This window comes from Marmota flaviventris, chromosome 18, assembly GCF_047511675.1.
Source record: "Marmota flaviventris isolate mMarFla1 chromosome 18, mMarFla1.hap1, whole genome shotgun sequence".
NCBI classification, from domain to species: Eukaryota; Metazoa; Chordata; class Mammalia; order Rodentia; family Sciuridae; genus Marmota; species Marmota flaviventris.
In genome coordinates, this window is record NC_092515.1 from 8,159,714 (window position 1) to 8,231,802 (window position 72,089).

At 40.2% G+C, this 72,089-nt stretch overlaps 1 protein-coding gene and 2 pseudogenes across 1 annotated transcript; all 3 read left to right on the top strand.

Moving 5' to 3' along the window:
- The first annotated feature begins 16,532 nt into the window (after nucleotides 1-16,532).
- On the top strand, nucleotides 16,533-26,502 carry LOC114080048 (sulfotransferase 2A1-like). Its single transcript, XM_027921580.1, has 6 exons — nucleotides 16,533-16,668; nucleotides 17,673-17,881; nucleotides 19,408-19,534; nucleotides 22,483-22,577; nucleotides 24,245-24,422; nucleotides 26,390-26,502. Exons 1-6 carry the CDS (start codon nucleotides 16,533-16,535, stop codon nucleotides 26,500-26,502), a joined length of 858 nt encoding a protein of 285 aa, XP_027777381.1.
- A 23,293-nt stretch (nucleotides 26,503-49,795) lies between these two features.
- Nucleotides 49,796-59,781, top strand: LOC114080046 (sulfotransferase 2A1-like; annotated as a pseudogene).
- A 10,473-nt stretch (nucleotides 59,782-70,254) lies between these two features.
- LOC114082168 (sulfotransferase 2A1-like) overlaps nucleotides 70,255-72,089 on the top strand; it is a 12,217-nt pseudogene continuing 10,382 nt past the window's right edge.

The following is a 72,089-nucleotide window of genomic DNA, read 5'->3' on the forward strand; positions in this document are numbered from 1 at the left end:
TGGTCATTTAATTATTATTAGTAGTAGTACTAGAAGCAAGAATAGCAGTAGCAATTTTGCTTAAATAAAACACTTCCTTAGCACTTACCCTGTGCTAAGTATTGCTTGCCACATAATATTATGTATAGTAAAGCAAATTTATGTGTAGAGTGCAATTGTTAACTGCATTTTCATGAAAGGAAAATGGTGCAGAAAGCAGTATGCACCACACAGTGAATGTAAAAGCCTGCAGTTGAATCTAGAGACTGACAACAGAGACAGCATTTATAAAATTACTAATTACTTAAGATGATAATTTTACTCAGTGGAAGAAATGACAATCAAATTCTATTTTATTCAAACACAGGTGGCTAACTGGACATTTCAGGCATCATTTCCAGCAAGGCCTAAATGTGGCTCTTGGGTTTCAGAACCAGAAGTACTAATTGGAAGTACTCACCAGGGAAAACACACAGTCATGAAGATTAGCAATAGAAAAGAGTTTGGAAATCATTCTCACCTACTCTCTAGCAGGTGTGAACATCAGATATTACTTTTCAGGATCACAAAGCAGGTCATGGACACTAGACTCATGAACAACAACAATCATTCTTCTCCATAGCTCAGAAGCTGCCCTGTTTGGGCCTGAATGCTCTCTCCACATTAAGGCACAAATTCATCATACAAAATCTATGAAGAAGGCCTGGTCTGTTAATTCAATCAATGGTGGTTGATCATGTGCCCATTTTCAAGCAATGTTTATCTTAGTGGGGTAAATTGTTAAAGCGAAGTTTCCACCATCTTAGAGTATGGAATGTAGCTGAAGAGAAAGATAATAAACCCACACATTCACAGAAATGAATGTAAGTGTAGGTAAGGATGCAAATGTATGAAATCAGGCAGAGATACCCACTGTGGAATATTAAGTCATGGCAAGGGAAAGATGGAGGTATCCCAGTCGCCATCTTAGAGAATGAGTAAGAAGGCCTCTCTCAAGCCAGTGAAATAGATTTTCTAAGATATGAGAAATGGAGGAATGGAGAAAGAATTACCTGCCATCTTTCAGGAATACTTTTGGCAGACAGAGCCAAAATGTAAATGACCTGAATTCAAACTGTGTTTAGCTGTTTGAGGAATGGCAGGAAGGCTGCCTGGTTTGCATGGCTGTGATTTCTACTCAGTTCTAGAGGTATATTGAGAGGATGGCCCAATCAAAAACTCTGATATGCAGAGTTTCAGGAAGATTTGTGTGTCAGATGCACAGTTGTTCAACCCTCTAAGTCAATCAGTCCTCATCGAAGCATTGTGGTTCAGGCCTGTATCTTAGCTACTATATGACTGAGGCAGGTGGATTGCATGTAAAATATTACTCTGGGCAACTTAGTAAGACTCTGTCTCAAAATACAGAATACTAAGTGCTGCAGATGTGAGTCAGGGGGAGAGCTCTTGCCTACTTCACATGAGACACAAATCAAACAGAATAAATATCAAAACAAAAATCAAGACAAATCCATGAAAGCTGAATACATGCTTTCTTCTGGTGCTGTGCTCCTATGAAATACGGGTATTAAACAACCCCTGTCACAGGTACAGATTGAATCATTCAACTAACGTACTCATAATATGGGGGAAAATTCAGGATTTGAACCTTAGTCTACCTGATAATAATATTAAATATTCTACACTGTATTTACAGCTGCATTGCAAAGCATTCTAAAATGCAAACTGGCAAAAATATCTTCACTTTTGTAGAAGGTGAAAACTGATCCACTGCACCTTCTCATCTCTATCAGAATCAATGGCAATTTTCATTTCCTGAGATTGGTGGTTCCATATGAAAGATATGAAACCCAAGCACAGCTCTGCCATTTAGTAGGGTTATGACTTTCAGTAAAATTGCTTCCTTTTTACATTAATGTGTTATTGGTGCATTAGGATGACACAGAATAGTTGGGCTCATGGTGATATGTCCACACATGCACACAGCATAATTAGGTCTGTTTCATTGCTGCACACACACTTTCCCCTTCCCTCCTTTCCTCCCTTTTCTAATTAATTTCCAAGACTCTACTGTCTCTTCTATTATTTATTTATTATCTTTATTCTTTCCAGCTTCTGCATATGAGATAAATATATGACCATTAATGTTTTGAATCTTACTTATCTCACTTAAAAAGATGTTTTCCATTTTCATTCATTTTCCTGCAAATGAGATAATTTTGTTCTTCTTTATGGTTGAATAAATCTTCCTGGTGTATATATACCACATTTTTTATCCATTCATCAATTGACTGGTTGATTCTCTGAACTTGGTTATTGGGAATCTCACTGGTATAAACATGGGTGTGCATGTATTGCTGTATAGTATGTTGACTGGAATACTTTTGAATAAATACCAAGCTATGATAAAGCTGGGTCATGTGGTGACTTCATTCCTAGTCTTTTGAAAAATCTCAGCAGAAGAGGAGCAGCGGCCTGCTGACAGGCAGAGCCGCCCCCTCCCCCTGCGCCTGCAAGGTAGAGGGAACTTTGACCACCCACAGAGCAGGCCCAGCGGCCTGCTGAGGGGCAGAGCCGCCCCCCACCCCCCGTGCCTGCCAGGTAGGCGGAACTGTGACCACCGACAGAAAAGGCCCAGTAGCCCAAGGCGGGACAGAGCTTCCAATCACTCCTGCAAGGTAGGGGGGCCTGCAACCCACCGGAAGAAGAGGAGCACTGGCCTGCTGAGAGGCAGAGCCGCCCCCCACCCCCGCACCTGCCAGGTAGGCGGAACTGTGACCACCAACAGAAAAGGCCCAGTGGCCCGCGGCGGGACAGAGCTTCCAATCACTCCTGCAAGGTAGGCGGGCCTGCGACCCACTGGCAGAAGAGGAGCAGCGGCCTGCTGAGAGGCAGTGTCGCCCCCTCCCCCTGCACCGGCAAGGTAGACGGAACTGTGACCACCCACAGAACAGGCCCAGCGGCCTGCTGAGGGGCAGAGCCGCCCCCCACCCCCCGCGCCTGCCAGGTAGGCGGAACTGTGACCACCGACAGAAAAGGCCCAGTGGCCCGCGGAGGGGCAGAGCTTCCAATCACTCCTGCAAGGTAGGGGGGCCTGCAACCCACTGGCAGAAGAGGAGCAGTGGCCTGCTGAGAGGCAGAGCCGCCCCCTCCCCCCGCGTCTGCAAGGTAGACGGAACTGTGACCACCATCAGAACAGGCCAGTCCTGCAACCGACAGACAGAACAGGCCCAGTGGCCTGAGGAAGGGTAGAGCCGCCCCGCCCCCCGCACCAGCAAGGTAGGTGGACCTGCGACCCACTGGCAGAACAGCCCCAGAGGCCTGCAGAGGGGCAGTGCCACTGCCTGTGCCTGCAAAGTAGGCAGAACTGCGACCACCGACAGAACAAGCCTAGTGGCCCGCAGAGGGACAGAGCCGCCGCCCGCGCCTGCAAGGTAGGCGGACCTGCTACCGACCGGCAGAGCAGGCCCAGTGGCCTGCCGGCGTGGTAGGCACATTGCCCCAATTGGAGGAGGGGCAGAGCCACCGCCCGTGCCTGCGAGGGAGACTTTGTAACTATACAAGACCAATATAAATATATAGGGGGAAAATTCAATAGCACAACAGTTTCACCAAGTAGAAAGGAACGCGAACAGTATGAAGAGACAAGGAAAGAAAGGACCACAAGCAATGCAGGTCAACTCAACGTTAGAAGAGGTAATAGCTGCAGCAGATGGAATGTCAGATAAAGAATTCAGGATATACATGCTTCAGATGATCTGGAGTCTCAAGGAAGACATCAGACAGCAAAATCAGACAATGAAAGATCACTTCAACAATGAATTACATAAACAAATCCAAGAAGCAAAAGATCAACTATACAGGGAGATAGAGGTTATAAAAAACAAACAAACAGAAATCCTAGAAATGCAGGAAGCAATAAACCCACTTAAAAACTCAATTGAGAATACTACCAGCAGAGTAGAACACTTAGAAGATAGAACATCAGACAATGAAGATAAAGTATTTCAACTTGAAAAGAACATAGACAGCTCAGCAAGAATGTTAAGAAACCATGAGCAGAACATCCAAGAAATATGGGATAACATCAAGAGACCAAATTTAAGAGTCATTGGGATACAGGAAGGGACAGAGTTTCAAACCAAAGGAATGAGCAATCTATTCAATGAAATAATACGAGAAAACTTCCCAGACTTGAAGAATGAGACAGAATCCCAAATCCTAGAAGCCTACAGGACGCCGAATGTGCAAAATCATAAGAGACCCACACCTAGACACATTATAATGAAGATGCCCAACATACAGAATAAGGAGAGAATTTTAAAAGCTACAAGAGAAAGGAAGCAGATCACATTTAGGGGTAAGCCAATCAGGATAACAGCTGATCTTTCAACACAGACTCTGAAAGCTAGAAGATCCTGGAATAACATATTTCAAACACTGAAAGAAAATGGGTTCCAACCAAGAATTGTGTTTCCAGCGAAATTAAGCTTCAAGATGGAAGATGAAATTAAAACCTTCCACGATAAACAAAAGTTAAAAGAATTTGCAGCTAGAAAACCATCTCTTCTAAACATCCTTGGCAAAACATTACAGGAAGAGGAAATGGAAAATAACAATGAAAACCAACAGTGGGAGGTAGGACAGTAAAGGGGGGAAAATAATCAAAGAGGAAAACAAACCATGTTTAGTAACATAAATAAACAAATATGGCTGGAAGAACAACCCATATCTCAATAATAACCCTAAATGTTAATGGCTTAAACTCACCAATCAAGAGACACAGGCTAGTAGAATGGATCACAAAACAAGACCCAACAATATGCTGCCTACAGGAGACGCATTTGATAGGAAAAGACATACATAGGCTGAAGGTGAAAGGTTGGGAAAAATCATATCACTCATATGGACTTCGGAAACAAGCAGGAGTGTCCATACTCATATCAAATAAAATAGATTTCAAGCCAAAGTTAATCAAAAGGGATAAAGAGGGACACTACATACTGCTTAAGGGAACCATACACCAACAAGACATAACAATCATAAATATATATGCCCCAAACAATGGTGCAGCTATGTTCATCAAACAAACTCTTCTCAAGTTCAAGAGTCTAATAGACCACCATACAATAATCATGGGAGACTTCAACACACCTCTCTCGCCACTGGACAGATCTTCCAAACAAAAGTTGAATAAGGAAACTATAGAACTCAATAACACAATTAATAACCTAGACTTAATTGACATATATAGAATATACCACCCAACATCAAGCAGTTACACTTTTTTCTCAGCAGCACATGGATCCTTCTCAAAAATAGATCATATATTATGTCACAGGGAAACTCTTAGACAATACAAAGGAGTAGAGATAATACCATGCATCCTATCTGATCATAATGGAATGGAACTGAAAATCAATGATAAAAGAAGGAAGGAAAAAGAATACATCATTTGGAGAATGAACAATAGGTTACTGAACGATCAATGGGTTATAGAAGACATCAAGGAGGAAATTAAAAAATTCTTAGAGATTAATGAAAACACTGACACAACATATCGAAATCTATGGGACACATTGAAAGCAGTTCTCAGAGGAAAATTCATTGCTTGGAGTTCATTCCTTAAAAAAAGAAAAAACCAACAAATAAATGATCTCATACTTCATCTCAAAAATCCTAGAAAAAGAAGAGCAAAACAACAGCAAAAGAAGTAGAAGGCAAGAAATAATTAAAATCAGAGCTGAAATTAATGAAATCGAAACAAAAGAAACAATTGAAAAAATTGACAAAACTAAAAGTTGGTTCTTTGAAAAAATAAACAAAATCGACAGACCCTTAGCCATGCTAGCAAAGAGAAGAAGAGAGAGAACTCAAATTACTAGCATACAGGATGAAAAAGGCAATATCACAACAGACACTTCAGATATACAGAAGATAATCAAAAATTATTTTGAATCCTTATACTCCAATAAATTAGAAGATAGTGAAGGCATCGATAAATTTCTTAAGTCATATGATCTGCCCAGATTGAGTCAGGAGGATATAGACAACCTAAACAGACCAATATCAATTGAGGAAATAGAAGAAACCATCAAAAGACTACCAACTAAGAAAAGCCCAGGACCGGATGGGTATACAGCAGAGTTTTACAAAACCTTTAAAGAGGAACTAATACCAATACTTTTCAAGCTACTTCGGGAAATAGAAAAAGAGGGAGAACTTCCAAATTCATTCTACAAGGCCAATATCACCCTGATACCTAAACCAGACAAAGACACTTCAAAGAAAGAAAACTACAGACCAATATCTCTAATGAACCTAGATGCAAAAATCCTCAATAAAATTCTGGCGAATCGGATACAAAAACATATCAAAAAAATTGTGCACCATGATCAAGTAGGATTCATCCCTGGGATGCAAGGCTGGTTCAATATACGGAAATCAATAAATGTTATTCACCACATCAATAGACATAAAAATAAGAACCATATGATCATCTCGATAGATGCGGAAAAAGCATTCGACAAAGTACAGCATCCCTTTATGTTCAAAACTCTAGAAAAACTAGGGATAACAGGAACATACCTCAATATTGTAAAAGCAATCTATGCTAAGCCTCAGGCTAGCATCATTCTGAATGGAGAAAAATTGAAGGCATTCCCTCTAAAATCTGGAACAAGACAGAGATGCCCTCTCTCACCACTTCTGTTCAACATAGTTCTCGAAACACTGGCCAGAGCAATTAGACAGACGAAAGAAATTAAAGGCATCAAAATAGGAAAAGAAGAACTTAAATTATCACTATTTGCAGATGACATGATTCTATACCTAGCAGACCCAAAAGGGTCTACAAAGAAACTATTAGAGCTAATAAATGAATTCAGCAAAGTGGCAGGATATAAAATCAACACGCATAAATCAAAGGCATTCCTGTATATCAGCGACAAATCCTCTGAAATGGAAATGAGGACAACCACTCCATTCACAATATCTTCAAAAAAAAATAAAATACTTGGGAATCAACCTAACAAAAGAGGTGAAAGACTTATACAATGAAAACTACAGAACCCTAAAGAGAGAAATAGAAGAAGATCTTAGAAGATGGAAAAATATACCCTGTTCATGGATAGGCAGAACTAACATCATCAAAATGGCGATATTACCAAAAGTTCTCTATAGGTTTAATGCAATGCCAATCAAAATCCCAACGGCATTTCTTGTAGAAATAGAGAAAGCAATCATGAAATTCATATGGAAAAATAAACGACCCAGAATAGCAAAAACAATGCTAAGCAGGAAGTGTGAATCAGGCGGTATAGCGATACCAGACTTCAAACTATACTACAGAGCAATAGTAACAAAAACAGCATGGTACTGGTACCAAAACAGGCGGGTGGACCAATGGTACAGAATAGAGGACACAGAAACCAATCCACAAAACTACAACTACCTTATATTTGATAAAGGGGCTAAAAGCATGCAATGGAGGAAGGATAGCATCTTCAACAAATGGTGCTGGGAAAACTGGAAATCCATATGCAACAAAATGAAACTGAATCCCTTTCTCTCGCCATGCACAAAAGTGAATTCAAAATGGATCAAGGAGCTTGATATCAAATCAGAGACACGCCGTCTGATAGAAGAAAAAGTTGGCTACGATCTACAGTCGGTGGGGTCGGGCTCCAAATTCCTCAATAGGACACCCATAGCACAAAAGTTAATAACTAGAATCAACAAATGGGACTTACTCAAACTAAAAAGTTTTTTCTCAGCAAAAGAAACAATAAGAGAGGTAAATAGGGAGCCTACATCCTGGGAACAAATCTTTACTCCTCACACTTCAGATAGAGCCCTAATATCCAGAGTATACAAAGAACTCAAAAAATTAGACAATAAGAGAACAAACAACCCAATCAACAAATGGGCCAAGGACCTGAACAGACACTTCTCAGAGGAGGACATACAATCAATCAACAAGTACATGAAAAAATGCTCACCATCTCTAGCAGTCAGAGAAATGCAAATCAAAACCACCCCAAGATACCATCTCACTCCAGTTAGATTGGCAGCCATTATGAAGTCAAACAACAACAAGTGCTGGCGAGGATGTGGGGAAAAGGGTACACTTGTACATTGCTGGTGGGACTGCAAATTGGTGCAGCCAATTTGGAAAGCAGTATGGAGATTTCTTGGAAAGCTGGGAATGGAGCCACCATTTGACCCAGCTATTCCCCTTCTCGGTCTATTCCCTAAAGACCTAAAAAGAGCATGCTACAGGGACACTGCTACATCGATGTTCATAGCAGCACAATTCACAATAGCAAGACTGTGGAACCAACCTAGATGCCCTTCAATAGATGAATGGATAAAAAAAAGTGTGGCATTTATACACAATGGAGTATTACTCTGCATTTAAAAATGACAAAATCATAGAATTTACAGGGAAATGGATGGCATTAGAGCAGATTATGCTAAGTGAAGCTAGCCAATCCCTAAAAAACAAATGCCAAATGTCTTCTTTGATATAAGGAGAGTAACTAAGAACAGAGTAGGGTCGAAGAGCATGAGAAGAATAATATTAAACAGGGATGAGAGGTGGGAGGGAAAGGGAGAGAGAAGGGAAATTGCATGGAATTGGAAGGAGACCCTCAGAGTTATACAAAAGTACATACAAGAGGAAGTGAGGGGAAAGGGAAAAATAATACAAGGGGGACAAATGAATGTCAGTAGAGGGGGCAGAGAGAGAAGAGGGGAGGGAAGGGGAGGGGAGGGGGGGTAGTAGAGGATAGGAAAGGCAGCAGAACACAACAGACACTAGTATGGCAATATGTAAATCAATGGATGTGTAACTGATGTAATTCTGCAATCTGTATATGGGGTAAAAATGGGAGCTCATAACCCACTTGAATCAAAGTGTGAAATATGATATATCAAGAACTATGTAATGTTTTGAACAGCCAACAATAAAAAATTAAAAAAAAATAAATATAATGCAAATGTCTTATTTTAACAAATGTATTCAATTAAATTTTTCTCAATTTTTCAAAAAAAAAAAAAAAGAAAAATCTCTAATTCTATCTCCATAGTGGTTGTGCTGATTTATAATTCTACCAACAGTGCACAGGTGCCCCTTTCTCCTGTACCCTCCCCAGAATGTATTATTATTCTTCATACTTGACATTCTAACTGGATTGAGATGAAACCTAATAGATGTTTTGATTTGCATTTCCCTGATTGCTAAGTATATTGAACATTGTTTTATATACTTTTTGGCTACCTATATTTCTTCTTTTGGAAATGTCCATTTAGTTCATTTGCCCATTTATTGATGGGCATATTTGGGTTTTTGTGTTAATTGGGTTTTTTGAGGTTCTTTTTACATTCTGTCAAAACGGGAGCTGGCAAATAATTTGTCCTGTTCTTTAGCAATTTTCTTCACATTCTTTCTTCCATTGCCATACAGAACTCTTTTAATTTGATGACTTTCCAATTGTTAATTCTTTGTTTTATTTCATAAATTTTAGGAATTTTTTTGGAGGAAGTCAATGCCTGTAACTGTATGTTGGAGAGTTGATGATACGTCTTCTTCTAGAAGTTATAAAGTTTCAGGTCTGATTCTCAGTCTTTGAATGCTTTGTATTGACTTTTTATAAAGATGAAGTTCAGAGATCTACTTCATCACGTTCCTGTGGAACCTCTCTGGGTGACATGTTTGGACAGCCCCATCAGAGGGACTAGACAGGAACAACAGATTGAAAACAGGACAGTCAGAGCCTCCTGTGCCACCAGGGATAACTGCAGACCATACAGAGCAGGCACTCGAGGGCACTGGGGATAACTGCAGCCAGTGGAGCACTGACCCAGGAGTCACCCAGAGTTTTCCATTTACACAGCATGACCCTGGTTATCACAGGGAACAAGCATACTGCAGCACAGAGCTAGTTGTCGTTCAATGGATCCTGGACCCTGCTGTCCCTCAGACATAACACTTGTCCAAGACAGGGCATGGCCTGAAGTTCAATATTGAGCATGGACTCTGGCAACAGTGTATAATCCAGTAGAGAACATGAACTTGGGTGACCCCTGGTCACAACTGTAGGCCAGAGAATGCTTCAGAAAAGCTATATGTGTAGTGTCACCACACTCCTAACACATGGACTCATTCCAATAAAGAACCATTTTACAAAAAGAGCTGGGTAGGACACTTATCTAAAGAACAAATACAAATAGCCAACAATATATGGAAAAAATGTTCAAAATCTCCAGCTATCACAGAAATGCAAATGAAAAATATATTGAGATTTCATTTCACTCCAGTCAGAAAGACAATCATCAAGAACACAAATAATAAATGATGGGGAGGATGTGGGGGAAAGGATATACTCATACATTGTGGTTGGAACTGCAAATTAGTACAACCACTCAGGAAAGAACTATGGAGATTCTTCCAAAGACTAGGAATGAAACCCCCATGTGACCCAGCAATCCCACTCCTTGGCATTTATTCATCTCTAAAATCAGAATACTGTAGTAATATAGCTGCATCAATGTATATAACAACATAAGTCACAAGAGAAAAGTTTGGAACTAGCCCAGGCACCCACAGCAGGTGAGTGGATTAAGAAAATGTGGTATATATACACAGTGGAAAGTTACCAAGTCATAACAAAGAATAAAATTATGGCTTTTGCCAGTAAATGGATGGAACTGAAGAACATGTAGGCACATGGAAGGCCAAAAGTCATTGATTTTCCATTTACACAGCATGACCTTGGTTATTAGGCACTGACAAACATTAGGCACTGACTTTGGCCTTGGAAGTAAATAAAGACTTGGGGAAGAGTTGCAAGGGGAGGTGAGAGATCATGGGCCATGGGCCCTCACTCTCAATTAACAATTTGTAACCCAAATCTGTGTCTGACAAGGGTGAGCATTCCCAGATGGGCACAAATCAAATCTATCTGGGATCCCCTTTGGAGTGAATTAGCCGAAAAGGAAGAAAAAGTTATGGTTACTCATTTACACCTGACTTGTGACAAAAAATCATGATAAAATACATAACATAAACTTCACAATTATAAGTATTTTAAGCATTCAGTCAGGTAGTGCTGAACAGTGTTAAGCACCTTTCTGCTGTTGCTCAACCAATGTCCAGTAGCTTTTCATCCTCAAAAACTGAAACACTCTGCTTATTAATAACATTTCCCTATTTATTCCATCTTTCAGACCCTGGAACCCATCATGGGGCTTTCTGTTCCTATGAACTTGACTACACAAGGTATTTTGCACCCATGGAATCATATAGAATTTATCCTTTAGTGTTCAACTTATTGCATTTAGCAAGATGCCCTCCAGATTGATCTATGTTATAGAAGGTGTCAGAATCTCCTTCCTTGTTAAGGCTGAATCATATTTTGTTTGTTTTTTTGCATTCATGTGTCAATGGATTTGTGGTTGCTTCCACCTCTTGGCTCTTTGCTGACATCCTTTTAATATGTTCCCACTTTCCTTGACTTTCCAGCACCGTACCCCTTCCAATGACATTGGCCTCAATCCTTGCCCAGTTTGCAATTCTCCTGCCCCCCGTCCCACTTCATAGATGCATGATGTATGTCCTTTCACTCCCTTGAATTTTCTAGGTTTGTTTCTGATGCCCAGCCATTGTCCATGCTGAGTCTCCTACTCTGCAATGCCCCTCTCCACCACATGACCTCCCATTCAGTCTTTCATCTCTATAGAGCTGCTATTTTACTATTAGTTTTCACTGGTCACCCTCTTCCACTCCTTCTCCCACCTCACAAATGCCTGAATCTGTTTAGAATTCACTCCTATATTTTCCTCGAATACCTTAGATGATCCCTGATGAGCACTTACGCCACTCAGCACTACTCTGAGTGAAATTGGCCTTGGCTACTGCCCCTTCATCCTCAAAGCAGGGCTCATTGGCCTGGAGAGCACAGGCCTTCTATCTGCTGAGCAAACAAGGAATGTAGCCATCACTTTTCTCATGGACAGTTCCTGTTATCTTTCTTTACCTGACTTGGGGTAAGACAACATTGCTGTGTCAACATCCTTTATCACAAACTTAGTACCTGCTTAAAGCTAACCCTTCAAACCACATGTAGGCATCTCTTCCGATGATGGATTCTGTGTGTACAGTACTGGGGTTCTAGTCATAGTTATCTGTGGACGTTGTATGTGATACCGGGAGACTGAACTTTAAAGTGAAGTCAAAACAATCATTAACTTTTTCTTGCTGCCAAGTTAACTTTTTGATAAAAACAAATTGTGATGTGATCCAAAGTTTCATTGTATTGAGCAATTTTGGCATCATTCAGAGAACGTGATGATCTTTATCTGAGCTTGAGGTCATGGGCAGGACCCCATAAGAAGTAGTGCAAAATGACCCCATGATGAATCTGTGGAAATGAAGAATGCCCTTCTTTTTTGTTTACATGCATTTTGAAGAATTTTCAAAAGAGACCTTTTACATGAAACCCATAGATACAGGGTAAAAATAGTAGCCTGGAAGGACATTGAGGAACCGTGAACTGAAGACTCTTTGAGACTAAAGGATAAGAACCTGCTTTAGAGTCAGCAGATATGGGGGTGGACTGTCACTGGACTCCGGGGTTCAGTCCTCTATTATCCTCTGATTCACATGTGGAAATGGGTTGCACACTATCAGGATTTAGGGACTGAGATAAGAGAATTTTCATATCTACTACATCAAAGATCCATCAAAACTCTGTTTCATACTCGGTTGAGCACTTTTAGTTCTCAGCGGATTCAGGGGCCAAAAGCTTCACATATTTAAGCAACATACCCACTCCAGGGAGCCCATAAATAGGGATCTACTGTTTCCAGAAGTGCTAAAAGAAACACTAACATTTTTATCAGTTTCCTATGAGTTTCTGTAACCTAAAATGAAAATCATCTGTGAATGATGTAAACCTCACATTGAAGGCAAATGGTGTCACATACAGAATATTTGACAATCAGGAGCAAAAATGCTTTCCACATTTCCTGTTAATTTCTGGGTTTATTAATAGACTGAGCACTTGTGTACTAAACTAGCAGCTGTTGATACTGGATCTCAATGATGTGACCACAGACTGTTGTGTACATCTTGTGGAAAATGAGTATTATTCTGAAAGAAGAGTGGAATTGAATCAGGCACGTTGAAGGGGATAGATGTACTCTGAAAAGACAGAATACTATGCACATCAAGATAAAAGAGCTACTTTTTATGAAAGAAGAATCTGTTTCATAAATTTGTTTCTTTGTTAGTATTTCCAGGTAATTCTAGACAGTTAAGGCAATCACAGTGACACTGTCAATGTCCAATAATTATGGGGCTGACATGTCTCTAAAGCATTTCAAACACTTAATACATGTCATCTATTACATCATCTCCCCAATCCCAAGAATGGAATGAGAAAGTTATAAATCCCACCCACTCAACAGATAAATGGTAAACTTTCTTATGGTTTTATTAGTGCGCTGTGATTATATATAATTTGGGGGCTCATTTTAACACAAACATCCATGATTGGACGGTAATTTGCTCCACTTCAGTCCCCAGTGACTCTGCTTTCACTCACTCCCTTTTCCCTTCTCTATCTGCTAGTGTTTATTTATTTATTGATGCTTTATTGATATGCATGAAGGTGGAGTCCACTGTGCTGTTCACACATGCACACAGCATAATTTTGTCCATTTCATTCTGCATTTCTTTACCTTTCCCATCCATCCCCTTACCCCCTCAGTCTACTTCTACTCCACTGACCTTCTTTCTATCTTTTTTTTAATATAAGAGACTACCCGCTGTTTCTGCATGCAGGACCTATGATGCTGGCAGGAACTTAGTCATTAGAAGAGAATGGGCAGAAAAAATTAACCCCAGAATTGTGTCCACCTTTCTGGCTTCTCCCCTTGACTGATGAGGTGATATGAAGGAGAGAAGTCACTTTGTGTAATTATTCTGAGAAGTCAGGGTCCAGAGTAACAGGAAAGGCCCGCAGATGATGCTCAGCACACATGCGGTGTAACCGAGGTGCAGCTAGTTAACAGGAATGACTTCTAATGATCTGTAGCACAGTGTGGTGACTACGGAAAGCAATATTTTTAAAAATATTTTTCTTATATGATGGACCTTTATTTTATTTATTTATATGTGGTGCTGAGAATCAAATCCAGTGCCTCACACATGCTTGCAAGAGCTGTACCACTGAGCCACAACCCCAGCCTAGAAAGCAATATTAATTATACATTTCAAAATAGCAAATGGAGAGGATTTTGAATGTTCCCACTTAAGTACATGATGTATGTCTGAGTGTATAGATATGCCACTTACACAGAATGGATCATCACCCATTGAATAGGTACTTATTCTTACTTTATTTTTCTATTGGTGTAGAAAAATGCCACACTGGACTGCACATACATGTACAGGTCCTTGGTCTCATGTGGGATTAGGACCCAACTTCCTTAATAAGATTCCTATAGCGCAAGAATTATAACCAAGAATCAATAAATGGGATGGAATCAAACTAAAAAGATTCTTCTCAGCAAAAAACAAACAAACAAACAAAAAAAACAATCTATGAGGTGAACAGAGAGCCTACATCCTGGGAGGAAATTTTTACCCCTCACACATCAGATAGAACACTAATCTCTAGGGTATATAAAGAACTCAAAAAGCTAAGCACCAAAAAAAAAAAAAAAAAACAAATAACCCAATCAACAAATGGGCCAAGGCCCTGAACAGACACTTCTCAGAAGAGGATATACAATCAATCAACAAATACATGAAAAAATGCTCATCATCTCTAGCAATCAGAGAAATGCAAATCAAAACTACTCTAAGATATCATCTCCCTCCAGTCAGAATGGCAGCTATTATGAAGACAAACAATAGTAAGCGTTGGAGAGGATGTGGGGAAAAAGGAACACTCATACATTGCTGGTAGGACTGAAAATTGGTGCAGCCAATATGGAAAACAATATGGAGATTCCTTGGAAATCTGAGAATGGAACCACCATTTGACCCAGATATCCCTCTCCTCGGTCTATACCCAAAAGACTTAAAAGCAGCACACTACAGGGACACAGCCACATCAATGTTTATAGCAGCACAATTCATAATAGCTAAACTATGGAGCCAGCCTAGATGCCCTTCAGTGGATGAATGAATAAAAAAAATGTGGCATACATACACAATGGAATTTTTTACTCAGGAATAAAAGAGAATAAAGTCATGGAATTTGCAGATAAATGGATGGAATTGGAGAAGATAATGCTAAGTGAAGTTAGCCAATCCCAAAAAAACAAATGCCAAATGTTTTCTCTGATACAAGGAGGCTGATTCATAGTGGGGTAGGGAGGGGGAGCATGGGAGGAATAGACAAACTCTAGATAGGGCAGAGAGGTTGTCATAATGATGGGAAGGGAGGGGGCATGGGGTTAGAAATAATGGTGGAATGTGATGGTCATTATTATCCAAAGTACATGTATGAAGACACGAATTGGTGTCAACATACTTTATATATAAACAGAGATATGAAAAATTGTGCTGTATATGTGTAATAAGAATTGATGCATTCTTCTGTCATTTATTTTTTTAAAAATCAATAAAAATAAAATAAAATGGAGCAAATTAAATTCAAAATATGAATAATTATGTTAAAATGAACCTAACTAGGGACTCAGGCTATAGCTCAGTTACAGAGTGCTTGCCTAGTATATGTGAGGCTCTGTATTCAATCCTCAGCAGCACCACATAAAAATAAACAAAATAAAAGTATTCTATCTACAAAAAAACACATTTTTTTAGGGGATGGGGATATATTTCAGTTGGTAGAGTGCTTGCCTCGCATGCACAAGGCCCTGGGTTCAATACCCAGTACCAAAAAAGATGAAACAGAAACCAAAGATGAAACAGAGCTTCGATGGATCCTTCATGTAGAAGATATGAAAATTCTCTCATCTCAGCCCCTAAACACTGACAATAAGAAACCCAGTCCCACATATTAATCAGAAGGTAAGGCAGGACTGGACCCTGGAGTCTAGTTACAACACACCACCATATCTGGTGACTCTAAATCAGGTTCTTTTCAGTTAATCTCAAAGAGTTTTCAGCCCATGCTTCCTCAACATCCTTCCACCTATTATTTTTACACGGGTCCTATCGGTTTCATGTAAAACTTCTATTTTGAAAACTCTTCAAAATGCAAATAAATGAGAAAGGATGTCTTTCTTCTGGTCCAAGGACTCATCAGTGGGGTTATCTTGCAGCACTTGCTCTGGGTCCTGCCTGTGAAATCGTCCTCAGATCATGATCCACACATTCCCTGAATGAGGCCAAAATTGCTCAATACAAAGAAACTTTGGATCACCATCACAAGTTGTTCTTACCAACCAGTTAATTTGACCATGAGAAAAAGTTAATGATTCTTTTGACTTCAAAGTCTAGTCTCCAAGTATCTCCCACAATGTTCAATGGTGGCTACAGCTGGAACCTCTGCACCACGCACAGATAGCTCATCACCATGACAGATGACTACTTGTGGTTTGAAGGGTTACCTTTCCATGTTCTTGGTTTCAGCTCCAAAGTGATAAAAGAAGTATGTACTAAGTTTGTGATAAAGGATGAAGATACAGTACTGGTGTCTTTCCCAAAGTCAGGTAAGAAAACAGGAAAGGAACTACCCATGAAAAAGGTGTGGGAGGGAAGGGGCAGTGTCCCATGGCACTTCCTTTTAGACTTGTGCAGAGTGACATAAGTGTTCAGCAGAAATACTCTAATGTATTGGAGGAAGATATAAGAGTAAATCCTAAGAAGATTCAGCCATTTCTGTGATTGCATGGGAGAAGGGATGGAAGAGGGTGACCTGTGAAGACCTACTAGTGAAATACTAGCTCAGTAGGAATGAAAAGACTGAATGGGAGGTCATGTGGTGAAGAGGGATATTGTAGAGTAGGAGAGTCATCATGGACAATGGCTGGGAATTAGAAATGAGCCTTGAAAATTCAAAGACTGTGAGGATATGCATCATGCATCTACAGGAGTGGAACTGGGAGTCAGGAGAATTCAAACTGGGTGAGGCATCAGGCTAATGTCTTTGGAAAGGGCACGGGGCTGGAGAGTCAAGAGAAAGGTACTTATTAAAAGAATCTCAGCAAAGAGCCAAGAGGTGAAAGCAACTGAAAATTCATTGACAGACGAATGCATAAACAAAATGTGGCATGTTGATACATCAAAATACATTCAGCCTTAACAAGGAAGTATAGATCTGGCACCTTCTACAACACAGATTGATCTTGAGGACATCATGCTAAGTGCAATATGTTGGACACAAAAGGACAAATACTGTAGGATTCTACTGGTGCAAAATACCTAGTGTAATCAAGTTCATAGAAACAGAAGAACCCAGGGTAAATTCCAGGGACTGAAGAATGGAATGAGTAGGAAAATGATGTTAATGAGCAGAGAGTTTCAGTTTTTCAAGATGAAAGTTTCTGGACATTGGCTGAGCAACAATAGGAAGGTGCTCAACACTGCTCAGCACTACTTCACAGCATGCTTAAAATGGGTATGATGGTAACATTTATGTTACGTATTTTATTATGATTTTTTGTTCACAAATCAGGTTGAAATGAATGACAATCATTTTTCCTTCCTTATCTAGGATCCCACTGGTTGATTGAAATTCTCTGCCTGATTCACTCCAAAGGCAATACCATGTGGATTCAATCTGTGCCCATCTGGGAACGTGTACCCTGGTTAGAGTCAGATGAGGGTTATGAATTGTTAAAGGAGAGAGAGGGCCCGCAGTTCCTGGCCTCTCACCTCCCCTTCCATCTCTTCCCTAAGTCTTTATTCACTTCCAAGGCCAAGGTCAGTGCCTAATGTTGGATCAATGTTTTTGCCCTTGCATGTGCCTAGATAACCCCCACAGATCTTCCTGGGGTGTCAGCTCATTGAATAAGTTCAGTGAGACCTGAGATTCTCAGATATTAGGTGAGGTTGATGTGGCCACAACTCACACCACACTTGTGTGCAAGAATGTGGACCATTGCACGGATTTGCCTATCTTGAATTCAGGGTTAAAATCACTGGATAATGCCAAAATCTTAGAAGACCCCACCTTACATGCATGCAACCAGAATTGACAACTGCATTTACACTAGAGTATTCCACCTTTCAGCTCTTGAAGATATTAGCAAATATCAGTTCAATAAAAGCCTCTTTCCTTGAAGGTGGCAGGAGAGGGAAAAGGATCAGATCACAAATTTACATTGATAAATACAAAAATCCTAGGGACTGCTCAGTAGTCATGGCTAGCTATTCTAACTGTGGCAGCACACTGTACATCACTGTTTTGTGATCAGCAGCCACTACATCCTGCCCGTGGCTGATGGATGATCAGCACAGACCATGGATATCTAAGATCTAATGTGCCATGGGAACTATTTTTAGAAATATGCCTTTTTAAAATATTTGTTGGCTTTTGAATTTTTTCATGTTTTTTTTAAACAACACAAAGAAACCTGAAATAATAATCTCTTCTCTTGGAGATGTCATAAAAGTGCCTAAGAGTGAGGCTGCCCCAATAAACCCATTTCCATGTCTTATGTTGGGTTTCATTATCCTCTGCCTACTGAGACTGAGTCCTAGGAGATATAAGACCTCCAATAACAACACCAACAGAGTTGGTGCAAATACAAAGTTGGTTTCTGATGTTCAAGTACCAAGTGGCGTGTGTGCATGCATGTGTGTGTCTATTCACTAATCATAGACACCAGCCTTTTATACTTTGTAAATATATACAAAGTTGGGCAACAATCATCCAGACCAGACTTAAAACATTTCTACCATTCCAGAAATTCTCCCCAGGCCCTTTGCACCAATCAGTGCCCACCACCTGAGGGAAACACTCCCTGGACTTCAGCTACAAATTACTTTTGCATATTCCTGAATTTTGTATAAGGCATTCATGCTGTATGGATGCCATATCTGGGAGACTCCTCGATGGTCTTGAGTGTGAGAATGACTGTATGTTTCTATGAATCTGAATATACCAGAATTGATTAATCAGTTCTGCTATTAGTGATCATGATGGGAAAGCACACACACACCTCACCACTAACCATCTAAAACTTTCCAGCAGCTTCCCAGGTTGAGTAGACTAATATCCCAGGAAGAAGAGGCAAGATCCTACTCTTCTATTCCTAGCACATGAATATGTAATAGGAACATTAAAAATGTGTATTTGATTATGAATGCTGTAACTAATCATTGAAGAAATCCATTGGTGCTTAATAGAGATTAAGTAAGAACTGCCTAAGTAAAGATCAAGATCAAGGTGGGAAATGACTGAATAAGGCTGATTTTTCATTCTCTCCTTTTTTTCTTAATTTAAGGTGATATATATCATGAGAAATCCCAAAGATGTTCTTGTGTCAGGTTACTATCATCAGACTTTGACAAACTTTTCTAAGAAACCAGAGTCACTGAAACAGTATTTTAAATGGTTCCTCCAAGGCCACGGTGAGTGTTCTGTGAAATAAAGACCTGCTTCCTCTGCTCTACTGGTCTTTCTCCTAATTTCATGGTATCTCTGTTGTTTTCTTATTCTGAATACTTTCCCCATGTGAGAGAAAGCAGACCACCCTTGACTCTGTGAGTCTGGCTTGTTTCAGTTACCATGCTGACTTCCAGTTCCACCCATTTTCCTGCAAATGACATAATTTAGCTCTTCTTTATGACTGAGTAAAAATCCGTCATGTACATGGACCTCATGTTCTTCATCCATTCATCCGTCAGGGGACACCTAGGCTGGTTCCCTAACTCAGCTGCTGTGAATTGAACTGCTATCAACATGGGTGGTGCATGTATTGCTATAGTGTACTGACTTTAATTGTTTTGGGTAAATACCAAGGAGCTCTATGACTGGGTCATATGCTGGTTCCATTCCCAGTCTTTCAAAGAACTTCATATTGATTTTCATGGTGGCTGTACTGATTTCCAACCAATAATGTGTAATCATTCCTTTTTCCTCACATCTCTGCCAGCATTTATTATTATTTATGTTCTTGATGATTGCCATTCTAATTGGAGTGAGATGCAATCTCGTGTAGTTTGGATTTGCTGTTCTCAGGTTGTTAATCACGTTGAGAATTTTTTCATAGAATTGTTGGGCATTGTATTTCTCCTTTGGAGAAATGATTGCTCATTTACCCATCTCTTGATCAGTTTATTTGGTTTTGTTGTTAAGATTTTTGAGTTCTTGGGGTTGGGGATGGGGCTCAAGTGGTGGTGCACTCGCCAAGCATGGGTGAGGCACTGGGTTCGATTCTCAGCACCACATAAAAATAAAATAAAGATAAAAAAGATCATATTGTTAAAAAAAGATTTTTGAGTTCTTTATATACTTATATATTCTGGATATTAATCTTCTGTCACAAGAGTAGCTGCCAAAGCTTTTCTCCATTCTGTAGCTCTTTTCTCTGACTCATTTCCTTTGCTGTGCAGAAGATTTTTAACTTGATGCCATACCATTTATCAATTCTTGGTTTTTGTTCCTGAGCGCTAGGAACCTTATAGGAAGTCATGCCTGAATCTATATGTTGCAGTGCAGGTGCTATGTTTTCTATTAATAGTTACAGTGTTTACAGTCTAATTCGTATGTTTTCTATATACTTTGAGTTGACTTTTTTGCATAATTTAACTTCAATATTCTAATGGAAATATTCAGCTTTCCAACCACCATTTCTAAAGCAGGCTGTGTTTGCTCCACTATTTGCTTTCAATGTCTTTGTTAAGGAACAGATGACTATCTGTGTGGGTTTGTTTCTGTGTCTTCTAGTCTACTCAATTGATCTAGTATTTGTTTTGATATTAATACAAATTTATGTTACTATACCTCTCAATGTGATTTGAGACTAGGACCAATTAAAAATGTGATGATGTCAACATTATTCTCTCTCTCTCTCTCTCTCTCTCTCTCTCTCTCTCTCTCTGTGTGTGTGTGTGTGTGTGTGTGTGTGTGTGTGTTTGGGGTTAGACCCAGGGCCTTGAATGTGCTAGTCACTGCTCTGACCCTGAGCCACATCCTAGACCTTCATCATTGTTCTTATTGCTCAGGATGGCCTTATATTTTTTTTTGTCACTAAAATTGTGGGACTTTTTAATCTATTTCTGAGAAAAAAAAATGTCATTGATATTTGATGGGGATTGCATTGCATCTGTAAATATCTTTTGGAAATGTGGCGTTTTGATTCTGGGTATCCAAGAACATGGGAGAGCTTTTCACCTTGTAGTGTCTCCTCCACTTCTCTTTCAGAGTTCTATAATTGTCATTGTAACAGGTCTTTCTCCTCTTTGGGTAGATCATGCCTAGGGTTTTGTGTTGTTTTGTTGTTGTTTGTTTATCTGGGTACCAGGAATTGAACTAAGGGGCACTTAACCACTGAGACATATTCCCCTCACTTTTTTATGTTTCATATAGAGACAGGGTCTTGCTGAGTTGCTTAGGGCCTTGCTAAGTTCCTGAGGTGGGCTTTGGACTCGTGATCCTTTTTCCTCAACCTCAGAGGCACTGAGATTACACAGATACACCATCACACCTGGCTAACTAGGTATCTTTTGAGATCATTGTGAATGGAATTGTACTTCTGATTTTTTCCTCAGAAGATTCATTATTGTTATAAAGAGAAATTCCTCCTTTATTATACTGATGTTGTATTCTGCCACTCTGCTGAATTTGGTTATCAGTTCCAGAAGTATTTTGGGAGAGCTTTTTGGATCTTAAAAGCATAGCATCCTATCATCAGCAAACACTGATAATTTAGCTTCTTTCTTTCCTACTTATAATTATTTTATTCCCTGGCCTGATTTCTCTAGCAAGAGTTTCAAGAACTCTACTGGATGGAAGTGGTGACAGTGGCCATCCCTATGTTGTTCCCAACTTTAGGAGAAATGCTTCCAGGTTTTCCCCACTTAGCATGATGTTGACTTTGGGTTTGTTATATATACCCTTTTTGATGCTCAGCCAAGTTCTTCTGTCAAGGTAAATTCTATTGATATGGAAAAATACATTTATGAATTTTCATATATTGAACCAACTTTACATCCCTGGAATGAAATCAACATGTTCTCACGTATGATCTTAAAGTTTTAACACAACATGTCCTGTGTATAATCTTAATATTGAATAGGATTTGCTAATATTTTAATGAGGTTTTCTGTATCTGTGTTCACCAGGAACATTGGTCTGTTGTTTTCTTACTTGATATATCTTTGTCTGTCTTGGATATCAGTATGATACTGGTTGCATAGAATGAATTCAAGAATGTTCCCTCCTCTATTTCATTATCTATTTTGAGGAGGATTAATCAATTAAACATGAATCAAGCTGCCAGGGTGTGAGAGTAACAGGGATGGTCCAGCCCCCGTTTTGGTAGTATGTAACCTGCACCCCTGTGCCTGCCCCACAGTGCCTTATGGATCATGGTTCGAGCACATTCGTGGCTGGATGTCCATGAGAGACAGGGAGAACGTCCTACTGCTGAGTTATGAGAAGCTGCAGAAGGTGAGCATGCTCTCATAGTCAGCACCTGTCCAAGCCCCAACATTCTTTCTCTCTACAACATCCCTGGACATCAGTGAGTCCACTCCACCTGACCTGTAAAAGCACAGCCTGTCAGAGGTCACTAAGAGCAGACGAGACCTTGATCTCCTTTTTCCTATCTCTATGGACCTTCCAAAACTCCAAGCTATTTCTTCATGTCTTCCAGTCTATTTCCTCTAGCCATAATCTAAAGGGCCCTTCCACACACTGAGGCAGAGAGCCATGGCTCATGCTAGCACCTGTGGCTGTCAAGATCTCTGCATGCAGGACCTATGATGTTGATAGAAAACTAGTCTTCAGAAGGGACTGGGCATAAAGCAGTAACCCCAGAGTTCTGTCCACCTCTCCGGCTTCTCCCCTTGACTAACGACATGATGTGAAGGGGAGAAGCCAATTTGGGTAACTATTTTGAGAGGTCAGGGGCTGGAGGAACAGGAAAGGCCTGCAGAGGATGTTCAGCACTCGTGAAGTGGGTGCAGGCTACAGCTGGGTAACAGGAGTGATTTCCAATGAGCTGTAACACAATGGATGACTGTGGAGAACAGTAATTAATTATACATTTCAAAATAGCGGATGAATTTTAAGTGTTCCCAACAGAAATAAATGTCATATGCCTGAGTTTGTAGATGTGCCACTTACACTGATTGGATCATCACACATTGAATAGGTACTTATTCTAACTTTATTATTCTGTTGGTGCAGAAAAAAATATCATACTAACCTGCACAAAGATGCACAGTTCTCTGTGTGAGTTTCCTAGGTCCAGACATAATTGAAAGTTTTAAGAAATGTTTCTCAGAGTTGCTAAACAATGTAAGAAAAAGTAAAAGAGTGAAGAGAACTCTGAGAACACTTGGCCTACTGGCATGTCCTCAGGAACAGAGAAGGTGTCACGGGCTCAGGCATCTGCTTTCCCTGCAGAAGGGACCCTGCTCACCTTCCTGCAGCTGCTTCCTGTTCTGCTGGGTTCTCAGCATGAGGTCAGTTCTCACCAAGGACCTTGATGCCACCTTCAGCCACCTCAGCCACAAGCTCCCATACTTCCCTGTGATTCTCCTCTCAAATCACACAGCACATTTTTTTTAAATTATTGCCCCAGTTGTGCATCTTATTGTTACACAGTGACTGGAATCATGAGGGGAGAAACTAACATTAAGCACAATTGTTGCAACAAGAAGGTCTAGAATTCCGTACTTTCTTCTTATATCCATCTATTTCCTTAGTACGATCTCTCGGGGATATACACCAATAACAATGTGTTCAAATTTAGGAAGCTATTCTAAAGCCCTGTGTGTTATTCAAGTGTTAGTTATGAGACAGAGTATCGTCTGGTGGAAGGATTACTCTTTGGGGCTTTGTCTCCTTGCCTTCTCTTCCATTTTTAAGAGTCTCTTTAGAAATCCCAACACCTGTCTTTGGAGTGTCCTACACTCAGCCTCCCTGGGAAGCCCCTGTTGATCTTCTCATCACCACATACTTCATACCCCTCTGCTTGTCCCCTTCATCTTTCTCCCTTCAGTCTTCTCTTATCCTGATTTGTCATTGTTCCCCTCTTTCTCCCCCACCTCCCTTCTATCACATTTGCTCCAATCTTCCCTTTCATAACATCACTCTTGATCATGTTTTAGGACCCAAGAAGCACCATAGAGAAGATCTGTCAGTTCCTGGGAAAGAAGCTAAATCCAGAAGAACTGGACTCAGTCCTCAACAACAGCTCCTTCCAAGTCATGAAACAAAACAAGATGTCCAATCTTGAAATATTGCCTGAAACATTAATTTCTAAGGAATTCAAAATTACAAGAAAAGGTAACTTCTCTGTTTTCAGAATGTATGAAAACACTTGGAAGGCATTCTATGTTTCCCACCCTACACCCAGAGTGAAGGTATTTGAACATATCGACTTGAAACGATTCATAGCCCAGAAAGCTCTTCATGCGCCTTTATGGCAAAAATGTTTTCATGGTCCTGGGATGGGCTGTGGGTACCTGGAGAAAGTTGATTCAGTCTTGGAGAGGAGGGTGGGTTTTGGATATGGTCGTGTCTGGGCCACTCCACTGGAGACTTACCATACAGAACTGCCCTAAAGAAAAACATACACAAAGAAAGATCAAATTGGAGAAAGTAGGGAGTGGTCATGTTTGAGACATTGTAAGGCCTCCTTCCTGTGAGGAAAGATGGATCATATCTACACCCTAGGATTTAGGTCTATTGAAAATGTCTGCAGCAAGTACTAGCAGAAACTGTTTTTCCAAAATTCCTCCAGCTCACAAATGTCTAGAATATTAAACCATGAAATAAATATACTAAATGCTTCAAGAGATTCATGAGGTCAGGATTCCTGCCACACTGTATGCCTAGAGCACAGAGTGAGAAAAGAGATGACTGGGTTGGGAGAGTGTATGCCTAGCAGAAAAAACGAGGCAGATTGTTCCAATAATGACGATATCGATGAATATGGGAATAAGAATGAGCGCTAATAGGATAGCAATTATATATTAGATATTCTGCTACTTTATACTCATTGAGTATATTGCTTACATGCATATATTAATTTAGATATTGTTATATATTTTATTAATTAATTGGATGGCTCTACTATGTGAAAATTATAGTATGATACACAAATCAATACTGCAGTCACATAAGTAAAACGTATGACCTGTGTCCATATTTTCAGCTTCCATTCCACCCCCACCACTTTCTCACTGGTTAACTCCTCTGTGGCTTTTTAAAAATACATGTCTGTAAAACAGGATATTATGCTAATATTTTACTCATTCTTTATTGATCTGTTAGAGTCTGTAAACAAGTCACCCCCCCCCCCCGTTATTTTGCTGCAGCCGGACTGCGGCATTAATCTTTTCAAAAATTATTTATTGAGCATATATTATGTCATTCTTTGAAGCACTAAGTCTTAGGCAATTCATAAAAATTTTGACTTCCTAATATATTAGTAATGCATACCGTATGCACATTCAAAAAGGAAATACCTAGAACATATCATGTCTGATCATGGCTATGAAGTCAGCAAGAATGGAGATGTACATTTTTTAACTGAGAGCCTCAATGAGTCACTGCATTGGCGTAAACATTAGAATGGTCCATGTGTGTGCATGTCTGCTAGGACAGCACTCTGGGGCAAGGAGCATGAAAGGTAAATAGCTTGAGGAGCAGGGAAGCTGGGCAGGTTTGAAGCTGAATCAGAAGACACCATGCAATGGAGCAGACAGAGCCAATGGGTAGTACAGGGATGGAGTCTGAAACAACAAGACCCTACACCTAGAGCCTCAAAAGAACTGAGGAACTTGGCTGAGAGAGACTGAAAGTCCTGGGAGACTCTGAGCCAGAAGTAACTGGAGCCACTGGATCTAGCAGTGGATCCACATTGGTGCCACGTGCAGAAGAACTTCTCCCAGAGAATGGCCAAAAGCACAGAGACTATCTGTAATCTGCTCTGATCATCCAGGTCACAAATTCTGTTAGAGTGAGCCAAAGTTCTCAAAAAAGAAGTTGTCAAACTTAGTTATATTCCAGATGTTCAATTTTATAGCAGGCACCATTGCTCATGGATTCTTTACAGGATGGTTTGGGAGAGAACAGAAGTCAAAACATTCTTTCTAGACAGGTAGAAATGCAAATGGGTATGGTGGCCAGGCAGAAGATCAGCTCAACAATGACAAATGCTCACTTTGCTGTCTTGACAGAGCAAAGCGGAGACATTGGTCATAAGACCTCTCCCTAGATCTGATCTGCGTCTACTTCATCTTTTCTAGGCATCTGTGGGGACTGGAAGAATCACTTCACAGTGGCCCAAGCTGAAGCCTTTGATAAAGTTTACCAGGAGAAGATGGTGGGTTTTCCCAAAGAGCTGTTCCCATGGGAGTAATGTTCAAAAAATTCTGGATCTTATATGGATACTGACATTGTTTTCCTGACTTGGGATGCATACAGGCTTGGGGGTTCTTCACATAAAATCCATACTTAAAGGAAAGATGCGTTGATGAGTTTTTTCTGGATAAACCCAATTACTATGTGACTATAAAGATCTGACAAAACATTTAAAACCTGCTTATAATTCTGGAGACTTGAATTATGCATTTTTCTTCTCTGATCACTTGCCTGTTAAAAATTACTGGGATTTCCCTATTCACTCCATCACATCCTAGCTTTAAAAAAATCTTTATAATATTTTAAACACCTAGAGGCCTACAAACATCCTATGAACATCATCCATAATTGTAGCTGATCTTTTAAAAGAAGAAATACAATGTAGAAGCAGTTCTTTTTCTGTTACATGGATCTCCAGAATTTATTATGATGGTGATCCGGAGGAGTGTAATTTCCAATGAGTGTTACTTTCATTCCCAGAGCTGTTTATAACATAAATAACAAGTGGTATGTATGGAACTTTTAAAACTTACATAAATGATGAATGGTATGATATATTCACAGACTCTCATTTCTACTCAGCATTTAAGATATAGTTCTATCTGAGTTAACATGTATAGAGTAGTTCAGAATTGAATTGAGAATTAGGGCACAGTTTAGTTACCTGTTCTCCTATAAATGACTCTGGGATGCCCCTCACCAACTGCCCCACATTTAAAGCACTATTTGGCAAGCACAACCAAGACAAAGCTAAGGTACTCCTAAGATGTACATTTGTACTAAACTTGACTGGTCACTCATTGACCTCTTGTAGGTGTTACCAAATGTTTCTCCAACAATCTTGTAACGAAGGTAAAATCCAAATAAACGCCTCTAATTCTGCCTGCTTTGAGTTGACTGTGAAATTCCCTAATTTGGGGATCACGCACCTGAGCAATGTAGTATCAGTCTCTCGCTACCTTGCTATAGAAAATATCTCCCATATGAAGATATGGTGATAAGAGTTGCTTAGGGTTCTTTAAAGGCATTTAAAGACCATTTTAGTAAAATCCCTGACTGTTCACTAGGACCTGCAGATGTCCAATGGGTAACTAAAAAACAATTGAGAAGCTTGCCCTCTCCAACTTCTGGTAGTATCTCTCCTCTTTGCTGCCCTAAAACTTTGGGTCAGGTTTCTGTTCAACTCTGCAGGTAAACATTCATTCTTTCTCAAGTGGCTCATCTGGAACTAAAATACAAGGTTGACTTGACCTAGATTTACCTAACTTATCTCCTTCCATGAAGGCTGAAGACATAGTGAACCAACACCATGACCCATCCAGGCCTTGGGAGTGGCCCTAGAAGTCTCCAGTCATCAGCCCTTCCTGCCCACTCCCCACCTGCTCCTTCTTCCCCCTCACTGTGTGGCCCTTCTGCACACTAGGCTCCCTGTCGTGGCTTTGCTGGTCAGAGCCTCCCACCTTCTTTGGCTTCCTAGCTGTCCAAACCAATCTTTGTCCTCCCCCAAAGCTTGGCCTCAAAATCTTGGCCTTTTAAAATGTGACATTAATGAATCTGGTTCAGTGACAGTTCTGTTTTCAATTAGTGATGACTTTCCTTCTCTAAGGAGTTTCTAATGTTCTTAATTATTATCTAAGCTTTGTTTAGTTTTCTGTGTTTGTCTTGTACCTGTGATGTCCAGGATGTGAGCAGAGGTTCTCATTGCAGCGTTCACTGTTAATTCAGGCTCCACACACATCCATTTACTATATCTGGGCTCCCAATATGGAGAACTAACAGATGGCATTATACAGAATGACTTGTTTTATGCAATTTTCTTGCAATGTCTCTTATGGCATTTCTTCTATCTAAAATCTAAAAGCTTGTTTAAACAAGCTGTAAATCCTTTTTCTAGTTGACATGGATAGGTCAGTACTTTGGGCTGCCTACAACAAAGAATGAATTCAAGTATGATCATAGTCATACCCTCTCTGTCCCTCGCTCATTCTCTTTCTCTCTCCCTCCCCCTTCTCTTTCTCTCACTCTCTCTCCCTCCCTCCTTTCCTCTTCCCTTGTCTCTGGATTTACTTCTCCCCAAACTGAATAATTCACACCACAGTGTTCAGAAAAATAACAAAACATTATCCCAAGTACCTCAAATTCTGACCCTGTCAACAGAAGGGTATTATTCATAAACCCATAAAACTAAAGTTAGAAACAGATTTTTTAAAAATAAAAATAAAAATCATCATAAATGAAGGTAAAATTCAAAGAAGTTCCACCAATATCACAATCATCCAATTTAAGAAGGCATATAAACACAGTAGTGGAAGAGAAGAAAAAACAATGTTGAAATGATAAAGATCCGTTCAGAAAATGGTTAGCAGAGATTCCAAGATGGCCGCGAATAGAGTGCATCACACCCCGTGTACCGCGACACTGCGCAGGTGAATAACGAGTTAGAACGACAAAAAGCTATCTTGTCAGGAATTTACACCAAAATTGGGGTGCACCGAAACCTAGAGGAAGGATTTCCATCACCGAGGACTGGTTATTGAGTCTCAAACGTGAGCCAACTGTGCGACCGGAGATCCAGGCTGACTGATCCGCCGCTCGCCACGCGGCCCGTCCCGTGGCTAAAGACGGCGCGGCGCCGCCGAGAAGCAACCAGCAAGCAGAGAGAAACGGTGCTACGGATTCTGTGGAGTCCTGCCAGCTGTGCCCTCACTGAGCTCCGGGCTGAGTTTGGGGTTTGAGTCGGGGAAGGAAGCGGTCCAGTTCTATCCCCCACAACAGAAAGTCCACCAAGGAAGCCAGCAGCCACCATCTTGGAGAGCTGACTTCACCACCGCCAGTTTCAGACAGATTGCAACAATAAAACAGGTGTGTGTTACTCAGCCCATCTCCCATACAGCGGGGAATTCGCATAAAATCTCTCCCAGGCTTTCCGGGGGAGGGATTATCAGAACGAGCCTGCATAGAGACACGGGGAAAGGTAGAGACACCTGACCTCCAACTCCCCCTCCCATCAGCGGCCAAAGCGAAACCTGTCTTGCCAGCTCTGGGGGAGGGGCAAGCGGAAAAAATCAAAACAATAGGGTGCCGGTTCCCAATAGCCACCCTCCACACCCAGCAAACCGCAGGCCCAGAGTACAGTTTGAACTGCCGAGAGGCATCACACAGGGGAAGGCCGGGCTAGCAGGAGGGGCCAGGGGACTAGAGGCCAGGCCCTCGAGACTGGGCAGCTAGAGACCGCCCGCCCGCCGGCGACCAACCGCCCGCCCACTGCCCACGCGACTGGGCGGCTAGAGACTGCCCGCCCGCCGGCGACCGCCCACCTGCCGCCCGCGCGACTGGGCAGCTGGAGACCGGGCGGCTGGAGACCGACTGCCCGCCAACCGGCGACCGGGCGGCTAGACCCCAAGGTGTGGCCCAGCAGGTATGGCGCAGAGACTCTAGGAAGAGGTCTATAGCCAGCCCTTCATGAAGTAGACAACCGGGAGCTGAAACCAACCAGAGACAGACCAGTCCCACCCCTCCCTTCAGACACCCCAGCAAGGAGCCTGGGGCCCGCCATAGCAGAGAGGTGACATCACCGGAGTTCGGCCGAAGAATTCCTTCCCAGCGGAATCCACTTTAGCAGGAGAGAGCAGAAACACAGCAATCAAACAGAGCTGGAAAGTAACGTGAACAACATGAAAAAACAAGGGAAAAAAGGATTACAAACAATGCAGGACAACTTAAATCTACAGGAGGACCTAGAAGCATCAGAAACATGGATAGGGAAAGAACTCAAGGCATACCTAACTCAGATGGAACGGAATATTAGATAAGACATGAGACAGCAAGTCCAAGCAACGAAAGTATATTTTGAAAACGAATTAAACAAATTCAAATGGCAAAGAACAAGCTTTACCAGGAGATAGAGATTTTTTTAAAAAATCAAACAGTAATCCTAGTAATGCAGGAAACTATAAACCAAATTAAAAACTCAAACGAGAATATTACAAATAGACTAGATCAAGTAGAAGTCAGAATATCAGATAATGAAGACAAAGTTTATCAACTTGAAAAGAATATAGTCAACACAGAAAGGATGCTTAAATCTCACAAGCAATCTATTCAAGAGATATGGGATGTCATAAAAAAAACAAACTTGAGACTCATCGGGATAGAAGAAGGTATAGAGGTTCAAACCAAAAGAATGGACAACCTATTAAATGAAATAATTCTAGAAAACTTCCCAGAGATGAAAGATGGAATGGATTGCCAAATCCTGGAAGCTTACAGGACCCTAAACATTCAAAACCGTAATAGACCAACTCCAAGACACATAATTATGAAGACAGCCAACATACAGAACAAGGAGAGAATATTAAAAGCTACGAGAGAAAGGAGGCAGATTACATTCAGGGGTAAACCAATTAGGTTAATGACTGATTTTTCATCACAGACTTTGAAAGCGAGAAGATCCTGGAACAATGTATTTCAAATGCTGAAAAATAATGGATTCCAACCAAGAATACTGTATCCAGCAAAATTAAGCTTCAGATTTGACAACGAAATTAAAATATTTCACGATAAACAAAAGCTAAAAGAATTCGCAGCCAGAAAACCAGCACTGCAAAGCATTTTGAGCAAAATACTACAAGAAGAGGAATTGAAAAATAGCGCCCAAAACTAACAGTGGGAGGTATCTCAGTAAAGGGGGAGAAAAATAACCAAAGAGGAAAAACTAGCCAAACTAAAATAAATAAATAAATAAACATGACTGGAAGTACAAACCATATTTCAATTGTAACCTTAAATGTTAATGGCCTAAATTCACCAATCAAGAGACATAGGCTAGTATCCTGGATTAAAAAAACAAATCCAACAATATGCTGCCTTCAGGAGATGCATATGATAGGAAAAGACACACACAGGCTGAAGGTGAAAGGTTGGGAAAAATCATACCACTCACATGGCCCTCGGAAGCAAGCAGGAGTGGCCATATTCAAATCGAATAAAATCAACTTCAAACCTAAGTTAAACAAAAGGGAAAAGAAGGACACTATATACTGTTAAAAGGAACCATCCACCAACAAGACATAACAATTATCAATTTGTATGCACCAAACAATGGTGCTGCAACGTTCATAAAACAAACTCTCCTCAAGTTCAAGAGTCAAATAGACCACAACACAATAATTATGGGTGACTTCAACACACCGCTCTCTCCATTGGACAGATCCCCCAGACAAAAGCTGAATAAAGAAACTATAGAACTCAATAACACAATCAATAACCTAGACTTAACCGACATATAGAGAATATATCAACCATCATCAAGTGGATACACGTTCTTCTCAGCAGCACATGGATCCTACTCAAAGATAGACCATATATTATTCCATAGGGCAACTCTTAGTAAATATAAAGGTGTGGAGATAATACCATGCACCATATCTGATCATAATGGAATGAAACTGGAAATCAATGATAAAAGAAGGAAGGAAAAATCCTGCATCACCTGGAAAATGAACAATATGTTACTGAATGATCAATGGGTTACAGAAGACATAAAGGAGGAAATAAAAAAAATTCTTAGAGATAAATGACAATACAGACACAACATACCGGAATCTATGGGACACAATGAAAGCAGTTTTAAGAGGGAAATTCATTTCCTGGAGTTCTTTCCTCAAAACAAGAAAAAACCAACAAATAAATGAACTCACACTACACCTCAAAACCCTAGAAAAGGAAGAGCAAAACAACAGCAAATGTAGTAGAAGACAAGAAATAATTAAAATCAGAGCAGAAATCAATGAAATTGAAACAAAAAAATACCATTGATAAAACTAAAAGTTGGTTCTTTGAAAAAATAAATAAGATCAACAGGCCCTTAGCCATGCTAACGAAGAGAAGAAGAGAGAGAACTCAAATTACTAACATACGGGATGAAAAAGGCAATATCACAACGGACACTACAGAAATACAGAAGATAATTAGAAAGTATTTTGAAACCCTATATTCCCATAAAATAGAAGATAGTGAAGATATCGATAAATTTCTTAAGTCATACGATCTGCCCACATTGAGTCAGGAAGACACACACAATTTAAACAGACCAATAACAAAGGAAGAAATAGAAGAAGCCATCAAAAGACTAGCAACCAAGAAAAGCCCTGGACCGGATGGGTATACAGCAGAGTTTTACAAAATCTTCAAAGAAGAATTAATACCAATACTTTTCAAGCTATTTCAAGAAATAGAAAAAGAAGGAGCTCTTCCAAATTCATTCTATGAGGCCAACATCACCCTGATCCCGAAACCAGACAAAGACACTTCAAAGAAAGAAAACTACAGACCAATATCTCTAATGAACTTGGATGCAAAAATTCTCAATAAAATCCTGGCGAATCGAATACAAAAGCATATCAAAAAAATTGTGCACCATGATCAAGTAGGATTCATCCCTGGGATGCAAGTTTGGTTCAATATATGGAAATCAATAAATGCTATTCACCACATCAATAGACTTAAAGATAAGAACCATATGATCATCTCGATAGATGCAGAAAAAGCATTCGACAAAGTACAGCATCGCTTTATGTTCAAAACACTAGAAAAACTAGGGATAACAGGAACTTACCTCAACATTGTAAAAGCTATATAGGCTAAGCCTCAGGCTAGCATCATCCTAAATGGAGAAAAACTGAAGGCATTCCCTCTAAAATCTGGAACAAGACAGGGATGCCCTCTCTCACCACTTCTATTCAATATAGTTCTCGAAATACTGGCCAGAGCAATTAGACAGACAAAAGAAATTAAAGGCATTAAGATAGGAAACGAAGAACTTAAATTATCACTATTTGCGGGTGATATGATCCTATACCTAGAAAACACAAAAGGGTCTACAAAGAAACTACTAGAGCTAATAAATGAATTAAGCAAAGTGGCAGGATATAAAATCAACACGCATAAATCAAAGGCATTCCTGTATATCAGTGACAAATCTTCTGAACTGGAAATGAGGAAAACCACCCCATTCACAATATCCTCAAAAAAATAAAATACTTGGGAATCAACCTAACAAAAGAGGTGAAAGATTTATACAATGAAAACTACAGAACCCTAAAGAGAGAAATAGAAGAAGATCTTAGAAGATGGAAAAATATACCCTGTTCATGGATAGGCAGAACTAACATCATCAAAATGGCGATATTACCAAAAGTTCTCTATAGGTTCAATGCAATGCCAATCAAAATCCCAACGACATTTCTTGTAGAAATAGATAAAGCAATCATGAAATTCATATGGAAAAACAAAAGACCCAGAATAGCAAAAGCAATTCTAAGCAGATAAGTGTGAATCAGGAGGTATAGCGATACCAGATTTCAAACTGTACTACAGAGCAATAGTAACAAAAACAGCATGGTACTGGTACCAAAACAGGCGGGTATAGAATAGAGGACACAGAAATCAATCCACAAAATTACAACTTTCTTATATTTGATAAAGGGGCTAAAAGCATGCAATGGAGGAAGGATAGCATCTTCAACAAATGGTGCTGGGAAAACTGGAAATCCATATGCAACAAAATGAAACTGAATCCCCTTCTCTCGCCATGCACAAAAGTTAACTCAAAATGGATCAAGGACCTTGATATCAAATCAGAGACTATGTGTCTGATAGAAGAAAAGGTTGGCTCCGATCTACATATTGTGGTGTCGGGCTTTAAATTCCTTAATAGGACGCCCATAGCCCAAGAGTTAATAACAAGAGTAAACAAATGGGACTTACTCAAACTAAAAAGTTTTTTCTCAGCAAGAGAAACAATAAGAGAGGTAAATAGAGAGCCTACATCCTGGGAACAAATTTTTACCCCTCATACTTCAGATAGAGCCCTAATATCCAGAATATACAAAGAACTCAAAAAATTAAACAATAAGAAAACAAATAACCCAATCAACAAATGGGCCAAGGACCTGAACAGACACTTCTCAGAGGAGGACATACAATCAATCAACAAGTACCTGAAAAAATGCTCACCATCTCTAGCAGTCAGAGAAATGCAAATCAAAACCACCCTAAGATACCATCTTACTCCAGTAAGATTGGCAGCCATTATGAAGTCAAACAACAATAAGTGCTGGCGAGGATGTGGGGAAAAGGGTACTCTTGTACATTGCTGGTGGGACTGCAAATTGGTGAGGCCAATTTGGAAAGCAGTATGGAGATTCCTGGGAAAGCTGGGAATGGAGCCACCATTTGACCCAGCTATCGCCCTTCTCGGACTATTCCCTGAGGAACTTCAAAGAGCATACTATAGGGATACTGCCACATCAATGATCATAGCAGCACAATTCACAATAGCTAGACTGTGGAACCAACCTAGATGCCCTTCAATAGATGAATGGATAAAAAAAAATGTGGCATCTATACACAATGGAGTATTATGCAGCACTAAAAAATGACAAAATCATGGAATTTGCAGGGAAATGGATGGCATTAGAGCAGATTATGCTAAGTGATGCTAGGCAATCCTTAAAAAACAAATGCCAAATGTCTTCCTTGATATAAAGAGAGCAACTAAGAACAGAACAGGGAGGAAGAGCATGAGGAAAAGATTAACATTAAACAGAGACGAGTGGGGGGAGAGAAAGGGAGAGAGAAGGGAAATCATATGGAAATGGTAGGAGACGCTCAATGTTACACAAAATTACATGTAAGAGGTTTTGAGGGGAAAGGGCGGGGGGGAACAAGGGAGAGAATTGAACAACAGCAGATGAGGTAGAGAGGGAAGATGGGAGGGGAGGGGAGGGGGGATAGTAGGGGATAGGAAAGGTAGCAGAATACAACAGTTACTAATATGCCATTTTGTAAAAATATGAATGTGTAACCGATGTGCTGCAATTTGTATTTGGTGTAAAAATGGGAGTTTATAACCCACTTGAGTCAAATGTATGAAAGATGATATGTCATGAGCTTTGTAATGTTTTGAACAACCAATAAAAAAAAAGAAAATGGTTAGCAAAAAAACAGGCAAAGATGATCTATCACCCATGCCTTGCACAAGCAATGAAATCAGGATCACTGTGCATGGTTTGGGCTGGTGTTGAAAAGACCACACTGACACAGACGTACTTGTTTCACTAAGCAGGGGTCAGGGATGGATCTGCGAACTCAGGGGCCCTCTTCCATGCCAGAAGGCAATAAAGCAAGAGAGCAAGTGCACCCAGAGCTCTTCTATTTATTATGGAAAAGACATTCAATAGTCTATTCCACCCAAATAGGGCAAGGGATAGTATTACCAAAAAGCAGGTAGCCCAATCCCACTGGGTAATGGCCAAGCCCAGAGCTGAGGCACTTCCCTGCCAAGTGAAGGTAAAGGACACTTGCTTTCACAGCATGTGGCATGTGATGCCAGTCCAATGCCCTCATTACTCAAGGCTGGCAGGGGTGCCTATCTCTTGAGCAAGGCAGCCCCTGACATATTCCCCCTTTTTGCTTTGGAAGATTAAATGATGAGCCATTATCTTGAGTTCCCAGATTCTTATTCTGAGAGCACAACATCCTATCATCACAATACAAAAGAGAATGAATGGCATAGACAGCTTCCCAGTTATATACCATGCAGAATGTTTAAGCATGTTTCCAGGAATAAAGCCATTTAATTCTTCAAGCATTTGATCAGCTAAAGAGGTAGGATCCAAAAGGTCAATTTTACTTTTTTGAATATCCTGTATATGATGATGTAACTCCAAAAGATCCAGGCTACTATTATTGTTCTGCCAAATACCCAATAGATGGTTTTTAACCTTTTCCCAATCCCAATAGGGAAGCACTGTGTTTGGCTGCAGTAACATACACATATTTATAATCAGCATGGCATTTCAGCCTTTCCTTAAAGTTTAGGTCAGAAATCTCATTACCGATATTTATGACAGTGACTTCTAAGGCATTCAACATGGTTTCAATCTTTTCATCAATGTTTATCTGATTATGGAGTGCTTTGGAAGTATTTTGATCCAAATTATTAAGAAAACTCACATGCTGAAATTTTTGAGATATAGACACCCATATGTGACCATGGAAGCAAGCGATGAAACCAAAGCAGCCACTCCAAGTATTATGAGACCAAGAGCTCACTTAGGTTTGGTCTCCTGGGCATGCATCTGTTGCAAGACCTGAATGCCAACATCAGCATACCACAGTTCTGAAATGTTAGCTGGCAATAAGAAGAGGGCTGGTGAAGTATCATTGTTCCCTTCACTCTACTATATCCAGTGATACAATTAGTTAAATTACATTTTTTACAGGCTACAAGATATTTATTATCCTTTCCCTTAAATCTCACAATCAAAGCATAAGGAGATTGGACACAGGCCTGCAGGCCATAGCAGGAACCCTCTTTACAATCCCTGCCTACAAAATCAGGTACAGGTCCGTCAGTATAATGCAAAAATTCTGAGGCAGCAATCAAGCACCAAACATCTTTCTGGATACCACCTTCACTGAAGGTCAAGATATTACCAAGAGAGCCTCCAGGGGTCATGGCATCCTTGCGTAATTGTCTTCTGTCAATTCTAGGGAACCAGTCTAAAATATATCCACCATTTCTAGACACTTTATGTTGTACTGGCAAGGTATTTGCACAATCCATCCATTTAGGAAAGGTGCCAAAAATAACAATTAGGACAGTGAGGTATTGGTGGATGTTCTGCAGAAATGACCGGCTCGTTGTGAGAAAGTCCCATTTTAGTGACTGTTCTAACATATGGCTTTCAGTCCCAGGGACCAATATGGTTGACTGGCCTAGGTCCTCCAAATGCTGTCTTTTCCTCAAAAGATAGGCAGCATGTTTATCATGGGACCAACACATAGGTAGCTAACCACTATAGCCAGTATAATTAAGTCCAGTCCCATGGATGGGAGTACGGGTATATGTAAAACCTCCTATCATAGATGTATTATTTGTAAATACTGGGATGGATTCTATATCCCACACCACTGGGTATACTAAAGGTGGATCTGGAAAATATGTCCAATACTTTCTCCCTGGACCCATTTACCTGACAGCTTAGCAGAGCCAGCACGGCTACAAACATCAGAGCTGAGATTTCATTCTTCCTTGGTGCTGAACCATCTGTTCAGCCTGTAGCATTAGGTTTTTCAGCTATTACAATGATTGTAGTTTCACTGTTGGGTTTTTCTGGGCCTTCTTCATCCCTTATTGCTTTCTCTTATTGCTGGGAGTCAGGGCTGACATCTCTTGCTCGATATTTAGCCATTTGAAACTTGGCTCTAGATCCTCCAAGTCTCATAGCATGTTCAGGTACCCAGGCAGGACGAAATGCACCTTCTGGGAAAACACAAGCATGACATCTACCCTATATTAATGGTCTTTATAGCAATATTGTCTATTACATATCCCACCACTCTGTCCTGTCATGTAGTTTGAGCCACATGTCCCATTTCTGCAGCCTGGTATTTTTAAATTTTAATTTGTTATATATGACAAAAGAATGCATTACAATTCATATTCCACATATACAGAACAATTTTCATATCTCATGCTATATACAAAGTATATTCACACTATTTGTGTCTTCATACATATACTTAAGATAATGATATCCATCTCATTCCACTGTCTTTCCTACCCCCATGCCCCTTACTTCACCGCCCTCCCCTTTATCCTATCTAGAGTTCATCTATTCCTCCCATGCTCCCGTCTCAACCCATTATGAATCAGAAACTTTATATCAGTGAAAACATTCAGCATTTGGTTTTCTGGGATTGGCCAACTTCTCTTAGCATTATATGCTTCAACTCCATCCATTTACCTGCAAATGCCATGATTTTATTCTCTTTCAATGCTGAGTAATATTCCATTGTGTACCTATACTATGTTTTCTTTATCCATTCATCTACTACTGGAGGGCATCTGGTTTGGTTCCACAATTTAACTATTATGAATTGTACTGCTATAAACATTGATGTGGCTGTGTCCCTGTAGTATTCTGTTTTTAAGTCCTTTGGATATAAACTGAGGAATGGGATAGCTGGGCCAAATGGTGGTTTCATTCCCGGTTTTACAAGAAATCTTCATACTGCTTTCCATATTGGCTGCACCAATTTGCAGTCCCACCAGCAATGTATGAGTGTACATTCCCCCCGACATCCTCAACAACACTTATTGTTGTTTGTCTTCGTAATAGCTGCCATTCTGACTGGAGTGAGATGAAATCTTAGTTTTGATTTGCATTCTCTAATTCATATATTTGTTGATTAATTGGATATCATCTTCTGAGAAGTGTTCAGTTCCCTGTCCCATTTATTGATGGGGTTATTTGTTTTTTTGGTGTTGAGTTTTCTAGTTTTTTATATATCCTAGAGATTATTGCTCTCTCTGATGTGTGTGTGTGGTAAAGATTTGCTCCCATTCTGTAGGCTCTCTGTTCACCTCACTGATTGTTTCTTTTGCTGAGAAGAAGCACTTTAATTTGAATCCATCCCCTTTATTCATTCTTGATTTTAATTCTTGCACTATAGGAGTCTTATAGGTATCTTATAGGAGTCCTATTAAGGTGTTGTCCCATTTGCACCATCCTTTGTAGGGTATGAAACAAATTGAAAAACTCCTGTGATAATGTAAGCCCAAAAGTTGAAGTTTCGATATTTTTAGTAACTCCAACTGTATATAAGCTGTCAGAATAAATATTTATGGGCTCATTTGCAAAAATGACTTAGAGCACAAATGAGAGCTTGAACTTCTGCTCATTGGGCAGAAGTATATGAGGTTTGTATCACTTCTGTAGGAGTGTGACTATAAAAATCTGCTTTACCTGAGCTTAAGCTATCAGTGAGTACCATTAGTGCTCCACTTATTGGCTGTGCATGTACAATCTTTGGAAAAATAAATGCAATTACCAAGGCAAATTGACTAATTTTATCACGAGTATAATGGCTTTCTATTTGACCAGGAAATTAGAAAAAGCTACTTGCCAAGTATTAGAAGTTTGAAAAAGCCAATCATTCTGTTGAGCAGAAAATGGAATAATTATAATATTAGCTGTAAAACTCATGTTCTGCCCTTGATAACTAATTGAGCAACAAAATCATGAAAAGGAGTTAATGACTTTTGAGGAGAATGAGCTAAATGGATCCATTAAATAACTCCCAATGGTTGCCATATTGCCCCTGTAGGAGCGTGAGCAGTTGGGAATATTAGTAAGTATATAGGCTCTTGTGGATTAATTCTAGTAAAGCTGAGCATTTTTAATAGCAATTTTAATGTTCCTCAAAGCCATTCTCACTTCTGCTGTGAGTAGATGAGAAGAAGTTGGAGAAGGATCTCCCTGTAATATCTGGAATAAAGGACTCAAATCTGAAGTAGTTAGCTTTAAAGATGGCCTCAGCCAATTAATATCACCTAATAGTTTCTGAAAATCTTGAAGGGTGTGCAGCTCCTTGACTCTTATTTAATAAGTTTTGAGGATGGATTGTGTGTCCTTCAATCACATGACCTAAATATTGACAAGGAGATGTCCTCTGTACCTTTTCAGGTGCAATTGTACAAACTCATTGCTGTGAATGAAGTTTCTAATTGGGCCAACATTTTTAAAAGTACACCTGGATTAGCATGAGCTAAAAGTATATCATCCATAAAGTGAAAAATATATGCATCAGGGAATTTCCCCCTCGCAGGCGTGATGGTCTGTGCCACAAATTTTTGACACAGAGTAAGGCTGTTACACATTCCCTGAGGCAAAAATTTCCAGCTGTATCCTTTAACTGGTTCTTTAGATTTTATTGCCAGAACACTAAAGGCAAACCTTTTACAGTCACCTGGGTGCAAAGGTATAGAAAAGAAACAATCTTTTAAATTTATTACTATTAAATGATAATCCAAAGGGATGGCTGTAGGGGACGGAAGCCCTGGTTGTATAGCTCCCATGGGCTCAGTAACATGATTAATTGCCCTGAGATCTTGTAGTAATCTCCACTTGCCAGATTTTTTCTTATTACAAAGATGGGTGTGTTCCAAGGACTGAGTGTAGGTTGTATATGGCCAGCTGGAAGTTGTTCCTGAACTAGCATGTGGGCTATTTTAAGTTTTCCCCTGTTAGGGGCCGCTGACTAACCCAGATTGGCTCTTCTGTGAGTCAGTTAATTTTTTCTGCTCTTCTCTGGGTCGGGGATAAAGTCAGGGCCCCTACCAAAAATTTTGGCTGGGTGTATTAATTAGTCTCTGTTAGGAAGATTGAGTTATAGGCAAATACCCTTCTTGTAAATTTCCCTCAATTTCTCTAGGAAGAGATTTTTTTATTAAGTCCCTCAGATAACATGATAGAATTTGGAGTTACTAATAACAAACCTAGGCTCCTTAGATGATCATGGCCCCACAAATTTACTGGCAAGATGTCTAAGACATAAGGCTTGAAAATCCCAGAGTTACCATCTTTATCTTCCCAGCAAAGATTCTGAGCATTTTGTTCAGGCTGAGAGATCTGACCTATCCCCTCCAAGTTAGTGGGTGCAATATGCAAAGGCCGGCTCTTAGGCCAGAATCTACTGGATAGAACAGATCTATCAGCCGGAGTATCTACAATACCCAGAATTTTTTTATGATTGATTTTAAGATCCGGTAGAGGGTGGTCTTGCCAAACTAATTGAGCCCAGTTCACTTGGTCTAGGGATCGGGAAGTTGAGGTCTCTTCTGGGCCATTGGTGGAATGGCAAGGCAGGAATATTAGCTGAGCCAATACATCTCTTGAAGAGAGCTGAGTAGCACAGTCTGACTATACAATAATTTCAATTTCATCTCTAAAATTTGAACCAATCACTCCTGGGAGCACTCAAATTCCCTTTTTTTTAAACTCTTTTGCCTCAAAATTAAGCCTATGGTATTTGGCAGTAATGGCCCACAGACTCCAGTAGGAACTCGTTGTGGCCCCATTTCAGGTCTTAGAGTTACTGCCAAGGTTGGCCATAAGTGTATTGGTCTCAGCAGAGCCAGCTGGTAATGGTGACAAGCTGGCATGGCCGGCCCTGATGAGGTTGCAGTCTGTGACTCCTCTTTCGGCACACACTGCAGTGCCCCTCCTATTTGGTGGGCCTGGGGCAGGCCCTGTCCCGGCTTCCCGGCACTGAAGTGGGGTCAGAAATGGCAGCAAGCCATTGCCACCATATCTATCCAAATTTTCCCACGCCATGTGCTGCCCATGAGAATGGTGTCTCCGAGACTGAAAACCATTAATGTCCTCCCCCACTTCCTGCACTGTTCTAGGGCCATTTTGGAGGGGTGTAAACATGGCTACCTCCAATTCACAGTAGTTATTGAACCTCGTTCACCCATAGGAGACTGGCCAGATTCCAATGGCAGGTGCAGGGCAGACATAATCTACCAAAACCTTCCTCTAGATCATTCTCTCTATCTGACTATGGCTCGGCTTTGTCGGTACCTTCACATCCATTTTCCTCCCCTTCATCTTGAATCACAGAGACCCAATGGGCCTGGCTTCCTCTCTAGCACATGGAGTTTGGTTGGCGTGCTTCTAGATCACTGTTCTGTCTGGTTCAGCTGTGACAGAACGTTTGGTTTTAGGTCTTGCTCTGAGGCCAGCTGTCTGCAGTTTGTGAGCTACAGACTCAGCCCTCAGTCCCGCTACAGATAAAGAAACCACCTGGAGCAGCCTCTTGTGGCTTCTCTTGCTCCAAACTTCTCATTACTTTCTGGAGCCCTTTCAACAAGTCTTCAGAAGACCATTGGCCCTCCTCTCGATCTTCAAAAAGATACATTTCTAAAGCAGTCCAGATTTTTTGATATTTTCTATTGTACTCTTAGCTTGGCAGAGAGGCAGCCTTTAGACAATTTTCCACCTAGCCTCTCCCAAGTACATAAATCTGGTGAATCTTCCTCAAAAAGCACCAGCATACATCACTGTTTTCAGGAACTGAGCCAGCTGGGCCCTCCTGACCTGTTTTCCTTTCCAGTTGATTAGGGACTCCAGGATCGTTAGGTAAATTTCTTTTTCTGAAGATGTGGAATTGCCCATGATATTTCTTTAATGTCCTGGGCTCAGACTGCCTGCTTCTTCTACAACCCCCAAACATGGTGTACTGAATTTCTAAAGTGCACTCACCCAAATCTACCTGGAAATTCACCCCAAGCGATCCCTGGTTCTGGGAACCACCTGCCACCTCCGACCAAGGCGAGCAGCTGAACTAAGATTGTGTAAGTGTGCAGGGACTCCAAATAAAACACAGATACAATTTATCTTTACACAAGCTTCAGGACAGCTTCCCTGGCTCTCATCCTCAGTCTCCCCAAAAGGGAGAGCAAGATAAAGTCACAAGAGGCTGGCGAGAGAGAGAGAGGGGGGGGAACACATTAGGAAGTGAGATTTTATTGGGGGGACTCTTGTTCTTAGAAAGCTCTATCCAAAAAAGAGTAGAAGATCAGGACTACAATGGACAGGTGAATGTAACTCAACCCTAGGGGCACATCCCACAAAGAATACCTTCTTGCTATCTGAGCTAGACCCTGCCCAAGCCACAGTGAATGCAGTGGTTGTCAGAATCTGAGGCATCAGGACTGAAAGGTGTGGTCATTCAGTGTGGGTCCCCACACAAGAGATTTCAATATGTTGTATCAGTGTTCTCATTCACCTCTAAGAATTTTTTAAACTCCTCTTTGATGTCTTTTGCAACCCATTGTTCATTCAATAGCATATTATTTAGTCTCCAGGTGTTGGAGTTGCTTTTATTTTTTTATTTTATCATTAATTTCTAATTTTATTCTATTATGATCTGATAGAATGAAGGGTACTATCTATTTTTTTTGGTATTTGCTAAGAATTGCTTCGTGGCATAATGTATGGTCTATTTTAGAGAAGAATCTATGTGCTGATGAGAACAAAGTGTATTCACTTGTTGATAGATGAAATAGTCTAGGTATGTCAATTAAGTCTATGTTATTGATTGTATTATTGAGTTCAATAGTTTCTTTGTTCAGCTTTTGTTTGGAAGATCTATCCAGTGGTGAAAGAGATGTGTTAAAGTCACCCAGAATTATTGTGTTGTAGTCTATTTGATTCTCGACCTTGAGAAGAGTTTGATGAACATAGCTGCTTTGTTGTTGGGGCATATATATTTATAATTGTTTTGTCTCATTGGTGTATGGTTCCCTTGAGCAGTATGAAATGTCCTTCTTTATCCCTTTTTATTAACTTTGGCTTGAAGTCTACCTTATCTGATATGAGTTTGGAGACCCCTACTTTTTTTCTGCAGTCCAGTGAGTGGTATGTTTTTTCCCAACGTTTCACCTTCAGTCTGTGTATGTCTTTTCCTATAAGATAAGTCTCTTGGAGGCAGCATATTTTGGAGTCTTTTTTAATCCAATCAACTAGTCTATGCCTTTTGATTGCTGAGTTTAGGCCATTAACATTCAGAATTATTATTGAGACATGATTTTTATTCCCAGTCATTTTTGTTTATTTTTGGTATTTAACTTGACTTGGTTTCTACTTTGATTAGCTTTTCCTTTAGTGTAATACTTCTCTCTACTGACTTTCATTGTTGTATTTTATTTCCTCCTCATGGAAAATTTTGCCAAGGATGTTCTATAGTGCAGACTTTCTAGTTGTAAATTCTTTTGTTTATCATGGAAGGTTTTCATTTCATCATCAAATCTAAAGCTTAATTTTGCTGGATATAAGATTCTTGGTTGGCATCCATTTTCTTTCAGAGCTTGGTATATGTTGTTCCAGCATCTTCTAGCTTTCAGGGTCTGGGTTGAAAAATCTTCAGATACCCTAATTGGTTTACCCTGAATGTAATCTGATTCCTTTCTCTTGTGGCTTTTAAAATTCTCTCCTCATTCTGTATGCTAGGCATTTTTATTATGATGTGACTTGGTGTAGATCTGTTGTGATTTGTACATTTGCACATTTGGCCTCTTGTATTTGGTTTTCCAATTCATTCTTCATGTTTCAAAATTTCCTGATATTATTTCATTGAATGGATTGTGCATTCCTTTGGTTTGGACCTCTATCCCAACAACTCTTAAATTTGGTCTTTTTATGCTATTCCACATTTCTTGAATATTCTGCTGATGGTTTCTTACTCTGTGGTCTATATTTTTTTCAAGATTATATATTTTGACTTCATTGTCTGAGGTCCTGTCTTCCAAGTGGTCTAATCTGTTAGTGATGCTTTCAATTGAACGTTTAATTTGATTTATTGTTTCTTTCACTTCGAGGATTTCTGTTTGTTTTGTTTTGTTTCAGAACCTCTATTCCTTATTAATCTTTTGCTTCCTGTATTTGCTTATGTATCTCTTTATCAATACGATCTTTTTCTGCCTGTATTTGGTCTCTTATATCATCCTTTAATTCACAGAACATTTTAATTATGTACATCCTGAACTCCTTCTCTCATTTATTCTGTTCTGCTGTCCATGGATTCTGATAACGTAGTATCTTGATTTGTTGGGGGCCCTTTCTTCCCTTGTTTTTTCATGTTGGTCATGTTTTTCTAGCACTGTGGATCCAAAGTGTTACCGTTTTTATCCTATAGGCTTATACTGCTTCTGCAGGGTTCTAATACCTCTCCTTTGATAACAGATCCCAATACAAACAATTTACAACCTTAAACCAAATAGTTGCTATTAAGACATTTACAGTATGGTCATAATATACAGAAATAATGGTTAGTTCAATTATTATCTACAATATAAACAGTAGGTTTGCAAAATGATTTATAGTTTCCAATGGTGAACAAAGTACTGGGGGTGAGGTGTAGAATGAGAGGGTGAGGGGTTGGGAGGTGAGGATATAGAGTTATTAGGTCTAAGGAAGTGTGAAAGAGGAATCTAATGAAGATGATTAGTAGCAGGAGAAAAGAGAAGAAGTGATTTGAGGGAGACAAGTAAGTGATAGAGTACATAGAACAAACACATAAATATATTAAGAAAAATTTAAAATGCAAAAATAGGAGATAAAAGAATACACAACATAACTGTAATACACTATTCAGACATCCCAGTCCTCAGTATCCTAATTTATGCAAAGTACTTGATTTCACAAATGTTGGGGATGTGAGGGCAGGAGAATAGAGAGGGAGAAAAAAGAAGAAAAAAATCTCAAGGGAAGAAACAAGGATTGTTTTGGTTGGAGATCAGTATCTTTCCTGCTTCCCTTCTCATCCAATAAATGTGGTTGTCTGTTGTTTGCTGATATCTCCACCCTCATCATGGTGAAGGTCACCAGGTTGGGAGGGTTGGTCTTTGGTGCAGGGTACCTGGAAGTGGGATATGGCCCCTGCCAGTCCCCAGCGGGAGACTGCACCCCAAGGATCTCCTTTGGGACCCCCTTGTGTGATGTGGGCACCTGGTTTTATCTCCTTATCTTACCTGTTGACCTCACAGTTCATGATCTCTAAATTAGCCTCTAAACTGGATCTCACTCTTTCCCTTTCTACCTCCTAATTGGGGACCTTTCTCTCCAGAGGTCTTGTGGGTTGCACTTTGGGGTCTGTGCACCTGTCTTAGAAAGCTGTTCTGTATTGGGCAGTCACTGTGTGGGATTAGTGGCTGCCTGGGGGAGGGGAGAATTGGGAGTTGTCGATACTGCCCAGTTGGTGTCCAAATTGGGAGTTTTCCCAACTAAAGATGGTGACGAAGGTGACCCAAGATGGAGGTGGCAATTTCAGCGATGGAGAGTCAGGTTGGTTGGGGGGCCAGGTATGGTGTCGGGCGACGTGTTCATAGATGCAGCTATGTGGAGTGAGTGCATTGTTGTGGCTGTCTGCTGTCTTCAGAGTGTGTGCAATGTCCTCAGGTGCAGGAAGGCTACTTTGCATATGGGATTATGGCAGTGGCTACAGAGTACCAAGATGGATGTGACTGGGGGAGCCACCATGGGAGTTGTGGGTGGAGTTCCTGTGTGTAAGTAGTAGACAGGTGTCCTGTGTGGGTGCTAATGCCAGGGGACCTGCTCAGGCACCCAGGAATCCTATGTGGGCAAGTAGTCAGGAGTTCTACTCTGACATTGAGACCTGGACCCCTGCGCAGGCACAGAGGTTATGATTCCTGTGTGGGAGCAGCTGTGGGGGTGACTCTGTCACTCGCAGAGAAGCAGTATTCCCACTACTTGAATCCAAAGTCACATAATGACACAAAGCTGCCTCCCTCTAGCCCGCCATCTTAGATCTCGTGATAAGTTTTTTTCTATTCTTTTTATATTGTGTCAAAAAAGTAGCTGACAAAGATTTCCTCCTGTTGTTTGGTGTCTTTCTTTGCATAGTCCCTTCCATTGCTGTGCAGAACTTTTTTAAGTCCGTGCTCTTCTTCTATTCATTAATTCATTATTTTATTTCCTAAATTTTAGGAGTCATATTGAGGAAGTCAGTGCCTGTAACTATGTGTTGAAGAGTTGATCCTATGTCTTCTTCTAACAGCTGTAAAAGTTTCTGATCTGATACTTGGCCTTTGACCCACTTTGTGTTGACTTTTATATAAAGATGAATTACAGGGATCTACTTCATCACTTTCTTCTGTAATCTCCCTGGTTGACATGTTTGGACAGCCTCATGGATGGACTAGACAGGAAGAACAAATTGTAAATGGGACAGTCAGAGCCTCCTGTGCTACCCAGGATAACTGCAGACCATTGCACAGCAGGCACTCGAGGGCACTGGGGATAACTGTGGCCAGCGGAGCACTGACTCAGGAGTCACCCAGAGTTTCCATTTACAGAGTGTGAACTTGGTTATCACGGGGAACAAGTGTGCTGCAGCACAGAGCTGGACTTAGGGTCACCCAGAGATCACCGTAGGCCAGTGGATCCTGGATTCTGCTGTCCCTCAGACATAAGGGTAATCCAGAACACAACATGGACTGAAGTTCAATATTGAGCATGGACTCTGGCAACACTGTGTGACCTGGCACAACTGTAGGCCAAAGTGTGCTACAGAGAAACTATATTTACATGTCACCTCACTCCTAACACATGGACTCATTCCAATAAAGAGCCAAGGAGACCTGATAGGACACTTCTCAAAAGAACAAATATATGAAAAAAAAATGTTCAACATCTCTAGTTATCACAGAAATGCAAATGAAAAATACATTGAGATTTCCTTTCACTCCCGTCAGAATGACAATCATCAAGAACACAAATAATAAATGCTGAAGTGGAGGAAAGGATACACTCACATGTTATGGGTGGAACTGCAAAGTAATGCAACTACTCTGGAAAATAGTATGAAGATTACTCCAAAGACTAGAAACGCAACCTAATGTGACCCAGATATCCCACTCCTTGGCTTTTACCCATCTCTAAAATCAGAATACTACAATGACACAGATGCATCTATATATATATATAAAGTTATGCTTTTCAACATAACTCACAAAAGAAAAGTTTTGGAACTAGCCCAGGTAAATGGATTAAGAATATGTGATACATATACACAGTGAAGTATTACTAAGTCATAACAAATAATGAAAATATGGCATTTGTCATCTAATGGATCAAATGGAGAACACCAGCTGATTGAAAAAAGCCAGACCCAGAAATGAAGGGTTATAAGTTTTTGCTCATAATCAGAAGGTAGAGCAGAGTAATGGGGGGAAATTCAGGGGCTCTGATATCATAAACATAAAGGAAAGATTAGTGGAGTAAAAGAAGGAGACTGAGGGGGTACGAGGACGGGTGGGAAAGGTGAGGAAATGCGGAATTAAATTGACAAATTTATGCTGTGTGCATGTATAAATACCCCACAGTGGATTCTACCTTAATGCATCTTTTTAAAGCATCAATGAATAAATACTAGTCTAGGTAGAGGAGGGAAGAGTGAGGGAGGGAAATCACAGTCACTTGGAACTGAAGTTCAGCAAATTACATTCCATGCATGTATGATTATGTCACAAGGAGCCAACTATTGTTTATAACAATAATACCCTAATAAAACCATTAAAAAGTTAACCGTTTTACACTGTCAAGTGGATGGGATTCATGACTTTGTCATTCAACTCATGGGATTGGTGGGATAATGTAACAGATGACATGTATTAATTGTTCCGAATGTTATAGAGAGGTATCAGCAGCACATGTTTATTGGACATTCACAGTGTCACTGCGATTGTCATACCTCTCTAGAATGACCTGGCAAAACTAACAATAAAATAAAATTTATGAAAGAGTTTTCCTTTTTACAAAAGGTAGCTCTTTAAACTTGATGTGCATAGTATTCTGTCTGTCCAGAGCATATGTATCCCCTGCAACTTTGCCTGATTCAATTCCACTTTTCTTTCATTCAGAATAATACTCACGCCCCCACTGTTGGTTATTCTCCCCAAGATGCACACAACAGTCTGTGGCCACATCATACTTGCATTCTGCATCAACAGCTCCTAGTTTCATACACAAGTGCTCAGTCTATTAATGCACCCAGGAATTAATAGGAAAAGGAGAAAATGTTTTTGCTCCTGATTATCAAATGTTCTACATGAAACCCCATTACCTTCAACATGGGGTTTACATCAATCATCAGATGGTTTTCATTTTAGCTGACAGAAACCCATGGGAAACTGATTTTTGAAAGTAGGTGTTTCTTTGAGCATTCCTGGATTCAGTAGAGCACTATTTATGGGCTCTCAGGAGTGGGCAGGTTGCTTTAACATGTGAAGATGTTGGCCCCAAGTCCGCTGGGAACTGAGAGGCTAGACAAGTATGAAACAGAGCTTTGATGGATACCAATGTGACAGATAGGAAAATTCTCTTACCTCAGTCCATAAATACTGAAAGAATAAAACCCATTCCCATACGTTAATCAAAAGGTAAGGGAGGACTGGACCTGGAAGTCCAGTTACAGTCCACCCCCATATCTGCTGACTCTATTCAGGTTCTTGTCTTTAGATTAAAAGTGTCTTCAGTGCACATTTCCTTCCAGGCTATTTTTACACTGGTTTTATGTAAAACCTCTATGTTGAAAACTCTTCTAAATGCAAATAAATGGAAAAAAATACTTTCTTCAATTCCCATGGATACATCAGTGGGGTTATTTGGCAGCACTTGCTATGGGGTCCTGTCCATAAACTCAAGCTCAGACATCATGATCCTCACATGCCCTGAATGAGGCCAAAATTGCTCAATACAAAGAAATTGATCACCATCACAAGTTGTTTTTAACCAACCAGTTAATTTGACCATGAGAAAAAGTTAATGATTCTTTTGACTTTGAAGTCTAGTCTCCCAGTGTCTCCCACATCACCCAATTGTGGCTACAGCTGGAACCCCAGCACCACGCAAATCATCATGATAGATGACTACCTGTGGTTTGAAGGGTTACCTTTCCTGGTTATTGGTTACAGCTATGAAGTTATAAAAGAAGTATGCGCTCAGTTTGTGATAAAGGATGAAGATACAGTAATGGTGTCTTACCCAAAGTCAGGTAAGAAAACAGAACAGGAACCCCCCAGGAGAAAGGTGAGGGCTGCGTTCCTCACCCACTCAGCAGAGGATGGAATGGGCTCTCCAGGCCAGCGAGACCTGCTCTGGGGCAGGAGGGGCACTGCCTCAATACACCTCCATTTGTACTCATGCAGAGTGACATAAGTCATCAGGGATCATCTAAGGTATTGGAGAAAGATATAGGAGTGACTCTTAAGCAGATTTAGGTGTCTGTATGGTTGCATGGGAGAAGGGGGTGCAAGAGGGTGACCAGTGAAGACCTAATAGCAAAATCGCAGCTCCATAGAAATGAAAAGACTGAATGGAGGTCATGCGGTGAAGAGGGGTACTGTAGAGCAGGAGAGTCAGCAAGGACAATGGCTGGGAATCAGAAGAGCCTGGAAAATTCAAGGGACTGAAAGGGAATCCATCATGCATCTATCTACGAGAGCGGGACTGGGGGAAGGAGCATTGCAAATTGGGTGAAGATTGAAGCCACTGAAGTTGAAGGGGCCTGGTGCTGGAGAGTCAGAGGTAGTGGCAACACACTGAAAGGATCCCAGGAAAAAGCCAAGAGGTGGAAGCAACTTAAAATCCATTGACAGATGAATGCACAAACAGAATGTGGCATGTTGATACCATTGGATATGATTCAGCCTTAACAAGGAAGCATAATCTGACACCTTCTGCAACACAGATCAGTCTTGAGGGCATCCTGCTAAATGCAGTAGGTTGGGCACAAAAGAACAAATAGTATAGGATTCCAGTGGAACAAAACACCTAGTGTAGTCAAGTTCATGGAAACAGAGAGCCCCATGGTGTGTTCCAGGGTCTGAAAGATGAACTAATAGGGAAATGTTGTTAATAAGCAGAGATTTTTCAGTTTATCAAGATAAAATGGTTCTGGTCATTGGCTGAGCGACAGTAGAAACATGCTTAACATGGCTCAGCACCACTCGGCTGCATGCAAAATGGGTGTGATGGTAAAGTTTATGTTATGTATTTTATCATAACTCTTAGTTCACAAGTCAGAATAAAATGAGTAACCATCAATTTTTCTTCCTTATCTAGGATCCCACTGGTTGATTGAAATTCTCTGCCTGATTCACTCCAAAGGTGATACCAAGTGGATTCGATCTGTGCCCATCTGGGAACGGGCACCCTGGTTAGAGTCAGATGGGGGATACAAATTGTTAAAGGAGAGAGAGGGCCCATGGCTCCTGGCCTCTCACCTCCCCTTCCATCTCTTCCCTAAATCTTTTTTCACTTCCAAGGCCAAGGTCAGTGCCTAATGTTTGATCAGTGTTTTTGCTCTTGCATGTGCCCAGATAACCCCCGCAGATCTTGCTGGGTATCTGCTCGTTGGGTAGGTTGTGTGAGACCTCAGATTCTCAGACATTAGGTAAGATTGATGTGGCCACAACCTAGACTGCATTTGAGTACAAGGATGTGGGCCATTCCACAGATTAACCTAGCCTGAATTCTGGGGCAGAGTGACTGGCTACAGCCAGAATCTTAGAAAACCACATCTTATAAGCAACCAGAATCTGTAACTGCATTTGGACTAGAGCATCTCACCTTTATTGCTCTTAAAGATATCAGTCAATATTAATTCAGTAAAAACCTCTTGCCAGGTAGGTGGAAGAACCCAATTCAGTATTGACCATATGGGGAGCAGACCCTGCATGAATAGATAAATGCCTAAATTTAGGAAATTTCTATGGAGCTGTGGCTAGCTAGGTGACCACAGCAGCCCTCTGCATGTCACTGGGCTCTGTGATCAGCAGCCACTCCAGCCTCCTCCCCCCTTGACCCTGCCTGATGAATGATCAGCACAGACCATAGATATCCAAGAAATAACAAGCCACAGACTATTTTTAGAAACATACCTTCTTAAAATGTTTGTTTACTTCCGAATCTTTTCATGTTTTTGTTTAAACAACCCCAGGAAACCTAGAATAATAATCTCCTACCTTGAAAATGTCACAAAGTACCCAACAGTGAGCCTGCCCCAATAGACTCATTCCCATGTCTCCTCTTGGGTTTCATAAAACCTCTGCCTGATTAAACTGAGACCTAGGAGACACAAGACCTCCAATAACAACACCAAGAGAGTTGGGCAAAAATAAAGTCAATTTTGGATATTCAAGGACCAAATTTTGTGTGTGTGTTTGTGTGTTCACTATCTTGAACACCAGCTCCTTAATGTGCAAATGTGTACACAGTCAGGCAATTATCATCCAGACAAGAATAGAACACTTCTACCATTCAGAAAGTCCCCCCCGCAGGCTCCTTCTACCAATCAGTGCCCACCACCTGAGGGGAACACTCCCTGCACTTCAGCTAATGACTACTTTTGTTTATTCTTGAGTTTTGTATAAAAGCATTCATGCTGTATGATGCCATAACTGGGAGATTCCTCAATGGTCTTGAGTGTGAGAATGACTATATGTTGCTATGAATCTGAATATACCAGAATTGATTAATCCATTCTGCTGTTAGTGATCATGATGGGAAAGCACACACATACCCCTCACCACTTACCATTTAAAACTTTCCAGTAGCTTCCCATGTGGAGTAGACTAATATCCCAGGAAGAAGAGACAAGGTCTTACTCTTCTATTCCTAGCACATGAATATGTAATAGGAACTTTAAAATGTGTATTTGATGAATGAATGCTATAACTAATTCATTAAAGGAATCCATTGATGTTTAGTAGAGATTAAGTAAGAACTGCCTGGGTAAAGATCAAAATCAGGGTGGAAATGACTGATTGAGAATGATTTTTCTTTCTCTCATTTTTCCTTAATTTAAGGTGATATATATCATGAGAAATCCCAAAGATGTTCTTGTGTCAGGTTACTATTATTGGACTATAACAAACTTTTCTAAGAAACCAGAGTCACTGGAACGTATTTTAAATGGTTCCTCCAAGGCTACGGTGAGTGTTCTGTGATATAGATCTGCTTCCTTTACACTATTGGTCTTTCTCCTAATTTTCTGGGATCCCTTTTGAATTGTTTATCTGTATAGATTCACATACAAGAGAAAACAGACAACGCTTGACTTTGTGAGTCTGGCTTGTTTCAATTACCCTGCTGGTCTCCAGTTCCACCCATTTTCCTGCAGATGGCATAATTTAGCTCTTCTTTATGACTGAGTAAAATCCATCATGTATATGTACCACATGTTCTTTATCCATTCATCCGTCAGGGGACACCTAGGCTGGTTCCATTACTCAGCTGCTGTGAATTGAACTGCTATCAACATGGGTGTGCATCTATAGCTATAGTATGCCGACTTTAATTCTTTTGGATAAATACCAAAGTCTGGGTCATATGGTGGTTCTATTCCTAGTCTTTTGGGGAAACTTCATATTAATTTCCATGGTGGTTGTTCTAAGTGTATATAAGTGTTCCTTTTCACCACATTTCTACCAGCATTTATTATTATTTGTGTTCTTCATGATTGCCATTCTAACTGGGGTGAGATATAATCTCATGTACTTGGAATTGCTTTTCTCAGCTTGTTAAATATGTTGAAATTCTTTTCATGAATGCGTTGGCCATTGTATTTCTCCTTTTGAGAGATGATTGTCATTTACCCATTTCCTCATTGGGTTATTTGGTTATTGGGGTTAAGATTTTTGAGTTCTTATATATTCTTGATGTTAATGCTCTATGAGAAGAGTAGCTGGCAAAGATTTTCTCTAAGTCCTCTCTTCTCTGTCTCATTTCCTTTGCTGTACAGAGGTTTTATAACTTGAAACCATTTATCAATTTATCAATTCTTGGTTTTGTTCCCTAACAGAAGTCTTACTGAGGAAGTCATGCCTGAACCTATACATTAAAGTGTAGGTGTCAGGTTTTCTACTAGTAGTTACAGTGTTTATAGTCTAATTCCTATGGTTTTGAGCCACTTTGAGTTAATTTTTGTGCTGGATTTAGCTTTATTCTTCTAATGTAGATATTCAGTTTTCTAAGTACCATTTATTAAGCATGCTGTGTTTTCTCCAATATTTGCTTTCAGTGTCTTTGTTAAAGGTCCAATGACTCTATGTGTGGATTATTTCTGTATCTTCTATTCTCATCAATTGATCTATGTGTCTGTTTTGATATTAGCACATTTTTTGTTATTATACCTCTGTAGTCTGGTTTGAGATGGGGGAATGTGGTAACTTCAGTATTATTATTATTATTATTATTATTATTATTATTATTATTATTATTTTGCACTGGGTATTAGACTCAGGGCCTTGCAACTGCTAATCAAGAGCTCTGAGGCCACATCCCCAGCCCTTTGTCATTGCTCTGAATTGCTTCAGCTAAGCTTGGTCTTTTATCTGTCATTTAAGTTTTGGAACTGTTTCTATTTCTGTGGAGAATGACATTGGTATTTGATGGGGATTGCAACAAACCTGTAGATTTCTTTTTGTAATATAGCAATTTTAATTCTGCCTATCCAAGAACATGGGAGGGCTTTTTACTTGTACTGTCTTCTTCTTCAATTTCTTTCTTCAGTGGTCTGTGATTTTAAATGTGAGAGGTCTTTCACCTCTTTGAGGAGATCATGCCTAGGATTTTGTTGTTTCTGTTGTTGTCTTTTTGTTTGTTTGTGTGTTGCCCATGATTGGACCCAGGGGCACTTAACCACTAGGCACATCCCCAGCCCATCTTTTTGTATTTTATTTAGAGACAGGGTCTCACTGAGTTACTTAGGGACACATCAAGTTTTTGAGTCTGGCTTTGAACTCAAAATCATCCTGCCTCAGATCCCTGAGCTGGCTGGGATTACAGGAGTGAACCACCACACTAAGCTACCTAGGTATTTTTTTAGACAATTGTGGAAGAAATTGTATTGCTGATTTCTTCCTCAACAGATTAATTATAGTTATGAAGAAAAGTGCTTAAATTTTGTATGTTGATTTTGTATCCTGCTACTTTTGCCAAATTTGTTTATCAGTTCTAAAACTGTTTTGGGGACAGAGCTTTTTGGGTCTTCAAAGCATAGCATCATATTATCTGCGAACAGTGATATTAGGCTTCTTTTTTTCTTACTTCTGATTTTTAAAATTTCCTTCTCTTGCCAGATTTCTCTGGCTAAAGTTTCAAGAACTCTATTGAATGGGTATGCTGAGAGTGGACATCCTTGCCTTGTTCCTGATTTTAGAAGGAATGCTTCCAGATTTCCCCAGGTTAGCATGATGTTGGCTTGGGTTTGTCACACACAAGCCCTCATGATGCTCAGTCAAGTTCCTCTGTCAAGGCAAATTCCATTGATGTAGGGAAATACATTTGTGGATTTGCATGTGTTGACCCAACCTTACATCCCTGGATTGAAATCAACATGTTGTAATGTACAATCTTAAAGTTTTAAGATTAACACAGCATGTCCTGTGTATAATTTTAATATTAAATAGGATTTGCTGACATTTTAATAAGGTTCTCTGTATCTATGTTTATCAGGAATATTGGTCTGTGGTTTTCTTACTTAATATGTCATTGTGTGTGTTGGGTATCAGTATGATACTGGTTTCATAGAATGAGTTCAGGAACGATCCCCCTCTTGACTTCAGTACCTAGTTTGAGGAGCACTTATCAACTATACATGAATAGAGCTGTCAGGATGTTAGAGTGACAGGGATGGCACAGCACCTGTTTTGATAGTGTGTAACCTGCACACCTGTGCCTGCCCCACAGTGCCCTATGGATCATGGTTTGAGCACATTCGTGGCTGGATGTCCATGAGACACAGGAAGAATGTCCTACTGCTAAGTTATGAAGAGCTGCAGAAGGTGAGCACCCTCTCATAGTCAGTGTCCACCACTCCCCACCATTCTTGCTCCCTTCCATGCCCCTGGTCCTCAGTGACTCCACTCCACCTCCCCTGTCAAAGCTCAGCCTCTTGGAGGTCACTAACAGTGGATGAAACCTTGGTCTCTAGAGCTCTACTTCTGTGACTCTCCCCAAGTTCCAAGTTCTTTCTCCATGTCTTCCAATTTATTGCATCTGGCAACATCAAAGCCATGCTTTATGCTAGCACCTGTGGCTGTCAGGATTTTGTGGGCAGGACCTATAATGCTGACAGAAACCTACTCATCAGAAGAGACTGGGTAGAAAGCATTAATCTGAGAGTTGCATCCACCTCTCTGGCATCTCTCCCTCACTGACGGGGGATTCGAATATGAGAAGCCACTTTGTGTAACTATTCTGAAGGGTCAGGGGCTGAAGTACAGGAGAAGCCTGCAAATGATGCTCAGCTCATGTGAGGTGGGTCCAGGGTAGAGCTGCGACACAGAAATGACTCCCCATGATCTTTAGCACAGTGTGGAGACTACAGATATCAATAATTAATTGTACATTTCAAAATGGCAAATGGAGAGGATTTTGAGTGTTCCCAACTATATAAATGATGTGTGTCTGAATTTTTAGATCAGATCATCACACACTGAAAAGGTACTTATTCTACCTTTATTTTTCTTTTAGAGCAGAAAAAATACACAATGAACTACACAAAGATGCATAGTTCTCCATATGAGTTTAATAAGTCCAGACACAATGGAAAACTTTTGAATTTTTTGAAATTTGTTTTCAGAATTATTAAACAATGTAAAGAAAAAAAGTAAGAGAGGGAACAAACCTATAGAGAACACTTGTCCTATGAGTGGGTCTTGGGGACAGAGAAGATGCCACAGGCTCAGGCATCTGCTTCCCCTGGAGAAAAGACTGGTCCCCTTCCTGCAGCTGCTTCCTGTCCTACTGTGTCCTCAGCATGAACTCAGTTCTCACCAAGGACCTTGATGTCACCTTCAGCCACCTCAGCAGCAAGCTCCCACACGTCCTCTCAATTCAACTCTCAAATCACACAACACGTTTGTTTAAATCATTGCCACAGTTGTGTGTCTTCTTGTTATGGATTGACTGGGGCTCATGAAAAAAAAACTAATAATAAAGTACTTTCATCTTAAAAGGAAGGTCTAGGATTACAAGCAAATTTTCAGTTCTTATACGGATCAGTTTCCTTGATGTGATCTCCCAGGAATATACATCAATAATCCTGGGGCTCAAGTTTATGAAGATATGATAAACCACTATGTGTTTGTTATTCAAGTGTCAGTTAAGGGACACAGTAGCACTTGGTGTAAGGATTAGTCTTTAGGGGATTGGTATCCTTGCCTTATCTTGCATTCTCTTTTTTTAGGGTTTCTTTTTTTTCTTACATGCATGACAATAGTGGAATGCATTACAATAATAATTATCCATTCACAGCACAATTTTTCCTATCTCTGTATATAAAGTATGTTCACACCAAATTATGCCATTATACATGAGCCTTATTATTATTATTATTATTACATTACAATTCTCATTCTTAAGAGTCTCTTTAGAAATCCCAGCACCTGCCTTTGGTGTGTCCTAAACTCAACCACACTGGGAAACCCATGTTGACCTTCATTCACATCATGCACATCCTTTATACCCCTTCTATTTGCCTGTCTTTCTTTCTCCCTCCTCTGGCATCCATTTCAGTCCTTTCTCATTTTGAGATGTCATTCTTTTCCTCTTTCTCCCCCGCACCCCTCCTAACACTTCCATTCTAATTTCCCATGTCTGCTGTCCTTCCTGTTCAGAGCATCACTCTTTATTGTTCACATTTTAGGACCCAAGAAGCACCATAGAGAAGATCTGTCAGTTCCTGGGAAAGAAGTTAAATCCAGAAGAACTGGACTCAGTCCTCAAGAATAGCTCCTTCCATGTCATGAAACAAAACAAGATGTCCAATCTTGAAATATTGTCTGAAGAATTCTCTTCTAGGCATTTCAAAATTACAAGAAAAGGTAACTGCTCAGTTTCCAGAACGTGTGAGAATGCTTGGAGAGCATTCTGTGTTTACCACCCAACAATAAGAGTGACAGTGTTGAAAGGTATCAACTTGAATCATTCATAAACAAGAAAGCTTCTTGTGTGCTCTAATGGAAAAAAAAGTTTTCATGGGCATGGGATGGACTGCAGGTACCAGAGAAAGTTGATTCAGTCTTGGAGAGAAGGGTGGGTTTTGGAGATGGTCATACCTAGGCTACTCCACTGGTGACTTACCATAGAGAACTGCCCTAAAGAAAGAGATACACAAAGAAAGACCAAATTGGAGAAATTAGGGAGTGGGTTATTTGCTTTGAGACACTGTAAGTCCTCCTTTCTGTGAGGAGAGATGAATCGTAACTACACCCTTGGATTCAGGTCTATTGAAAATGTCTACTTCGAGTACACGCAGAACCTGTTTTACCAAAATTCCTCTTAGTCACATCTTTCTTCAAAAGATATTCAGAAGGTCAGGATTCCTGCCAACCAGTGCTTCTGGAGCACAGAGAGAGAAAACAGGACTGGGCTGGGGATGGGGCTGAGAGAGAGAGCACCTGCCCAGCAGAAGGAACCACATGAAGATTGTTCAGATAATGAAGATATCAGTGAACATGGGAGGAAGGATGAATGGTTATAGGATAACAGTTACATATTAGACATTCTGCTACTTTACATTCATATGAGTGAATTGTTCAATGCATACATATATAAGTGTAACTATTATTCTATATTTAATATATAATTTAATTAATATGTTAACTAATTAGATTGGCCTACTATGTGAAAATTGATTTATTATCCACAATACTGTAACCTCATAGGTAAAGTGTAGGAGTTATGTCCATATATTTAGCAGCCTTTTCCTCAGCCACTTTCTCACGTGGTAACAACTCCAGGGCTTCTTAAAAATCCTTGCCTATAAAATGGGATATTATGCGAGTATATTACTCATTCTTTGTTAAACCTTTCAACAATTATTTATTGAGCATATATTATGTGATTCTCTAAAGCTCTAAATCTTAGGCAATTTACAAAGTTTTGATTTCCTAATATGTTAGAAATACATACTGTATGTATATTCAAAAAGGAAGTACATAGAAGATCTCATGTTTGATCATTGCTATGAACAAGGATGGTGATGTAAGGCTCTGAACTGAGAGCCCCCTCTGATTCACTGCATTGGAGTTGACATTTGAGTGAGGCCAATGGACTGGAGGTGAATGTGTCTCCAAGACAGCACTCTGGGGTAAGGGGCAGGAAAGGTAACTACCCTGAGGAGGGGGCAGCCTGGCATGTCTGAAGGTGAATCAGAAGACTGTGTCATGGAGCCGAGAGAGCAAATGGCCATTCCCAGGGATGTAGTCCCAACCAAGAAGAAATGTACACCTAGAGCCTCAAAGCACCAGGGAACTTGGCTGAAGGAGAGTGGACGTCCTGGGAGACTCTGAGCCCCCAGGGACTGGAGCCACTGGATTTGGAAAGGGGTCAACATGTGTTCCTTGTGCAGAAGAACTGATCACAGGGATTGGCCAAAGGCAGAGAGACTAGGTGTGACCTGCTCTCATCACCCAAGTCATGAATTGTTAGATTGAGTCACAGTTCTCAAGAAAGAAGTGGTCAGAATTAATTATGATCCAGATCTTCTGATTTATACCCAGCATTGCTGCTTATACATTCGGTACAGGTTGCTTTGAAAAGGGAGGGAAGTCAGGACACACTTTCCCAGCAGGTAGACTTGTAAATAGGTGTGGTGGCCAGGCAGGAGAAGGCCTCACCAATGACCCAGGGGTCACTCTGCTGTCTTGACAGAGCAGGGAGGAGGTCACCGTCTTAAGACCTCTCCCTAGATCTGATCTGCGTCTACTTCATCTTTTCCAGGCATCTGTGGGGACTGGAAGAATCACCTCACAGTGGCCCAAGCTGAAGCCTTGGATAAAGTTTACCAGGAGAAGATGGCGGGTTTCCCCAAAGAGCTGTTCCCATGGGAGTAACGTCTAAAAATTCTGATTATGGTCATTGTTTTTAATGTCCTGGGATGTGTACACGACTGGGCGTTCTTCACATAAAACCCATACTTACAGGAAAGATGGAGGGTAGATAGAATAACACAAAGAACCAATGAAATATAATTAATGGATGAGCAAAAAAATGTCTAATAGTGAAGAAGGAGAATTGTAGAAGGGAAGGGTCATGGTAGAGAAAGGGGGGTTCATGAACTGAAACAGATTTTCATGCATGAAAGAGTTTTTTCAGATGAGCCCAACTCCTATGTGGAACAATAAATCTCTGACCAAAAGTGAAAAATCTGCTTCTTCCTTCTGGAGAGTTGGATTATATATATTTTTTACCTCTTATCACTTGCTTGTTAAAAATTACTGGGATTTCCCTATTCACTTCATCACTATCTAGCTTTAAAGAAACTTAGTAATACTTAAAATACCAAGAAGCTTAAAAACATACAGTAAGACTATCACCCACAACCATGACTTATTTTTAAAACAAGAAATACAATGTAGAAGCAGTTATTAAGGTTCCTTTTCTATTACATGTATCTGCAGAATTTATGATGATGATAATCTGCAAGAGTATAATTTCCAACAGTATTATTTGATTTCTGGTTTTCTTGACAGCATAAATAACAAGTGGTATGTATGAAACTTTTAAACCTTACATGAATGGTGGATGGTATGGTATATTCATAGATTCTCATTTCTACTCAGCATTTAACCTATGGTTTTATCAGAGCTGATATGTACAGAGTAGTTCAGAATTGAACTAACTTGGGACAAAGTTTAGTAACCTGTTTTTCTGTAAATGACACTGGGTTTCCCCCTCACCAATTTTTCCATATTTAAAGTAAATGAATATTTACTTGAATTTAAGTAAATGAATCTGGTTCACTATTTGGCAAGCATGACCAAAAAAAAAGCTATGAGATTTTCTAAGATGAACATGAAGTACTGAACTAGAGTATCCATTCATTGGCCTCTTGCAGGTGTTATGAAATGTTTCTCCAATAATCATTTCATAGAGGTAAAATCCAAATAAACTCCTCTACCTCTGCCTGCTTTGAGTTGAGTGTGAAATTCATTAACTTGGAGATCCTACAACTGAGGTACATAGTGTTCTTCTCCCACTAACTTGCTGTAGAAAACACCTCCTATATGAGGATTTGATGATAAGGCTTCTAAGGGTTCTTTAAAGGCACTTGAAGACCATTTTAGTAAAAGCCCAGACTGTTCATTGTGACCTGCAGATGTCAAATAGGTAACTAAAAGAAAGAATTGAGAAGCTTGCCTCTTGGGCTTCTGGTAGTCTCTCTCTTCTTTGATGCCTGAAAACGTTGAATCAGGTTTCTGTTCAACTCTGCAGGTAAACATATTCATTGTTTCTCAAGTGGCTCATCGGGAACTAAAATACAAGGTCAATTTCACCTAAATTTACCTAACTTACCTCCTCCCATGAAGGCTGAATACAGCAAGACAAAGTGAACTAGACAATGTCCCATCCAGGCCTTGGGAGTGGCCCTAGAAGTCTCCAGTCATCAGTTCTTCCTGCCCACTCCCCACCTGCCCCTTCTTCCCCCCCCCCCACTGTCTGGCCCTTCTGCACACTAGGCTCCCTGTCGAGGCTTTGCTGGTCAGAGCCTCCCACCTTCTTTGGCTTCCTAGCTGTCCAACAAAATCTTTGTCCTTCCCCAAGAATGTGGCCTCAAAATCATGGCCTGTTTGTGAAGTAAATGAATCTGGTTCAGTGACAGTTCTGTTTACAATTAGTGTGACTTTCCTTCTTTAAGAACTTTCCAAGTTTTTAATTATTATCTAAGCTTTGTGTAGTTTTCTGTGTTTGTCTTGCACCTGTGAGGTCCAGGATGTGAGCAGAGGTTCTCATTGCAACATTCACTGTTAATTCAGGCTCCACACACACCCATTTACTATACCCAGTCTCCCAATATGAGGAACTAAGAGGAGGCGCCATGCAGAATGTCTTCTTTTATGCAATTTGCTGGCAGTGCCTCCCATGGCATTTATTTTAGCTAATATTAAACAAGCAACAAAATATTTTTCTAGGTGACATGGATAGGGCAGTACTTTGGGCTGCCTACAAAAAAATATTATAGTCTTATATTCTCTCTCCCACCCCATTCTCTCTGGCTTTATTTATCCCCAAACTGAATAATTTGCATCTCACTGGTGAGAAAAACAACAAACGATATCCCAATTTCTCCAAATTCTGACTCTTTAAACAGAAAGATATTACTATGAAACCTAGACAACTAAAGTTAGAAACAGGTAAAAACAACAAAAATCATCAAAAATGAAGATGAAATTCAGAGAAATGCCAACAACATCACAATCATCAAATTCAAGAAGGAATATAAACATAGTAATGGAAGGAAAGAAAAAAACTTTGAAAATATAAAGAACCTTTTTAAAATGATTAGAAACAACTGGACACAGTGTCACACACCTATAATCTCAGTGGATTGGGAGGCTGAGACAGGAGGATCATGAGTTCAAAGCCAGCCTCAGGAACCACAAGGTGCGAAGCAACTCAGTGAGACCCTGCCTCTAAATAAAATACAAAATAAGGCTCTGGATGTGGGTCAGTGGTTGAGTGCCCTTGAGTTCACTCCCTGGTACCAAAAAAAAAGGATTATAAACAGAAGACAGGCAAAGAAGATCTGACTTAGAATAATTGCAGTTTCCAGAAATGGATTCAATGTTTTTAATAAAGAGAACATTCATAAAATAAGAAAAACAGACATATTTACAGAGCAAACCAGTAAGTGGAAACATTTACTCTGACTAGTCAATTCTGATTCATATCCAAGTAAAACAATGTAGCTTGAAGCATCCTGAGTACCTCAAGCTTCCACAAGGACAAAGTTAAATTAAAAATCCTTACTTCTAACTTGTAGGGAATTCAAATATATGATGCATGATTGTTAGCCATAGTGAGACACTGTGCCAGAATATTCTCCTACAACCACCTGTAAACTGTATCCATTGAAAAAACTCCCTCCTTGTCTCCTCTCTACCGTCCCTGATCTCTGGAGAGCAGCATTCGGCTGTTCCGACGTTTGTTTTCTATATTCCACTACAAGGATAGCATTTGCTTTCCTGTGGCTGGCTTGTTTCCTTATAATGTCCATCCATGTGGCCTTAAATAATAAGACTGCATGCCTTTTCCAGACGGAACAGATTCCATTTCTAATATGTGCCACACCCTTTTTGTCTATTCACCAATTGATAGACATTTAGTGACCAGAGAATTTTGTCAGAATAATGGAATATGTCACAACACCAATATTCAGTGCTGGAAAGAGTGAGAGAAATGCTATAAAACTACTCATATAAGTATGTGCACCAACAAATTTATACCCAGCCAAAATGTCTATCAAGTATAAAGTCTACAGACAAAATTATGCACGATGAAGAACGCAGTAATTATTCTCTCATGCTATTCTGGAGGAACCACTAGGCATCAGCACTCTTCACTCTTCATATATAAAATACAGCTTGCCTGATAGACATGAAAGTCCATGAACTTGGAGCCTAGAGAGTTAATGAACTTAGGAAATTCTGCCCAGACAGGTAAAATGGCCTGCTGACTTAGCTCATGCCAGAATAAGTTGACATCAAACTTGAATCCCCACCTCATATTTTACCAGGAGTAAGAACTTAGAAAGAATGCTTAACATTTTAGAGCATGATTTCTCCATCAAAAAATTGGGTTCATACTTTTGAATACCATATGGATTTGGGGTGTTTTTTTGAAACAGGAGAATAATCATTTTCAATTTGTAATTTTTTTGTTTTTTTTAGTTAGAGACTTTTTAAATATTTAATTGATTTTATTTTTAAAATACATGACAGTGGAATGCATTCCAATATTTATTACACATATAGAGAAAAATTTTTCATATCTCTGTTTATATATAAAGTAAGTTCACATTAATTCATGTCTCCATACATGTACTTTGGATAATGATGTCTATCACATTCCACCATTGCTACCTCGCTACCCCCTCCCTTCCCCTCCCACCCCTCTACCCTATCTAGAGTTCCTCTATTCTTCTAATGCTCCCCCTCCCTACCCCACTAAAGTCACTCACCTTGTGTCAGAGAAAACATTCAGAATTTGTTTTTTGGGGATTGGCTAACATCACTTAGCATTATTTTCTCCAACACCATTCATTTACCTGCAAATGCCATGATTTTATTCTCTTTTATTGCTGAGTAATATTCTATTCTGTATATATGCCACATTTTTTTATCCATTCATCTACTGAAGGGCATCTAGGTTGGTTCCACAGTTTAGCTATTGTGAATTGTGCTGCTATAAATATTGATGTGGCTGTGTCCCTGTAGTATGCTATTATACACACACACACACACACACACACACAATGGTATATTAGTCAGCATTAAAATAGAATATAATCATGGCATTTGCAGGTAAATGGACGGAGTTGGAGAATATAATGCTAAGTGAAGTAAACCAAACCTAAAAAACCAAATGCCAAGTGTTTTCTCTGAAAAATAGATACTAATCCAAAATTTGGGGGCTGAGGGGAGATGGGATGAGTGGAGGAACTTTATATGGGCCAAATGGGAGGGGAGAAAGGAAGCACGGGGGTAGGAAAGATGGTGGAATGAGATGGACATCATTACCATAAGTACATGCATGATTGTATGAAAGGTGTGACCCTACTTTGGGTACAACTAGAGAAGTCAAAAATTATTCTCTCCTTGTGTACAATGAATCAAAGAGCATTCTGCTGTTGTGTACAACTGATTAGAACAAATGAATATTTTTTAAATACAAAAAAATAATAGAAAAGAGTTTGGAAATCATTCTTACCTACACTCTGGCAGGCATGAAATGAGACACTCTTTATGACGATCACAAAGCAGGTCATAGGTACTGGACTCATGGACAACAACAGTCATTCTTCCCTGTTTGTGGTCTTTCCCTATGATGTCACAAATTCCTCACACCAAATCTATGAGGAAGGCCTGGTCTTGTTAATTCAACCAATGCTGGTTGGCCATGTGCTCATTTTCAGGCAATGTCTTATCTGACTGGAGGTAGATGGTTAAAGCAAAGTCCCCCCATCCTAGAGTATGCAGTGTAGTAGAGGAGAAAGATAATAAACCCCCAAATTCACAAATATCAATGTAAGATACACCTGTAGAGTATGAAGTCAGGCTGGGATACTTACTTGTGGAATAGGAAGTCATGGTAAGGGTGAGAGACGGAGTTGTCAGAGTCACCATTTTAGAAAATGAAGAGCGGCCCTCTGAGCCACTGAAGTGGATTTGCCAAAATTTAAATTACCTGAAATCAAATTGCATTGGGGCTGTTTGAGGAATGGCAGGAAGTCTGCTGGGTTTGCATGGGGGTGGTTTGATACTCAGCTCTAGAGGAATTTGGACTCTTTCCCAAAATATGGATCACTATGTGCTGGGGATGGAACTCAGGGGTAGAGCTCCTGCCTAGTTTCCATGAGGCCCCAAATAAATCTCCATAAATTTCACAACAAAAATCAAGACACACCCATGAAATCTGAACACCTGCTTTCTTCCCAAGCTGTGCATCTATGAAACACATGTTATCAACAACCCCTGTCACAGATGCAGAGTGAGGCATTACCTAACGTGCCCACTAATATGTGAAAACCCCAGGATTGAACCTTAGTCTACCTGAGGATAGTGCTCAAATATTCTCCACTGAGAGCTGCATTGCAAGATGTTCTAAGTGCAAACTGTTAGAAATGTCTTCACTTTTGTAAAGATAAAAACTGACTCACTGCACCTTCCCATCTCTATCCAAATTACTGGCAGTTTTCATTGATCTGTGATTGGTGATTCTGTGTGTAATATTTGGAACCCAAGTGCAACTCTCTCACTTGGTGGTGTTAGGACTTTGAATAAAGTTGTTTTCTTTTTACACTAATACATTATTGTAAAAATTATTATTATATTATTGTATAATAATTATCATTATATTATTAATGCATTAGAATGACACAGAATAGTTGGGCTCATGGTGATATGTCCCCACATGCACAAGCATAATTAGGTCTGATTTATTGCTGCACACACACTTTCCCCTTCCCTCCTCTCCTCTCTTCCCTGATTCATCTCTAAGTCTTTACTGTCTCTTCTATTTCCTTTTTCCTTTCTCCTGCATATGTGATAAATATATGACCATTGACATTCTGAATCTTACTTATCTTACTTAACAAGATGTTCTCCATTTTCATTCATTTTCCTATAAATTACATAATTGCATTCTTCTTTATGGCTTAATAAACCTTCCTGAGATAGATATATATATATATATATATATATATATATACCACTTTTATCCATTTATGAGTCAACAGGTTGTTTTCTTTAACTTGATTACTATGATTCTCACTGGTATAAAGAGGGGTGTGCATGTATTGCTATACAATATGGTGACTTGGTTCTTTTGAATAAATACCAAGGTGTACTTGAGCAGGGTCACGTGCTGGCTCCATTCCTAGGCTTTTGAAGTATCTCCATTCTACGTCCATAGTAGTTTTTAATTCCACCAACAGTGCATAGGAGCTCAAATCTCCCACGCCCTCACACACAAAAAAAAATTCTTTTTCTTCACAGTTGACATTCTAATTGGAGAGAGATGCAATATTATTGTAGTTTTGATTTGCATTTTCCTGATTGCTAAGGATATTGAACATTGCTTCACATGTTTCTTGGCCACCTGGGTTTCTTCCTGTGGTAAATGTCTCTTTAGTTCACTTCCCCATTTACACAATGGACTCTTTGGGGTTTTGGTGATAAGGTTTTTTGAGTTCCTTTTACATTCTGTCAAAAGGGTAGCTGGCAAGTGAAGCTAGCCAATCCCTAAAAAACAAAAGCCAAATGTCTTCTTTGATATAAGGAGAGTAACTAAGATCAGAGTAGGGATGAAGAGCAGGAGAAGAAGATTAACATTTAACAGGGATGAGAGGTGGGAGGGAAAGGGAGAGAGAAGGGAAATTGCATGGAAATGGAAGGAGACCCTCAGGGTTATACAGTGGAGGGGGTAGAGAGAGAGGAGGGGAGGGGAGGGGAGAGGTGGGGGGGGGAGGGTGGAGGATGGGAAAGGCAGCGGAGCACAACAGACACTAGTATGGCAATATGTAAATCAATGGATGTGTAACTGATGTGATTCTGCAATCTGTGTATGGGGTGAAGGTGGGAGTTCATAACCCACTTGAATCAAAGTGTGGAATATGATATGTCAAGAAATTTGTAATGTTTTGAACAACCAACAATAAAAAATTTAAAAAAAAAGGGTAGCTGGCAAAAATTTTCTCCAATTCTTTGGTGTCTTTCTTCACATACTTACTTCCATTGCTGTGCAGAATTCCTTTAATTTGATACTTTTTGTTTGTTAATTCTTTGCTTTGTTCCTATATTTTAGGAGGCTTTCTGAGGAAGTCAATGCCTTTATCTATAGGTGGAAGAGTTGATGATGTGTCTTCTTCTAACTATTAGAATAAACTTTCAGGTCTGAACCCAGATATTTGATCACTGTATGTTGATTTTTATACAAGGATGAAGTACAGGGACTGCATCATCATTTTCTAGTGGAATCTCCTGGGTGACATGTTTGGACAGCCCCAGCAGAGGGACTAGACAGGAAGGACAGATTGTAGCAGTACAGTCAGAGCCTCCTGTCCCACCAGGTGTAACTGCAGGCCATACACAGCAGGCATTCGAGGTCACTGGGGATAACTGTGGCCAGTGCAGCACTGACTCAGGGGTCACCCAGTGTTCTCCATTTACAGCACGAACTTGGTTATCACCAGGAATGGGGGGTACTGCAGCACAGAGCTGGACTCAGGGTCACCCAGGGATCACTGTAGTCCAGTGGATCCCATACTCTGCTGTCCCTCAGACATAACACTGGTCCAGAGCACAGCATGCAGTGAAGTTCAGTACTGAGCATGGACTCGGGTGACAGCTGTATAAACCAGAAGAGAGAATGAACTTGGGTGGCAACTGGAGACAAATATAGGGAAGAGGGTACTTCAAAGGAACTGTAAGTGTCACCACACTCCTAACACATGGACTCATTCCAATAAAGTTAACTGTTTTAACAAAAGAACTCAACAGACACTTCTCAGAAGAACAAATACAAATGGCCAACAAATACATGAAAAAAAAAAGTGTTCAACATCCCTAGCAATCACAGAAATGCAAATCAAAATTACATTGAGAATTCATCTCACTCCACTCAGAATGACAATCATCAGGAACAAAAGATAATAAATGCTGGGGAGAACGTGGGGGAAAGGGTACATTCATACATTGTGGGTGGAACTGCAAATTAGTACAAACGTTCAGGAAAGAACTATGGAGATTCCTCCAAAGACTAGGAATGGAACCCCCATGTGACCCAGCAATCCCACTTCTTGGCATTTATCCATCTCTAAATTCAGAATACTATAGTGATGCAGCCCCATCAACATATACACCAGCATAACTCACAAGAACCCAGTTTAGAAATAACCCAGGTACCCATCAACAGGGAAACAGATTAAGACAATGTGGTATATTTACAAAGTGGAGTATTACTAAGGCATAATAAAGAAAGAAATTATGACATTTATTGGTTAATAGATGGAACTGGAGAACATCGTGCTCAGTGAAATAATCCAGACTCAGAAAGAAAGGGTCGAATGTTTTACTCAGTAACAAAGAGCAAAGTAAGGGCAAAAAGTTCAGGAGAGGATCTGATATCATAAACATAGAGGGAAGAGAAGTGGAATATAAGAAGGAGACTGAGTGGTCAGGGAGGGATTGGAAAGGTGAGGAAATGCAGAATGAAATTAACAAATTATGCTATGTTCACTTGTAAATATACCACAGTAAACTCACCTAAATGCATATCTATAAAGCAAAAATAAATAAATACTGGTAGGAAGAGGAGGGAAAAGTGGGGGAGGGAAGCAGAGTCACTGGGGACTGGAGCAAATTACATTCCATGCATGTATGATTGTGTCAAAATGAACCCAATATTATGTATAACCCATAGTGCACTATTAAACATAAGAAAGTTAACAGTTTTACTCTGTCAAAGAGGGTGGGTTTTATAACTTCCTCTTTCGATTCATGGGATTGGTGGGATGATGTAACAAATGACAAGTATTAAGTGTTCAGAATGCTATAGAAATGTGTTGGCCCCTCATCATTATTATTCACGGGGTCACTGCAATTGCCATAAATCTCTAGAATTACCTGGCAATGCTAAAAATCAAACTAATTCATGAAACAGTTTCCACTTGCATAAAAGGTAACTCTTTTACCTTGATGCACATAGTATTCTGTCTGCCCAGAGCATATGCATCCCTTGCAATTTCACCTGTTCCAATTCCACTCTTCTTTCAGCGAGAATAATATTCATGCTCCAATTGGTGGTCATTCTCCCCGTGATGCACACAACAGTCTGAGGCCACATCATACTTGCATTCAGGATCAACAGCTCCTAGTTTTTTACACAAGTGCTCACTCTATTAATACACCCAAAAATTAGCAGGAAATGTGGAAAGCGTTTTTGCTCCTGATTATCAAATGTTCTACATGAAACACTGTTACCTTCTACGTGGGGTTTACATCGATCATCAGATGGTTTTCATTTTAGCTGTCAGAAGCCCATGGGGAGCATATTTTTAAAAGTAGGTGTTTCTTTCACCATTCCTGAAATCAGTGAGTCACTATTTATGGGCCCCCTGGATGGGTGTGTTGCTTGAACATGTGGAGCTGTTGGTCCCCGAGTCCCCTGGGCACAGAGAGTGCTCGACCAAAGATGAAACAGAGCTTCAATGGATCCTTGATGTGATAGATATGAAAATTCTCTCATCTCAGCCCCTAAACACTGACAGCAAGAAACACACTCCCACATGTTAATCAGAAGTTTAAGGCAGGACTGGACCCTGGAGTCTAGTTACAACACACCACCATATCTGGTGACTCTAAATCAGGTTCTTGTCCATTAGTCTCAAAGAGTTTTCAGCCCATGCTTCCTCAACATCCTTCCACCTATTATTTTTACACAGGTCCTATCGGTTTCATGTAAAACTTCTATTTTGAAAACTCTTCAAAATGCAAATAAATGGGAAAGGATGTCTTTCTTCAGGTCCAAGGACTCATCAGTGGGGTTATCTTGCAGCACTTGCTCTGGGTCCTGCCTGTGAAATCGTCCTCAGATCATGATCCACACATTCCCTGAATGAGGCCAAAATTGCTCAATACAAAGAAATTGATCACCATTACAAGTTGTTTTTACCAACCAGTTAATTTGACCATGAGAAAAAGTTAATGATTCTTTTGACTTTAAAGTCTAGTCTCCGAGTATCTCCCACAATGTTCAATGGTGGCTACAGCTGGAACCTCTGCACCACGCACAGATAGCTCATCACCATGACAGATGACTACTTGTGGTTTGAAGGGTTACCTTTCCATGTTCTTGGTTTCAGCTATGAAGTTATAAAAGAAGTATGTGCTCAGTTTGTGATAAAGGATGAAGATACAGTAATGGTGTCTTTCCCAAAGTCAGGTAAGAAAACAGAACAGGAACCCCCCATGAGAAAGGTGAGGGCTGCATTCCTCACTCACTCAGCAGAGGATGGAATGGGCTCTCCATGCCATGGAGCCCTGCTTGGTAGAGGAAGGGGCACTGCCCCAGGCCACTTCCATTCATACTAGTGCAGAGTGACTTAAGTGCTCAGCAAGGATCATCTAAGGTCTTGGAGGAATAAGATACAGCAGTGAATCCTAAGCAGATTCAGACATTTGTGTGGTGGCATGGGAGAAGGGGTGTAAGAGGTTGAACGGAGAAACCATAGTAGCAAAATAGCAGCTCAACAGAGATGAAAAGACTGAATGGGAGGTCAGGTGATGAAAGGAATATTTTAGAATAGGAGAGTCAGCATGGACAATGGCTGGGAATCAGAAACAAGCCTGGAAAATTGAAGGGACTGAAAGGACACGCATCATGCATCTACGGGAGTGGGACTGGGGGCAGGAAAATTGCAAGCTGGGCAAAGATTCAGGCCAATCTCATTGGAAGTGGAACAGCACTGGAGAGTTAAGGGAAGTGGGAGCATATTGAAAGGATCACAGCAAAGAGCCAAGAGGTGGAAGCAACCAAAAATCTGTTGACAGGTGAATACATAAACAAAATGTGGCATGGTGATACAATGGAATATGATTCAGCCTTAGAAGGAAGGAAATCCTGACACCTTCTACAACATCCACCAATATTGAGGGCATCATACTGGATGCAATAGTTTAACACAAAAGGACAAATACTATATTCTTCCACCAGTGCAAAATACCTAGAGTAGTCAAGTTCATAGAAAGAGAAAGCCCCATTTTGGATTCCAGGGCCTGAAAGATGGAATAAGTAAGACTTGTTCTTAATAAGTAAAGTTTCAGATTTTCAAGATGAAAAGGTTCTGGACATTGGCTGAGCAACAGTAGGAATGTACTTAACACTGCTCAGCCCTACACAACTGCATGCTTAAAATGCATATGATGGTAAAGTTATGTTATGTATTTTATCACAATATATTTTTTATGTCACAATTCAGATTGAAATGAGTGATCACCATTTTCCTTTCTCATCTAGGAACCCACTGGTTGGTTGAAATTCTCTGCCTGATTCACTCCAAAGGTGATACCAAGTGGATTCAATCTGTGCCCATCTGGGAACTGGCACCCTGGTTAGAGTCAGATGGGGGATACAAATTGTTAAAGGAGAGAGAGGGCCCACGGCTCCTGGCCTCTCACCTCCCCTTCCATCTCTTCCCCAAGTCTTTATTCACTTCCAAGGCCAAGGTCAGTGCCTAATGTTTGATCAATGACTTTTGCCCTTCCATGTGCCTAGATAACCCCTGCTGATCTTGCTGGGGTGTGTGCTCATTGGATAGGTTGGGTGAGACCTGCGATTCTCAGAAATTAGGTGAGGTTGATGTGGCCGCAACCAGACCACACTTGAGTACAAGGATGTGAATGATTCCATGGATTAGCTTACCATGAATTAAGGGGTAAAGTGACTGCTAGAATCTTAGGAAACTACATCTCATGTGCAACCAGAATTTATAATTGCTTCTACAATAGACTATCCCAATTTTGCAGGTCTTACCCAATATTCATTCAATAAAAGCCTCCTAACAGGTAGGTGCAAGCATCTAAGTCAGTGTTGCCCATATGGGGAGCAGAGCACGCATACGTTAAGAAATGCATAAATCCAG

What these genes read in the sequence shown, in the direction of transcription:
- LOC114080048 (XM_027921580.1), top strand. Translation starts at nt 16,533, where the DNA reads ATGACAGATGACTACTTGTGGTTTGAAGGGTTACCTTTCCATGTTCTT. An exon ending in GGTGTCTTTCCCAAAGTCAG is followed by an intron (nt 16,669 to 17,672) that starts GTAAGAAAACAG and finishes TTCCTTATCTAG; the next exon opens with GATCCCACTGGTTGATTGAA. An exon ending in ATTCAAAATTACAAGAAAAG is followed by an intron (nt 24,423 to 26,389) that starts GTAACTTCTCTG and finishes CATCTTTTCTAG; the next exon opens with GCATCTGTGGGGACTGGAAG.